A 72,089-nucleotide genomic window follows, 5' to 3' on the forward strand; every position below is an offset into this window, starting at 1 on the left:
TTCAGTTTTTTACGTTGATTCCATCATGAAGGTATTCAGATATGTCACACATTTGCCATAAATTCTGAATGTTAGCACTCTAGTTGCTCATTATATCACTGTAGTAAAACTACTGTTCACCATGAAAGTCTGCTTCTGGTATTAAAAGTGCATGTTTCAGTCTGCATGTCAGAATTTTTTAATGAAATAGAAGAGGATTTGAGAAGTCACTCAAAATGTGCCCTCATTTTCTTTCTTCAGCATTAATGATAATTTCTATGGCAAAATGAACCCCCTCATTGTGTTCCTTTTTAAATTAAATGTATTAAGTGTTACCAGTTTATTCCAATCAAGATGGCTTCAGGTGTGCCATACTTTTGTCATAATGAAGACAGTAAGCGCTCTAGTTGTTTTTAAGAACATTCTGGGACATTCTGTCATTGGGCTATACTTGGGCTACATCTGGGTGATATTTGGGCTACATTTGGGCTCTTTTGTCTCTGGTGGCCATCTTGGGAGACTTATTTGTTATGAAGTTTCCTAATTTCCTCATTTACTGCAGTCTCCTCAGTAGGAAATACTTTCAGTTTTTTACTTTGATTCCATCAAGAAGGCATTCAGATGTGTCACACATTTGCCATAAATTCAGAATGTTAGCACTCTTTTTGCTCATTAGATCACTGTAGTAAAGCTACTGCTCACCAGGGAAAACTGCTGCTGGTATTGAAAGTGCATGTTTCAGTCTGCATGTCAGAATTTTTTAATGAAATAGAAGAGGATTTGAGAAGTCACTCAAAATGTGCCCTAATTTTTCTTTCTGCAGCACTAATCATACTTTTTATGGAAAAATGAACCCCCTCATTTTGTTCCTTTTGAAATTAAATGTTTTAAGAGTTACCACTTTATTCCAAGCAAGATGGCTTCAGGTGTGCCATACGTTTATCATAGGTAGGACTGTTAGCGCTCTAGTAGTTCTTTGGAACACTCTGGGAAGCTGCAGTAGAACACAAAGGAATCAACTGACAGTCTCTGCCCTTGTTGGATGTACATGTTTTACTGAGAATGTCAGACTTCATTCTCACATGACTGAGAAAGATAATGTGAATTTACAGAAAATAAGCTCTCAGTTTAGTTTATAGATCACCTTCCAAACCTCTGTGGTAAAAGCATGAGAAAATATTTTTCTCTCAATCATGATATCCCAGCAGAAGGCTTTTTCACATGGTGAAATCACCTTAGAACATACCACAATTCCTAAAATGAGTATGGTACCATCAACAAATGATTTATAATGTAACTAAAGTCTTAAAACCTTCTATTAACTGCAATGCTTTTTAATGAGGTGCTATCATGTATATTGGTCCCAAGATGGCTGCCAACACTTCTTGGATGAAGTGCTGACAGCCAATCAGATCTCAGGATGAGATGTGTGGTTAGGCTCCGCCCACATATATATATGGTTTTAAATGCTATTTTCTCAGGAAATACTGAACAGATTTACACCAGACCTACAAAAGGCACTTCCTTGACCTTATGGCTACCTCTCTGCCAAATTTCAAGTAATTCTGTTCAGCCGTTCGGGCTGTAGCTGTGTCTAAAGGTCCTATGGAAAAATGCATGGGAAAAACGCGTTTTGGGACCCCCCTTTTATCTCAGCCCCCGCTTGACGAATCCCCCCGAGACTTTCAGGGTAGGAGCGGAGCGTAGCGCCCCACCTATTTTGAAAAATTCGCGAGGATTCGTCGACCGGCGCCAAAGTTATTCAAAATAGAATGCTGCGGATTTCCTATGGAAACGTGGTCCTAACTATAACTACCTACTGGCGACCGCCAGTAGGTAATATATATAGCAAGATTAAAAGCAAGTGGGAGGAACAGGTCCTGAGAAAAACACCAAATATACATCATGCACGTCATTGGTTAATAGATGATGTTTGTGAATACATTGAATAACAACTCTAGCAACCTAAACGTTACATCCAATATAAGTAAAGTGAAAGTAGACTTTTTGGATGTACAAGTGTCAATAAACAACCACACTCTAGAAACAACACTGTTCAGAAAAGCTACAGCGGGGAATAGTATACTTCACGCTAGTAGTGGACATCCTAGACATCTCATTGAGAGCATTCCATTTGGCGAGTTACTAAGACTCAAACGTATATATAGCTCACAACAAGAATATGAAAAGTGCTCCAAAGAAATGATAAGGAGACTTAAAGAGAGAGAGTATAGTAAATCAGTCCTCTCTAGGGAACTGAGTAAGGCATATGACAGGCCCAGAGAGTCTCTATTGGCTCCAAAAGAAACAACTGAGAATAATGAAGAAGAGAGACCCCGCCTCATTACTACAGTCAGTAAGCAAGAGAGAACAATAAAGTTGATCATCAAAAAGAATTGGCCTATCGTGCTTACGGATGGAGTTCTGGGTAGTAGACTGCCTGAGACACCTACCATCACGTACAGAAAATCTAGATCTATGAGGAGCCAACTTGTGAGAACTCAGCATGGCCAACACATGGCTCAAACCTAAATCAGGCTTCCACAAATGCTCATCTTGCCGAGCTTGTAAGTTCGGCATTAACACAACCCATTACAATACTCCTTTCTCTGATACCAGTGTCGCGATCAAAGGAAACTATGTTTGTAGAACTGAGTATGCTGTGTATATTCTGACATGCACCTGTGGCTTGCGTTATGTGGGCAGCACTAAGCTGCAGGTGCACGTCAGAATTTTGCAGCATCTCAGAGCTATCGTGAACAATGATAATGCTTATCCGGTCACCAGGCATTTCAAATCTGTAAATGACAATGAACTGAAATGCCTCACATATTATGTTATCAATGCAATGGCCCACCTGAGAAGGGGAGGCATTAAAGAAAAGCTCCTGAGAAAATTAGAGACATGCATGATTTTCGAACTGGATAGTAAAAGTCCTAATGGGTTGAATACTACTGAAGACATGTACACCTACTTATGAGCACGCTGTGAGAGGGTCATTAACAGTATAGCAAATCATTGATAATGATTTAGAGTTTATAACAAATGCAGGTTGGATATTTCGTCTTTTAGGATTAAATGAGATCGGATGTGTGTACATGAACCAATCAAAACTGTTTTAACTGTATCATTAAGCTACAGTTATTCGCATGAAAGCTGAGCAAAATAATAATGTTTCCCGTATTTTTTGCCATTATTACTTGCACAGTAGGGTAGTTTTATAGCAATGTTAGTGAGGTGTTTTTTTATATAATACTTATTTGAGTACACATATATGAAAAAAATCAAAATAAATTATTTTTTCATTTATATTTTTTGTAGGAGCACTTTAGCACTTTATTCAAAACCACTTTTTATAGCACCTAGAGGAATCCATCCAGACATTTTTTTAGCAACTTGAGCCCGTAAAATTGAGTTGGGGACAATGTTCAAGTGGCCATACTTGTTATGCATTGATGCAGATAGAAAAAGTATGTTTGTCAGGAAGAGGAAATTTTACTCCTACGTGATAGTAGGGATATTTGTGACCCAGATTTGCAGAATTTGCACATATTGCTATATTTTGCACTATTATCTGTTTACATATTCATTGGTATTTTTGTTATTTATGTATTCAGGTCCTAAAGTGCAGATGAAGAGATGTATTTATCAATATTGATATATTTATGTATATATTTATTTGATTTGCTATTTTGCACTTTGAAGCATTTATGTGGTTTACAAAATATAACAAACAAACAACAAAAGTTACAAAGAGAATTGCCATGTCACCTGTGACATCTGTCAAATACAAATGTTTAATTTTGAAGAGCAGCGGCATGTTTCTTCTATGTCTGTAGGTGAAGTTCATGTGATTCACTTTGCTACTTTAAAACAATGGCAGACGCTGTATTTTCTGTGTGATCAAGGGCACAGCGTGCTCGAAACACGTTGCAGAGGGGAGCTTGTTTAATAAAAATCTACGTGCCAGAGCCGTTTGGGTCCGTCTCTCTCTTTTTCGCCTGGAGTGAAATCTGGAGAGTATGCTTTCTGTGATATATATATATAATGATATATATATTTATATATGTATGTATATATATATAGATATACGTATATATATATATATAAACTGATAAAAACATAGGTTTCAGGAACGTTATAGTTAGTTGGACATTTCACTCATACAAAACCATAGAATTTCCGGCGTTATAGTTAGTTCAGCTAACTATAACTCGTGCCCCCACAATGCACTGCTGATGATGTCACATATTACATCATTCATGACATGGTCAGTGACATCACTGATGACTTCACTGAGGACATCTCAAATGACATCACTGATGACATCATCCGGTGACTGTGTGTTTCTGTAAAGTTTAATTCTGTTTTATATATATGCCAAGCTGTATTAAGGAATGAGTGGGTGTATAAGTGTCTGTATGGAGGATTTAGTAGGCATGTGACTGACTGTATAAGTGAGTGATTAAATGTGTCTTACTGAATGCATGTGTGAGTGTCTAAACTGTGTGAAAGTCTGTATCAGTCTGACTGTTGTTGTGTAAGCTGCTGCATGGGTTGGTGATTAGCTGCATGAGTGTCTATATGGGTTATTGATTGCTTGCCTGAGTATTTGTATGGCTGCCTGAGTGTGTGTGTGGGTGGGTCAGAGGTGTGTGACTCTGTGCATAGATGTGTGAGTGGTTGATTCACTGGGTGTATGGGTTCAAGAGTGCATGTGGAAACGGCTGTATGGGTGGGTGAGTGTGTGTATGGGTGTGTTGGTGAGTGAATGGATGTCTCAGTGGTACATGTGCAAGTAACTACATATGTAAAAGGCAGTATATGTGAGTGATGGTGTATATAAATAACTATATGTGAGAGTCAGTAATTGTGAGAGTGGCTGCATGGATGAGTGTGTATTTGTATCAGTGATTCTATGAGAGAGTAATTATGTGTTAGTATCTGTATGAATAAGTGAGGTTGTGTCTGTATAACTGTATAGGTGAGTAAATGGAAGTATGATTGATTCTTTGCATGACTGACTAAGTGTGTGAGTAACTCTGGACATGTGGCAGTGTGTGAGTGTCTGTATAGGTGTATGAGTGCATGTATTGATGAGTGACTGCATGTATGTGTGGCTGTATGGGTGAATGTTTGGATGTGTGTGTAGTAAGGGTGGGCAGAAATTGCGTAATCGCGTTACGCAAATCTTTGCGAAAACACAAAAAATCTCCGCGAACACGTGGAAATATCGTGACGACGAGGAAGTTTTTGTCCCGCCTGTTCACGATGTTTTTTGCACGATCGCATTGGAAATGTGTCGCCAACTTGCCCATGCGGTCGCTAAAGAGTGCAGCCATCTTGTTTTCACTTGTCCCGCCCGCTCGCGATGCTATTTCCTGTTCCAGGTCGCGCAATGCATGCTCCCTCTCGTTCATGATAAGTATTTCCTGTTCGGGAACGCGTATTATGTGTTCATGATGCTTTTTGCATGCTCGGGGAGAAAATATCTTGCGAACTTGCCCATGCGGTTGCAATGGGTGCGGCCATCTTGTTTTTCACTCTATTGCTATGGTTCTGGGGCCTGCTTTTCAATCTTCCCTCTACCTTTTCAATCCTTTGTTTCTGAAAACTTTTTTAGATCATTTTTATTTATTATCTCTCTCTCTATTTTCCTGATTCTATATTTTTTGTTTTTGCCTACTTTTTGTGTGTTATTTAACTAATTATTCACTCTTTTTCTATTACCTGCTTTTTTCATTTCTTTTACTTACTTTTTAAATTTTTACCTTTTCTCCCCCGCCTACCCCAGAACCATGGCAGAGGGCCACAGCAGGGCTCAACATCGCAGCCAGAGCTGCGACCGCCTTCCTTGCGGAAGGCGGCCCCCACAAGGGGTGCAGGCACAGGCCTTATTTGGGGAGGTAGGTGGAGTTGGCCGCACTGTTTTTTTTAGTGCAGCACCACCTCCCCTTAACCCTGGCAGCAGGCGGCAGGCCTGGGTCTGGGTACCGGCTCCAGGAGCGTCGGCGCAGTGGGGAAAGGTGCGCCGGGCAGTGTTTCGCTGCTCTAGTGTCCAGCGCAGCCAGAACCAGTTGACGCACCGGTGGTCCGATATCCTGGACGGGGAGCAGGACCTGCTGGACCTGCTAGGAGTGGAGGTCACGGGTCTTGGTGAGTAGCTATTTAATTATTGCTAGTTTGTGTCTGTTCTTCTGCTCTGTGTTATATATTGCGAATATATTTTTTTTCTGACCAGCTAGAATGCTGCTGTTAACATTACAGGTAAATTACGTTTAAAAGTCTTCTGTGATTGTTATGACACAGATGCTCTGCGCTACTAATCTTGTTATTTTCAACTTTGCGTATGCGCTCGTTTTGTGTGATTATGGAAGAGAAACTTAAGTTAGGTAATGCTAGAGTGACTCTAGTCCTTACTTTGTGCTGGCACTAAGAGATAGGGGTGGATTGATACTTAGGTTTAGTTATCTATTATGAATTTGTAATTTTTTTAGTGGTCTGCATGACGCACCCTCAGATACGTCACGTGCTGCTGAGTGTTGCTAGTGCTTACCCCAGTCCTTATTAGAACCTTTTGTAGTTTGTTCAGTGAGTGGTAATAGGCTTAGCACTAGCTGAAAATCAGCATCAACCAACCAACAATTTGGTGTATGCAAAAATGTAGGCATGTGTCCTCCATTTATGCATTTTTGAGGACTAAAAGAAGTTGAAATGCTTACCTAGGTGCCGATTCCGATCCGGGCAAAAAAATTTGCGTACGACTCGTATCCGTATATTTTCACGTACGAATCGTACAAGTACCGTACAAACTGCAAAGTACGATTCGTACGTGAAAAATACATACGAATTGCGTCGGGAAAATGGTCCGAGAGGAAGCCGTAAATTTTTATGTCTGAATAGCGTCGGGAAAAGTGTCCGATAGGGAGCCGGATATTTTTATGCGCAAATCGTAAAACAGAAGTCCGAGCGCGCAAGTACGATCCGTACCGCCCGTCCGAATACACAACCGCATGTAAAAGGCCCCGTACGGAGCGAACGCTGTAGCCTACATGTACACGGGTAAACTTGTGCCCAGATACGAGTCGTACAATCCCCCTCACCCCGCACATGTCAGCACCTTACCCCCGTATGTCAGCACCATACCCCCCCTCCGCACCATACCCCAACACCGTAGCACAGCCCCGCACCTGTACGCGCCACACCCCAGGCCCGTCTCCCAGCCCCGCACCTGTACGCCCTGTACCCCAGGACCATACCCCAGCCCCCTACCTGTACGCGACGTACCCCAGGCCTGTCTCCCTGCCCCGCACCTGTACGCACCGTACCCCAACACCGTGGCCCAGCCCTGTACCTGTATGCACCGTACCCCAACACCGTAGCCCAGCCCTGCACCTGTACGCACCGTACCCCAACACCCTAGCACATCCCCGCACGTGTACGCACCGTACCCCAACACCGTAGCACAGCCCCGCACCTGTACGCACCATACCCCAACACCGTAGCACATCCCCGCACCTGTACGCACCGTACCCCAACACCATAGCACAGCCCTGCACCTGTACGCACTGTACCCCAACACGTAGCACATCCCCGCACCAGTACGCACCGTACCCCAACACCGTAGCACATCCCCGCACCTGTACGCACCGTACCCCAACACCGTAGCACAGCCCCGCACCTGTACGCACCGTACCCCAACACCGTAGCCCAGCCCTGTACCTGCACGCACCGTACCCCAACACCGTAGCCCAGCCCCGTACCTGTATGCACCGTACCTAAACACCGTAGCACAGGCCCGCACCTGTACGCACCGTACCCCAACACCGTAGCACAGCCCCGCACCTGTACGCACCGTACCCCAACACCGTAGCACAGCCCCGCACCTGTACGCACTGTACCGCAACACCTTAGCACAGCCCCCCACCTGTACACGACGCACCTCAGGCTCGTACCCCAGCCCCGTACCTGTACGCACCATACCCCAACACCGTACCCCAGCACCCTCACCCTGCATCGCGTATGTACGGACCTTACCTATGCGAAAAAGACTCCTACAGAACCAGAACACTGTAAAACAGCACAAGGAGGGTCAATTCGACTCACACAACACCTGGCACATCCAAACAGGCAAACAGAGGCCCTAAATCACAACCACCTCTTATAACACACCCACCACAAATTCAAACCCAGCCACACCCACAAATGGACCAATAAAAAGGGCCCACACACACAACCCATGAGCCTTTGCAACAGACCCACTGCTGACAGACCCCACAGACAAACAACTGCACCTTACTTACACCTTAACTATACCTTCACTTACACACCTTCACACAACCTCATTCACAAACACCCCCTCTTCACATTCACACACACACCATCACATTCACACCCACACACCCACAACCATCCACACCCACACCCCACACCATGCCCACAGACAAGAATCCAAAGTTCACAAGGGCGGAGCTGGACCTCCTCGTCAACGAAGTCATCAGAGTCGAGCCACAGCTGTTTGGAACATTGGTCAGACAGACCAGCATAGCCCAAAAAACAAGCCTGTGGCAGAGGATCGTCGATAAGGTGAATGCTGTTGCGCCCATATGAAGGACCAGGCATAAATGCCAAGCCAGGTGTTACGATCTGCACAGGGCAGTCAAGAGGAAAATGAACGAGGAATACGCCCAGAGTAACATCACTGGAGGTGGGCTGCCCCGCAGACCCATACATTACCATCCCTGGGAGGAGAAGGTGATGGCCATGCTGCCGCCGGTGGGAGTACACGGAGTCGAAGGAGTCGCAGAGCCTGGTGAGTACACAAACAACTCACGTAACATGGGGGAATGCCATCCACACCACAAATACACCAAATGCACGCAACTTCCCCCAAGCTCTCACCGCACACAACCACACTCTAAAACCACGCTCATGCCACTAATGTCTCCATGCCCCATTCACAAATAAAGGCAATGCCATATCCCAGGCCACACCAACCACAAACCAATACTGGATGTCCGAGATGCTGGGAGGGCGGGGCTCACACAACACATTGTGCAACTCAGAAGCAGACACCAATGCCCTCAGCCCATATGGCCTAGGTACATACCCATGCACCATGCCCAATGCACAGGGACTGGCAAAGTACTGACAAGGTAGCTGACACTTGGCCCTGCTGTATGCAGCAAAAGGCCCTGATGTGACCACTATACACTCAAACACCAACTAGACAAGCTCAGATATCTAGCACAGGCACTCAAACTCAATGTCATGCCAGCATGCACCATGAGGGGACAGACACATCACCTGGGAGACCCAATGACAAATCACACTACACCCAACAGCAGGCCCGGTCACACACCCCCCCTCACACAAGCACACACCCCCGGGGCAGGCAACGGATTTACCCACTCTCACAATGGACATGTGACACAACAAGATCAATCCATCGCCAAATAAGCATCCAAGCCAAACTTCTAATGCTCAAACACTCAGGAGAACATACCAAACTGTCACCCGCAACATACCCATCCCCAAGTGGACATTGAGAGGAATGCTAGGCACATCCAACTACCTGGAGGATCTGTGACAACTTGAATATGTATGAAACATGGATGTGGCATGAAACAGCATTCACATTGTCTCTCTCTCACACACAGGGCAACGTCATCGACCTCCCCCCAACAATGGGGAGGAACAATCACAGTCCCAGGCTCAGCGTGAAGATGATCCCACCAGCAGCGACGACTCTCACCACTCCGTGGATGACCCCGACCAACCTGGCCCCTCTGGTGCCCAAGCCCCTGCAGCACCTGCTTCAGGTACATCTGTGTCAACCACCACCCCCATTCCTGCCATATCCCAGGAGACACCCAGGAGCCCTGCTCGCACTGAACAACACAGACAGTCTGACCAGTAGGAACAAGGTTCTCCGGGCACCTAGGAGGAGGCAGACAACCACGATAATGCCATCCCTCAGGGGTCCCGTAGACCCGATGTGCCCACAACGGCAGGCCAGGCTCGTGTGGGCAGGGGTGGTGGGAGTGGAGGCAGGCAGAGGCGCGAACCTGACCAGCCAGCTGAGGGAACCGGTATGTCACACATACGCCACATCCTGGACACATACCGGCGTGACACCAGGGGCATCAGCCAGGTAGTGTCGAGCCTCACAGAGATGAAGAGGACCCTCGACGAGATGAAGAACCTGCAGGCCGAGCAACATGCCAGTCAACAACAACACCAAGGACGGATGGAGGCAAGACTGGCTGAGCTCCTGGCGGTGCAAACGGACATGAGCCGTTCACTCCGTCGGATTGCCGACAACATGGGCAACCCTCCCTGTGACACCAGGCGAAGACCAGCACCAGCCACAGGGAGGAAGGAGGAGGAGGAGGATTCGTCCGACGGAGCATCACAGACATCATCAAGGCCTGCATCTGAGGGTCCCTGGAGGAAGGTGGGTCGTCCACGGAAAAGACCGTGAGAGTCCACATCTCCCAGGTCACCTGGCCTGGCACCTGGCCCTCTGGCGCAACAGCACCACCTCACCCAATGACATTCTCTGTCACATGGACTTGCTGGTCACAGTCTGACCAATGATAAACAACACTGTGGTCTGGACTCTGATGACTCCAACTGACAAGGATGCCATCTCCCCCTGTGAACTTTGGATTCTATGCACCCGGTAGAGCACCTTACTTCATCTACCAAAAGATTTACCCCACCAAAAATAAATACTTTATTTTGTCATGAGATGTTGCTGTCATTTGGCATTATTCCCCAACATATGTGTGTGTAAATGTCAAACTATGCCTGAGTGTTGAACTAACTCCACACATCCATACCCTGGGATCGGAGTCTGGTACAGGACACACATGGGTCACAATGTATCATTCAATGCAGATATGGAGCACAATACTCACCTGTGATGGCCTCAAGCTGCTGAGGGGGTGCATGCAATACTGTGCCGACAGACCTATTTGGAAGAGTACCATTAAGGCGTAGAGGTCATGCCTCATTCGGAGGTTCCCGGGGAGGGAGTCCCAGGTATGTGTTCCCAGGTGGGAGAACTATATCCTGCATGCTGGAGTATGGTGGATCTGAAGAATGGTGGCCAGGTCAAGGTTGGATGCACGGAGATGGCACTACGGGGTCTCGGATGACAGTGGTACAAGGTTGGTGTTGGTTCGGGGTTGTGGCCTGCCTCCTGAGTGTGGGTGGGGAGTCTGAAGGTCATCCTGCAGCACACAGTGATCCATTGCAGCTATCTCTGCTGGACGGAGATGTGGCTGGGGTGCGGGATGTTGCAGCTGAGGTGTGCAGATGCAGCATGGATGTGGACAAGTGTCCTGGGAGTTTGGATGTGGCTGCCCCGTACAGGGCAGGGCAGTATTTGATACGGATGTTGTCGTGGACCTGGGGGATGGTCCGTCTTTCCTTGGAGTGGATCTATCTGGAGATCATGTGAATAATGCAGAGGGTATTGCAGTCTGAGGCACAGATGCTGGTGATTACCATGGCAAATGTGAGCAAGCAATCCATGATGCACACCATCTTGTGTGCATGGACACTGGGTGCTTGTGCGGGGCTTCTGCGGGTGGGACACAAGCAGTTGACCCAGCTGTAAGGGGACAATCCTCAGATGTTGACCTCAGTTCTGTGCAAGTCCAGCCTCAGGTGGCTGCTGTTCTGCCATTCATCAATGGATCTCATGCAATCTAGAATATTGGAACTGGCAATGTCTTCGCCCTTGGTGAGGGTGAGGAGCACCTGGCTGTCAATGGCATATGAGTTGATGATGAGGTTGTGTGCGCATGTGATGGTGGAGAGGGGGGTCCTGGACACATTGTAGTTTGACACGCTGACAGATGATACCTGTGCTATGTGCCTCACAACGACAGCATACTACATGCAGAGGCCTTGAGTCCCACTCCCATGTCCTTGCTGGGGTACAGAGCCGGTGGGGAGTAGGAGGGACATGACCTGGTGGGTGTGACAGGGCCTGGAAGGCGTGGCAGCACTGTGTAGGCAGTCGGAGTTGCACACTCATCATGCAAAGGTGTTGTGTCTGCGCTTAGTGTATGCCTGAGAGCTGGCGGCAGATGTGTGGATGGACATTGCTTGGAGGGTGGCTGTAACATCAGACTGTAGTGTGATGTGGGTCATGCAAGGACATGAGGCTCGTGCAATGTGCACGTTGCATGTGCAGACGGTCCAGCCTTTGGGACGGCGTGGCCGCAACTGTGGCACAGACAAGCTGATGTCCATGAGATTGCTAATATTGGTAATATCAGTCCCAAGATGCTTGCACCGTGTAAAGATGATAAAAATCATCGTAAATCAATTTCATTCAAAACTTCACCACGTTTAGTTGTAAAATCCTCATTTTATTGTTCTTTTGTGCAGATTGTGAAACCGGTGATTTCCAATATTCAAATACTTGTATTATGCTCAAACGCCTTTGATACAGCATGTTAGAATCCCAGTTTCTTGTAAGAAATACAAAATGTTTAACCCAATGCATTTCGGGCACCATCTGCCCTTCATCAGGGGTTTGTATCTGTAAAGTTAAGAATCAAATAAATGCTGTTACAATAGTGTATGAATTTCCACCTAACTAACATTTAAACAACAATGTATCCGTGTAAGTACCCGATCTTAACGCTCCCAACTATAACGCTTTCCCGCTAAAGAAGTATTCAGCACATTATCACAATTTTGCCCCTAATATACTAATCTATCACATCACTCTGAAGGAGTTACCAACCGTCTAAAAACAAAGCATTAATCTTGGTGTTCAACGCTGCTTATGGCCTTTAGTTAGTAGAAAAACACTAACGTGCCGCTGATCTTACTTTAAACAGTTGCAAATGCCGCTCCTTCCGTCTATCCTATGGAGATTACGTCCCTTTCACCTTACCACGTGATGCGGTCGTTTTTGTAACCCTCGTCATAACCGCACTCCCCTGAGTGGCTGCTTAACTCAACTCATCGATGTTACCTTCCCTAGCATACAACTCCCATAATTCCCCCCAAACTATCTGTTGGTAGATCTGCTCGTTCACATTGGTGATCGTGATTTAAATTTGAATACCCCGCCCTTCCCTGAATAGTTAATTAAATGCGATATAGGTTGAAGGTATAAGTTGCCCAAAACATGAATAAGAATATGAACAATGCAGTAAACCTCAGTAATGACATTTTCAATACACCAAGTATAATAACAATCTTTGATAATCAACATGATTTGATCGAGAAATCAAGTCCATGGTTAATCCATTTAGGTTCATGGTTAGTGTAGTCTTGGGTGCTCGTTCACAGTAGGATGACAATGTAATAATTGAATGTATGTATGTCCCGCACACCATTTTAGTTCAAGTTTATCGTAGAATGTTCCATTAAGGGGAGCTATCTTGGAGTGCGCTTCATCCTGGTAGCGCCAAAGTAATGTCCATGAGATTGCTGATATTGGTAATATCAGTCCCAAGATGCTCGCACCGTGTAAAGATGATAAAAATCATCGTAAATCAATTTCATTCAAAGCTTCACCACGTTTAGTTGTAAAATCCTCATTTTATTGTTCTTTTGTGCAGATTGTGAAACCAATGATTTCCAATCTTCAAATGCTTGTATTATGCTCAAACACCTTTGATACAGCATGTTAGAATCCCAGGTTCTTGTAAGAACTACGAAATGTTTAACCCAATGCATTTCGGGCACCATCTGCCCTTCATCAGGGGTTTGTATCTGTAAAGTTAAGAATCAAATAAATGCTGTTACAATAGTGTATGAATTTCAACCTAACTAATATTTAAACAACAATGTATCCATGTAAGTACCCGATCTTAACGCTCCCAACTATAACGCTTTCCCGCTAAAGAAGTATTCAGCACATTATCACAATTTTGCCCCTAATATACTAATCTATCACATCACTCCGAAGGAGTTACCAACCGTCTAAAAACAAAGCATTAATCTTGGTGTTCAACGCTGCTTATGGCCTTTAGTTAGTAGAAAAACACTAACGTGCCGCTGATCTCACTTTAAACAGTTGCAAATGCCGCTCCTTCCGTCTATCCTGTGGAGACGGAAGGAGCGGCATACATGGATACATTGTTGTTTAAATGTTAGTTAGGTGGAAATTCATACACTATTGTAACAGCATTTATTTGATTCTTAACTTTACAGATACAAACCCCTGATGAAGGGCTGATGGTGCCGGAAATGCATTGGGTTAAACATTTAGTATTTCTTACAAGAAACTGGGATTCTAACATGCTGTATCAAAGGCGTTTGAGCATAATACAAGCATTTGAATATTGGAAATCACCGGTTTCACAATCTGCACAAAAGAACAATAAAATGAGGATTTTACAACTAAAGGTGGTGAAGCTTTGAATGAAATTGATTTACGATGATTTTTATCATCTTTACACGGTGCGAGCATCTTGGGACTGATATTACCAATATCAGCAATCTCATGGACATTACTTTGGCGCTACCAGAATGAAGCGCACTCCAAGATAGCTCCCCTTATTGGAACATTCTACGATAAACTTGAACTAAAATGGTGTGCGGGACATACATACATTCAATTACAGACAAGCTGATGACAGCCAAATTGATGGGTTGATGGAGGAAGGGAGGAGCATCTTTGATGTGTGTGTGTTGCCAAATCAGGAAACTTCATGTGCCCTTGCTGCAGTGGCTGCAACAGCAGGCGGCATGTCCTGGGAACTATGCCACAATTTCCACACAAAGACTAGGATGTCAGAAAGGGCTACTGCAACAGGTGTATGTCAAGGAAGGAGTGACTGGTTTTCAATGGCACACCCAGAGACAAAGGATGCACAATCCCCAAAGATGACTGACACCTGATCAGGAAACTGAAGGCCAAGCTGCGCACAGGAAACACACCCCAGAAGGTGTTGACGGCCCATTGTGGGGACCAACATACCAAAACACATACACAGCCATGGACGTCATGCACAATAGAGAATCAAATACATGTAGAACAGCATGCAGGTTGCTAATCTACACATAGACTCATATGCACAATCCTTGACAACCATGCCAGAGATGGCGCATGCACAGTGGCAAGAGACCTGCATTGACAGAGATGAGGCACCTTGGAGGCTGAGGAACACCTTTATTACTCAGGCTCACACCGATGGAAATGCATCAATATTAACAGACTCACATGGTCTTTTGGATTAACATGTGGGACCTACACTGGACACCCCCTTCGCACCACAGATGCTGTCAATCCATGGGAGTGGCACACAAGTGAAGGGGTGAGCCAAACATCGCCTGCTGCACACGGAGAGGCTGCAATTCCCCATTGAGCCTCTCATGGGGATGTCCCGCAACATGTCCACCCGTAGCCTCCCGTATGTTTCCGAGGGAAGTTGTACACACATAGATGCCTTCATCAAAATCCACAATCCCATAACAGATGACTGTCACGAAGTGTGACTATCAAGTCATGTGAGTCATGCTACATGTTATGTGCCCCATGGTGAGTCGACATGTATGCATAGTAACAATACCTGCACAGGAGCAGTGCCCACACATTACAAACAACTACCACACCCAAAAAGCCTTGCTGCAATCCTTACCCAAAGGAGACTTCCTACCATGTCCGTGCATGTAACGCTGATTCAGCACACGTTGCATTACCCATGAGGAATAGCAGGAGCACAACGATGCCACGAGCAGACAGCATGCGCAAATACCTGGGGATGAAAGACACACAAGAAGTCAGGAAAAACATAGTCATCCACATGCATGGTCATGTACTCTACATGAATAAGGTTGACACCATGCTAGTTGTCAATTGAGTGTGTCAGCTAAAATGTGTGGAATTACATCAGCACTCGAGTGACACATCAGCACACACCTCAAAGTCACTTCGCATACAGTCAGCTGGACACACACATTGCAACACATGCCACACAAGGCTCCAAGCGTGCACACTCAGACCCAGGGACTCACCATTATGAGAAGAAGTTGCGTATGAGCTGACTCTGGATGTCCTCCTCCTCCTCCTCCTCCTCCTCACTTGCCTCATTACCAAGGCCGTCATCCTCCATGGGTGGATGATCCTGCTCATCGGGATCCAGGATGAGTGGCACAGCTTTCTCCACTGCCATGTTGTACAGCATGCAGCACACAAGGAAGATTTTTCAGACCTTCACCGGTGGGAGGGACCCGCCGGTCTTGTGGAGGCAACGGAATCGGCTCTTCAGGAGGCCAAACATCCTCTCAATCACTCGCCTGGTCTGCCCATGGGCGTTGTTGTAACGGTGATCTGCAGCTGTTCTCGGGTTGCGGAGAGACGTCACCAGCCATGGCATGTTGGGATAGCCAGAGTCCCCTACATGGAAACATCATGTAAAGAAGTGGGTCAGGAGATGCCGTCACATACTAAGATACCGCTGAATACTGGACAAACAGAGTCTACCCACCAACAAGATATGCTCGTTCGTTGTGCAGCTGCAGCATCATTTCTGGCACCCTGGTTCGCCTCATGATGTAGGCATCGTGTGCTGACCCTGGAAAACGTGCACAGACATGGGAAATCACCATGTTAGCAAGACACACCACAAGGGTAGCAATGGAGTGTTAATGTTTACGGTTACGAAACGCTACCTCCTGTGCCTGTGGTGGTACCAAAGCCACATGTGTCCCATCAATGGACCCAATTACATGGGGCATCCCTCCCAGGGCATAGAACTCACCCTTGATACCTGTCAACTGCTCAGGAGTTGGAAAATGGATGAATTCATCCAGGTGCTCCAACATGGCTTCTAAAACATCATGCAGGACATGGCTGAACATGGTCTGGGACATGCCACCCACATCAGCTATGGTCAATTGAAACGTACCGGTGGCAAAGAAATGTAGGGCTGACATCACCTTCATCTTGGGGGTCAGCGCAGTCGGATAACTGTCACGGTTGGAGGTGTGGGGCCAGCCTGTTTGTCAGGTCCACAATTAACTGTTGGGGGAATCTGTAACAGCGTATGCAGTCACGTTCCCTCATGCAGACAAGTCTGGCATTGGTCGGGGGAGAGGCGGTGCCCTGCAGAAATTTGGAAGGAATAACGAAGATTGAGTACATTACTACACCAATGTCAATGATTTGAGCACATGTTCAACAGCTAATACACATATGCTACATGCAGAGTCTGGTCTGTGCAATATATCCTGCACACGTATGCCAGCCAGGTGATACTCCTACCAAGAGCCAGCTACAAACTTGGATTGTCAAGGTCTACATGACATGCCATGAAAGTAACTGTGGGCCAGTGTGAGTGAACAGTCAGACACATTACAGGAGTGACATACATCCACATATGTGCATTTGAAGGATGTTATCTCATACAGACAGCTGCCAGCAAGCTAGACGCACAGGTCACATGTCATGGAAAAAGGACAGACCACACACCTTGCCATGAAGGGGTACATGCCAAAAATGATCACACAGACATTGAGACTACGCTGATATGTCCTAAGCTCGCAAGTCCCTGTTCGATGCATACAGACACACGTTACATGGTATTCCACATGTGTCCTAATGTGCGTAATAGTGTGACATGGGCATCTACACAAAGACACATTTTGGATGCAGCTACAGCAGATGCCGTTGACGGAACACCAACAGCAAGATCAGGGAAACACATGACACACGCATGACATAGTCACATCAGGGCACACTAGTAGTGAGATGTCAGGTGTCATCATCCGTGTACCTGGCATCAGGGGACAGTTGCGGGTGTTGGTGACTGTGCCATGCCAGTGATGCAGTGCTTAACAACTTTGAACTACATGCACACATGTAAAAGGTGTGAAGGGGAAGTGCGCCACATAGTGCCCCATCACACATGACATGTGTACACAGGTCATCACACAACTATTTGGTTAAAACATGAGGAGACATGTGCCACTTCACTGCCTGACACACCTAGGCCCTACACATGAAGGTCTGCACTGACAATGACTTGATGTCCATCCTTGTGCGAGTCAGACACCTCCATTCCTTTCCTGTGCGCCTTCTATCACCAGTGTAAGCTGTGAAATGCACCGTATCACTATATGGGGTTTGGGTAGGAGTACGCGTGTGTGCACGGACCGTACACAGGTACGTGTACACACTGGTCCTATCCCTATGGGAGTGTCGCCGTAGGCGTACGCCATAGAGATACGGCTCGTACACGCGTGTGTAGGGCCCGTAGCACTATGGTAGTGTTGCCGTAGATGTACGCCATAGTGCTACGTGCCCTACACACGCGTGTATACGGCCTGTAGCACTATGGCAGTGTTGCCGTAGGCGTACGCCATAGTGCTACGGGCCGTAGCCGCGTGTGTACGGCCCATAGCACGATGGCGTACGCCTAAGCCAACACTACCATAGTGCTACGGGCCGTACCCGCGTGTGTACGACCCATAGCGCGATGGCGTACGCATACGCCAACACTACCATAGTGCTACGGGCCATACCCGCGTGTGTACGGCCCGTAGCATGATGGCGTATGCCTATGGCAACACTGCCATAGTGCTACGGGCCCTACACACGCGGGTATACGGCCCGTAGCCCTATGGCAGTGTTGCCGTAGGCGTACGCCATAGTGCTACGGGCCGTAGCCACGTGTGTACGGCCCGTAGCATGATGGCGTACACCTATGCCAACACTACCATAGTGCTACGGGCTGTACCCACGTGTGTACGGCCCGTAGCATGATGGTGTACGCCTACACCAACACGACTATAGTGCTACGGGCCGTACCCGTGTGTGTACGACCCGTAGCACGATGGCGTACGCCTACGCCAACAATACCATAGTGCTACGGGCTGTACCCACGTGTGTTCGGCCCGTAGCACGATGGCGTACGCATACGCCAACACTACCATAGTGCTATGGGCCATACCCGCGTGTGTACGGCCCGTAGCATGATGGCATACGCCTACGCCAACACTACCATAGTGCTACGGGCCGTACCCATGTGTGTACGGCCCGTAGCACGATGGCGTATGCCTACGCCAACACTACCATAGTGCTACGGGCCGTACCCGCGTGTGTATGGCCTGTAGCATGATGGCGTACGCATACGCCAACACTACCATAGCGCTACGGGCCATACCCGCGTGTGTACGGCCCGTAGCATGATGGCGTACGCCTATGGCAACACTGCCATAGTGCTACAGGCCCTACACACGCGGGTACGGCCCGTAGCACTATGGTGTACGCCTACGGCAACACTACCATAGTGCTACGGGGCCTACACTCGCGTGTAGTGGTGCCCTAGGGGTACGTGTGAAACGCACCGTACCTGTGTGGGGATTTGAAATTTACAATGGGGACACATAAGGGACAAGTATTAGGGCCTACATGCATGCTGGTTGTCATGGATACCCAGTTTGAAGTTCAAATATTTCCATCATGTGGGCTGGAAAAAGCAGTTGGCCACAATATACATTGTTGCAAAGTAGTTGTTGACTTGACATGATGCTGCAAATTCGAAAAAATGCTAATGCTGTCACTGGTGTATGTTTAAAGGGATTGGAGGAAACGTAGGATGCAAAGGAGTCTGACAAATCACTCTGCACTCCTGTTACTGAAATAGGCCAGCAAGGCAGATCTAAGTCAGGCAGAACCCATGAGAGGGCACTTGCCTGCACAACATTTGATTCGACACCACTGCTGCTGCTTGTGATTCCTCTGGCACCATGTCGCGGTCTGTGGAGAGGGCCCAGCCATTCACACAGGAAGAGAATGAGGCGTTGGTGGACGTCATCCTCCCACAGTTCCCCAGCCTATATGGTAGACCAGGGGTGCATTTGAGTGCTGACTCCGCTACCTTTGACTGTGCCCCTTCTTTTTGTGACTGGCACTTCTGGCATCCAGTTGTGACAGACATGAAATGTTGTTTAGAGTGGGTCCCGGGGGAGGTGGGGGGGGAATGGCTCATGTCCATCATGCAGAGCATGATGTGGTTCATGTGTGCACTCCTCACTTGCATTGTGCTTACTGTGACATTCACTGCATGCTGCATGGCACATTCAGCATAGCTAATCCTCTTGGCCCTTCTTGTTCTATAGTCCTGAGGTGATTCAGTGTTCCTCCCGTGTGACAGGTGACTGTACCCACAGATGTGTGTGAGTTGAGTGGAGCTGTGGTGAGAGTGTCCAAATGATCTGGACATTGATGTGTGTTTTAATGTTCCTTGTCATGTGGGTGAGTGTCTAAGTGGAGTGTTGCACCACAGCTGCATGGAGGAGGCAACAGCTCGACCCATCTGATGTGAGAAGTGATCCGTGCTGTGTGTCTGACTTGCTGGGCTAGCCCCACCCCTGTGACACCCCCCAGGCAAGTGGCACATGTGCAGAGTGAGGTTTGTATCGGCTGTTGCCACTGGCAGGTGAATGATCTGTGCCTGTGTGGGTCTGTGTAGTCTGCTGTTGTTGGGTCAGTGGCCTGGGGCATGTGACTGCTTGGAGGTGCTGGCCATCAGCTTTGTGTTGCATGTGATGTCCTGTGTGTGCCATGATCAGGGAGTGTGTCGCACCCCTCATGCCACCTGTGTACTTTCAATGCCATGTAGTGCATTGGGGCTTCCACTGAGCCTAATGTCCCTATGACAAAGGTGCTATTCGTTGGCAGCATACTATGCCCTGTTCAACATATCAAAGATGGTCAAATGTGTGTCTCTGTGACATGGAGCAGGTGTAGTGATGTTGTCTCACTTTGTCATCCTCACAGGTAACCGCCTACGAGAAGGGGGAGATATGGAAGCGGGCTGTCAGGGCCGTGAGATCTGTGGAGGGTCGCAGTCGGCGCCTGGCACAGGTGAGGAAACGCTGGCAGGACATCCGGTGCTGGACCAGGAGGATCGCCCGGTTCCTGTTGGGGGACTCACCAGAAGGCAAGAACCGCGGGCGCCGGCGCCTGACCCACCAAATGAAGCGTGTCCTGGCGGTCGTCTTCCCTGACATGGATAGGTGGTTTAAGGCGATGCAGCAGCAGCAAGGGGGTAGGTACATGTGTGTTTGTTGTGTGTCACCAGCTTTGGGAAGTGCCCAGTCGCATCGATACACTGGCAGGGTTAATATGTGCATTGCATTTCCTGTTCCCCAAAGTCATCCGCTGCTGTTCTTCCTCCTTTCCCCTCCTTGACATGTGTTCCCTGGTCTGTGTGTAATCACTATTGCACATGCTCATCTAGGCTCGTGGTTAATCCAAGTGCACATTGCTGTCATGTGGGGGTGGGGTCGGAGACATGTGTTGTTACCTTGCCTGTGCCCTGTCCTGTTCAGTCATTTGGGGGTCCATATCAGTTGGCACTGATGCTGAGTCTCAACATAGGAGTGTGAGTGAGTGTTCAAATGAACAGACTTGCAGCATGCATGACCGATGTAGTGGCCTCAGACATGATGTGCATGAGTGGGAGATATGCATAGTGCCGGGACGGTAGCTCATGTTACAGTCAGATAATTCCAGGCCCATGGAGCAGTGTGCCCACTTCAGTACCCTAAGACACCCTTGCCTCGGTATCATGTGTGTCATCCAACACTGTGCCCATTCTCAATGTGTTCAGCATAGTTTTCCCTCTGTGGCATTGTTCCCTGGCCTCATTTGTATGTATCTAAAGTGTGCTACATGTGCCCATTGTACAGGCTGACCCCATTTTGCTTCTGCATCCTCACGCTGGTCAGTGTCTGTGTGTCTATGTCCAACAATCTGTTGAGTTTTTGTGTCACAAATATGTGTTGGCAGCCTCACGAGGTGATGTGGAGTACATTTAGGATTTCCTGATGCACTTTTTAGTAAACCCAGATTGAGCGGTGTCACATTTTGAGCTGTCTCAATCAGATTGGGTTGTTTTTGCGGGCAAGGACTACATGTCCATACCTTATGTCTCCTTGCCAGGTCTGACCAGTGTGTGATGATTGTCTGGACAGGCACTCAACGTGCAGTGACCCAGGCATGTTGTGCAGGGTGTCATGTTTGTGCTTTGCAGCATGTGTCACAAGTTAAAAAACAAGTTTCCTGCTCATCCATTATTGGCACGGGTGTGTGCTCCAGATGCTATGTGGTTTGTGTGCTGACATCTGTGTGGACATTCTTCGTTCACATCAGGGTGTCTCCTCTGTGCAGGTGCTCCTTATTCCAACACAAGTTCAGGGCCATTTGCTAATGCATTGTCCTGTGTCTGGACATGTGTGCCCCTCCACATGACAGGTAGTGTGTCAGATGTGTTGCTAACTGTGTCATCATGGTACGAATGGCCTTGTGACAGGTGGCATGTTTTAAGTTGTTATTCAAGACGGCATGTGCCCTGGCACTCACTACACTTGTCAACATGTCCCAATAGTTTATATGCTTCACTTTGATTTTTGTGAAGGACAATGATGTGCCTGCATGACAGAGGTCTCCCAAGGGAGTGCACAAGTACCACTTTTACACTTTTGTGGTACACGCTGGCACAATTAGAGCATGGGCACATTTCAGGCCAAAAGTTGTTTAGGATTTATACATATCCATGTTCTCACAGTGTGTTAGCATTTGGGTTAGTCCTTGGTTGTTGCTGAAGGCAACTTACCGGTGTCAAGTCATCCCGACCACCGTGGTGCCATGTATGTGTACTTCCTGATACCACATTTCTTCTTAACATTGGCTTCTTGCCATTATGCGGGCAGCTCATACTATGACTGTGTAATTGTAGTTTTGTGTGCACCTCCTTGTGTGACTACTGATATTCATGCACATGTGTGTTCTGTTCCACAGGTGGGACATTCACACATTCCAAATATGTCGATTGTGTAAAGTTTTGTGCTTCCCAATGGATCAGATAGTATTACATTTGCATTTCTACAGTACTCACAGGTCTATGACTGTGGGGACCCCTTCAGCATTGGCGTCTGTTATTTGGCATTGGGTGCACCAATACTATTTCGTTCACAATGACCAGGAGGTGGCATGCCGTCATGGTCTGCCTGTGCTCCACTGTTCACAGACACTAGCTTCTCTGTATAATTGGATATCCAGTTATTTGCTGTGGTGTCCTGATATTCATTATTTCAGGGGGCATGTTGGATGAACCAACTGGTGAGTGCAGGGCTTACATATGTGCTGGGTATTCTAGATGTTCCTCATGATGGTTTTCATGATATGCACTGTGACCTATTTAGTTTGGACTCATGTGTCAGATGTACACAGGTGACTGATTATTTCCTGTCTCTTCACCTTGCCCACAGAATCATCGGGGGACACAGAGGGAGACACCTGCACGGACGTGGAGGAGGGATCCAGCACCAGTGCCACCACACCTGGCGAGTCGGCAGCATCAAGTGGCACGGAGGGGGAGGGGAGTGCGGCGGAGGACCTGGGTAGTACCACCGACTACGACGCAGAGGGGTCCGAGGCTGAACTCCCTGAGGGGGCGGAGGCTGCTCCAACAGCTGGCAGCAGCACTGCAACTGGCACCACCCCCTCTATTCCCATCACCGTCCTCCCACTTGCCCGGGTCCCTTCTGTCTGTGTAGGGCAACAACGTGTCTCCTTCGTGCCAGGCACCGCACCCCCTGCCCCTGTCTCCCCTGCTGCCCTCACTGCCGAGTCTGTGGACATTCAGCAGCAGTTGCACGTTGGGCAGACATCAATCCTGACTGTCCTCCAGGGCCACACCAGACTGCTGACACAGATGGTGTCGTACATGGAGGGCATGTCATCAGCGATGTCTGACCAACGGATGTTGCTGAGGTCCATGGACTTGTCACTGACGGCAGCAGTGAGTCTCCTGCAGCGCTCCGTCCCCCCACCTGCCCCTGTGCCATCCACACTTCCCACTCCCATTCCTGTTCCAAGCACACACACACCTTCCCAGGCAGGCACCACACCAGACACAGGCAGCACACCAACAGGGAAGGGCAAGCGCACACCTCCTGTCACGCACACTCAGGGGGAAGAAGGCACACCCACTGTGTCTAGGGCACACAGGCGGACACGCAGCCACAGTAGGCGTCCGCATGCCTCACTCCCCAGTCCCTCCGATGTCACTCCCCTTGGCTCCCCTGCCCCACAGTCTGAGAAGGAGACCTACTTGGCTGTGCTGGGCCTCAGCCCCACTGTTTCACCTGCGCGCAAACGGGCAAGGCACTCCATGGGTAGGTGGAGTAGAGTCCCCCCCTGTCCACCACCTCCCCCAGTAGCGCTGCAACCCATCCCTCCGACCCCCCCCCATCCTTGGGGCCTGTGGTTCCTTCGGGTGCAGGGGAGACACTGCAAGATCTTGCGGACGTGTGCAGCGCAGTACTGACCTCCACCTTTGGCGCTGCCCCAACCCCTGTGGTGGAGACGTCTGTCCCTGCACCCCCAACACCTGACCTACCCCCTCTTGTCCCTGCGGTGCCTGGTCCTTCTCCACATGATGCCCCCACCCCAGTCGATCAACCAGAGGTATCTGATGTGCAGGCAAGCTAGGGGAGACGCATGGCCATGTGTCCCTCCCCAGGACTTTGTGTCTGGACTGGCCTATGGCCTTTGTAAAGTGTCCTTTTCTACTTTTTGTTTTCATGCTGAATAAAGCATTTTGTTTTACTTTGCACACAATTGCTTTTCAGGTATTGATGTTGGTGCTGATGCTCCATGAGTTGGGGTGGTGATCATGTGTTGGGTATCTGGGAAATGTGGTAGTCTGCTGCTCATGGGGTGGACCCTGGTAATTGCGTGGCATCACAAGGTCTCTGCAATGATTCTTTGGTCGTGTATGCTCTTTGTGTTGAGACATTGTCCCAAGGAGTGTTCCTTCCTCTGTGGCACCTGACATCTTCCCTGCAGGGAGTTGCACCATTGCTGTGCTGACCTGTGTCTACATTCCCTTGGTGGCTGATGGATCCCTTCAACTATGTCCATGCCGGCTCAGCAATGTGTCCGGCTGCATCGTCTGTGCCATCCTTGGTAGTCACTGTACTTGTGTATAGAGTATGTTGCCATGCCTCCATGGGGAAATGGTCCCTTTTCCACACTATGCATGTGTGTTCTCCCAGCCTAGCACACATATGGTACTTGTTCTGCAGGGTATTTGGTCACCTGACTGACAATTGTGGGCATTGTATCTGTGGGTGGTCCACCCTATTCCTTCCATGGGAGACAACAACTTGGTGGCTGTGCCAGCACCTGTACATTCCTATCAATCCTGGAATGTGCGTGACATTGTGTGTTCCCTTTGGCTCTCTTAGTTTAGTGGGTTTCACATGACTATACAGTCTTGTGACATGAGTTCAGTGTGTGTATTGTGCAGCCTCCGCAAGGGGTTGGTATGCATGTGTCATTTGTCATCACACCCACATGTGGTGTGTCATGCAGTGGGGGAATGACATCCATCCCCATGGGAGTGGGACACTGCTGTCAGTGATGTGTTGATATGGCACTCTCAACATAGTCGCACATTGGGGATGCGTTCATGGACCCATGGAGTTGTGGTCATCTGAGGATGATGCACCCACCCCTCATATGTCTGGGAACTGCTGGGAGTGACATGCACCCACCCCTCATATGTCTGGGTGCTGCTGGGAGTGATATGCACCCACCCCTCATATGTCTGGGCACTGCTGGGAGGCCTCTGCACCCACCCCTCATATGTCTGGGCACTGCTGGGAGTGACATGCACCCACCCCTCATATGTCTGGGCACTGCTGGGAGTGACATGCACCCACACCTCATATGTCTGGGCACTGCTGGGAGTGATATGCACCCACCCCTCATATGGCTGGGCACTGCTGGGAGTCCTCTGCACCCACCCCTCATATGTCTGGGCACTGCTGGGAGTGAAATGCACCCACCCCTCATATGTCTGGGCACTGCTGGGAGTGATATGCACCCACCCCTCATATTTCTGGGCACTGCTGGGAGGCCTCTGCACCCACCCCTCATATGTCTGGGCACTGCTGGGAGTGATATGCACCCACACCTCATATGTCTGAGCACTGCTGGGAGTCCTCTGCACCCACCCCTCATATGTCTGGGCACTGCTGGGAGTGACATGCACCCACCCCTCATATGTCTGGGCACTGCTGGGAGTGATATGCACCCACCCCTCATATGTCTGCGCACTGCTGGGAGTCCTCTGCACCCACCCCTCATATGTCTGGGCACTGCTGGGAGTGATATGCACCCACCCCTCATATGTCTGGGCACTGCTGGGAGTGATATGCACCCACCCCTCATATGTCTGGGCACTGCTGGGGGTGATATGCACCCACCCCTCATATGTCTGGGCACTGCTGGGAGGCCTCTGCACCCACCCCTCATATGTATGGGCACTGCTGGGAGTCCTCTGCACACACCCCTCAAATGTCTGGGCACTGCTGGGAGTGAAATGCACCCACCCCTCATATGTCTGGGCACTGCTGGGAGTGATATGCACCCACCCCTCATATGTCTGGGCACTGCTGGGAGTGATATGCACCCACCCCTCATATGTCTGGGCACTGCTGGGAGGCCTCTGCACCCACCCCTCATATGTCTGGGCACTGCTGGGAGGCCTCTGCACCCACCCCTCATATGTCTGGGCACTGCTGGGAGTGACATGCACCCACCCCTCATATGTCTGGGCACTGCTGGGAGTGACATGCACCCACACCTCATATGTCTGGGCACTGCTGGGAGTGATATGCACCCACCCCTCATATGGCTGGGCACTGCTGGGAGTCCTCTGCACCCACCCCTCATATGTTTGGGCACTGCTGGGAGTGAAATGCACCCACCCCTCATATGTCTGGGCACTGCTGGGAGTGATATGCACCCACCCCTCATATTTCTGGGCACTGCTGGGAGGCCTCTGCACCCACCCCTCATATGTCTGGGCACTGCTGGGAGTGATATGCACCCACACCTCATATGTCTGAGCACTGCTGGGAGTCCTCTGCACCCACCCCTCATATGTCTGGGCACTGCTGGGAGTGACATGCACCCACCCCTCATATGTCTGGGCACTGCTGGGAGTGATATGCACCCACCCCTCATATGTCTGCGCACTGCTGGGAGTCCTCTGCACCCACCCCTCATATGTCTGGGCACTGCTGGGAGTGATATGCACCCACCCCTCATATGTCTGGGCACTGCTGGGAGTGATATGCACCCACCCCTCATATGTCTGGGCACTGCTGGGGGTGATATGCACCCACCCCTCATATGTCTGGGCACTGCTGGGAGGCCTCTGCACCCACCCCTCATATGTCTGGGCACTGCTGGGAGTCCTCTGCACACACCCCTCAAATGTCTGGGCACTGCTGGGAGTGAAATGCACCCACCCCTCATATGTCTGGGCACTGCTGGGAGTGACATGCACCCACCCCTCATATGTCTGGGCACTGCTGAGAGTGACATGCACCCACCCCTCACTTGTCTGGGCACTGCTGGGAGTGATATGCACCCACCCCTTATATGTCTGGGCACTGCTGGGAGTGATATGCACCCACCCCTCATATGTCTGGGCACTGCTGGGAGGCCTCTGCACCCACCCCTCATATGTCTGGGCACTGCTGGGAGTCCTCTGCACCCACCCCTCATATGTCTGGGCACTGCTGGGAGTGAAATGCACCCACCCCTCATATGTCTGGGCACTGCTGGGAGTGACATGCACCCACCCCTCATATGTCTGGGCACTGCTGGGAGTGACATGCACCCACCCCTCATATGTCTGGGCACTGCTGGAAGTGATATGCACCCACCCCTCATATGTCTGGGCACTGCTGGGAGTCCTCTGCACCCACCCCTCATATGTCTGGGCACTGCTGGGAGTGAAATGCACCCACCCCTCATATGCCTGGGCACTGCTGGGAGTGATATGCACCCACCCCTCATATGTCTGGGCACTGCTGCCTTCTTGGCCTCTCTTGCTACCGCCTCTCCTGAAGGCCCCTGCTCTCCAGGCTTGCCCAGGCTTGCCCAGGCTTGCCCTCGCTCTCCCGCTCCGTCTTCCCGCTCTTTCCACCCCCCCTTTTCCGCTCCCCGCTGCTGCTTTCCTGCGGCCCGCCCCCTTCTCCTGGCACCCGCTCCCTATTCGCCGCCCCGCTCCCGCCTCCCAGCTGCTCCTCCCTCCCACTTCACCATATATGGCGGGGACCACGCGTACGTGGAGCGGCCACGCGCAGAGGGCACGCCGATTGTGCGCTGAAGGCGCACCAAAGGCAAGCCCGTCTACGCCCGTCCACGCCTGGACCGCTCCCAGAGCCAGAACCCCTGGACCCCGCTGGAGCCAGCCAACCCGACAGAGATACGACGCCGCCAATCTCCATGCACTCAACACCGGCCGACAGCCAGCCTGCTACCAAGCCAACCCGAAACGCACCCACGGAGCATTCACCTGCCACGCCTGCAACTTCACCTGCACCCGATCCTGCACCGCACCCACCAAGCTAGGCTCCAGCAACGACCACCTCAAGTGCATCTTGCTCAACACCCGCTCCATCCACAGGCATGCCGTCGAACTCTGGAACCTTCTCGACACAACATCACCAGACGTCGCCTTCCTCACAGAAACATGGCTGAACGCCTCCTCAGCTCCCGATATCGCCATAGCCATCCCGGATGGCTACAAGATCGCCCGGAAGGACCGCGTCAACCAAGCCGGAGGTGGCATCACCATCGTCCACAGAAACACCATCCGAATCACGACCAACTCCGACGACACCCTCACCGCCGCCGAACACCTTCACTTTCAGATACACACCGACCCCAAGACCATCCTCAGAGGCACCTTCGTCTACAGACCCCCGGGACCACGCACACAATTCAGCGAAGCCATCGCAGACTTCGTCAGCCCGCATGCCCTTACCTCCTCAGACTACATCCTCCTAGGAGACCTCAACTTCCACCTGGAGAACAACAATGACAGCAAAACCGCCACCCTGCTGGACAACCTCGCCAACCTCGGACTCAAGCAACTGGTGAACACCCCCACCCACATCGCCGGCCACACGCTTGACCCCATCTTCTCCTCCAGCAAGCACATCTCCTTCAGCCACATCTCCTTCAGCCACTCCACCGGACTGCACTGGACAGACCACAGCTGCGTCCACTTCAACTTCAGGAGAACCACGACCCACAACCACCCTCAACAGGTTCCCCGCAGAAGCTGGAGCAAGATCACCGCCGACCAGCACACCACCTCCCTCAGCCAGAACCCCCCCACCAACACGACAGACCCCAACGAAGCAGCCCACAACCTCACACAGTGGCTCACCAACTGCGCCGATGACCTCGTACCACTGAAGAACCCCACCAGCAGACACGGTAGCAAGAAAGCCTCCTGGTTCACCAACGACCTCAAAAACTCCAAGAAAACCTGCCGTACCCTCGAGAAAGCCTGGCGCCATGACCAGACTACAGAAAACATGACAGCCCTCAAGAACGCCACCCGCAAACACCACCAACTGATCCGCACCACCAAAAGGACCACATTCAAAGTATGACTGGACAACAACTCCCACAACAGCAAGGAACTATTCAGCATCGTCAAAGAGCTCTCCAGCCCCAGCGCCTGCAACAACGACATCACACCCTCGCAGGACCTCTGCGACTCACTCGCCTCGTTCTTTCACCACAAGATTGCCGACATACTCAACAGTTTCGGCGCACAGACCGCGCACCCTACCACCGATCTGGCGCCCCCCACCACCACCCTCCGCACCTGGACGACGGTCAGCACAGAAGATACCACCCACACAATGAACACCATCCACTCCGGCTCCCCAACCGACCCCTGCCCACACCACATCTTCAACAAAGCCGACTCCATCATCGCACCCCAGCTCCGGAACATCATCCGCCACCTTCCCAGAGAGCTGGAAACATGCCGAGCTAAGCGGCCTCCTTAAGAAACCCACCGTGGACCCCACAGACCTCAAGAACTTCCGCCCCATCTCGCTCCTCCCCTTTCCGGCCAAAGTCATCGAGAAGATCGTCAACAAACAACTCTCCGCCTACCTCGAGACCAACGGATCCCTCGACCCCTCGCAGTCCGGCTTCCGAGCAAACCACAGCACCGAGACCGCCCTCATCGCAGCCACCGACGACATCAGGTCCCTGCTCGACAACGGGGAAACAGCTGCCCTCATCCTCCTGGACCTCTCGGCAGCCTTCGGCACCGTATGCCACCGCACCCTGATACAGCGCCTCAGCAACATCGGAATCCAAGGAAAGGCCTTGGAATGGATCATCTCGTTCCTCGCCGGCAGAACCCAGAGAGTCCGCCTTCCCCCGTTCCGGTCCGTGGCCACCGAAGTCATCTGCGGCGACCCGCAAGGATCCTCGCTCAGCCCCACCCTCTTTAACGTCTACATGAGCCCCCTCGCAGCCATCGCACGCCAACACAACCTCAACATCATCTCCTATGCCGATGACACCCAGCTGATCCTCTCCCTCAGCAACGACCCCGCCACAGCAAGAGCCAACCTCCAGGAAGGAATGAAAGACGTCGCGGAATGGTTGAAGCCCAGCCGGCTGAAACTGAACTCAGATAAGACAGAAGTCCTCATCCTGGGAACATCCCCCTCCGCCTGGGAAGACTCCTGGTGGCCTCCTGTCCTGGGCTCCGCTCCAAAGCCAACGGACCATGCTCGCAACCTGGACTCCTCCCTCACGATGACCAAGCAAGTCAACGCCGTCTCGTCATCCTGCTTCAACACCCTGCGCATGCTCTGAAAGATCTTCCGGTGGATCCCCACCGACACCAGGAAGACGGTCACCCAGGCCCTCATCACCATCTGACTGGACTATGGAAACACCCTCTATGCTGGAACCACAGCCAAACAACAGAAAAGACTCCAGCGCATACAGAACGCCTCTGCATGACTTATCCTGGACACACCCCGCTTCAGCCACATCTCTCCCCAGCTGAGAGACCTGCACTGGCTCTCCATCAGCAAGAGGATCACGTTCAGACTCCTCACCCACGCACACAAGGCTCTCCACGACATGGGGCCCACATACCTCAACAACCGCCTCACATTCTACACACCCACCCGCCACCTTCGCTCCGCCAGCCTCACCCTCGCCACCGTCCCGCGCATCCGCAAGACCACCTCCGGAGGAAGATCCTTCTCCTACCTGGTGGCCAAGACATGGAACTCCCTCCCCACCCACCTACGACTGACCCAGAACCATCTCTCCTTCAGGAAACAGCTCAAGACCTGGCTCTTCGAGCAGTAGCGGATCCCCCTCCCCCCAGCGCCTTGAGACCCTACGGGTGAGTAGCGCACTTTACAAATTCATTGATTGATTGATTGCTTTATTGGAGGCCTCTGCACCCACCCCTCATACGTCTGGGCACTGCTGGGAGTCCTCTGCACCCACCCCTCATATGTCTGGGCACCGCTGGGAGTCCTCTGCACCCACCCCTTATGTGTCTGGGCACTGCTGGGAGTGATATGCACCCACCCCTCATATGTCTGGGCACTGCTGGGATGCCTCTGCACCCACCCCTCATATGTCTGGGCACTGCTGGGAGTGAGATGCACCCACCCCTCATATGTCTGGGCACTGCTGGGAGTCCTCTGCACCCACCCCTCATATGTCTGGGCACTGCTGGGAGTGACATGCACCCACCCCTCATATGTCTGGGCACTCCTGGGAGTGATATGCACCCACCCCTCATATGTCTGGGCACTGCTGGGAGGCCTCTGCACCCACCCCTCATATGTATGGGCACTGCTGGGAGTCCTCTGCACCCACCCCTCATATGTCTGGGCACTGCTGGGAGTGAAATGGACCCACCCCTCATATGTCTGGGCGCTGCTGGAAGTGATATGCACCCACTCCTCATATGTCTGGGCACTGCTGGGAGTGACATGCACCCACCCCTCATATGTCTGGGCACTTCTGGGAGTGATATGAACCCACCCCTCATATGTCTGGGCACTGCTGGGATGCCTCAGCAAGCACCCACCCCTCATATGTCTGGGCACTGCTGGGAGTGATATGCACACACCCCTCATATGTCTGGGCACTGCTGGGAGTGATATGCACCCTCCCCCATGTCTCTGTCCACTGCTGGGAGTCCTCTGCAGCCACCCACCCACCAACCCACCCGCCCCCTTGGTGCAGTACACTGCTGTCCTGTGCATACACACACACCAATATACTGCTCATATGCTACAACAGGCCCTATGCCAACATTCAAAGCGTGTGTACGCCTTGTATCCATTCTGTACTGGTGCCTTAGGGGTACAGGTGGGTTGGACCCTAACCCCGCATTCATAGGGTGTACACGCCGTACCCACGCTGTGGGGGTGTGGGTCCGGGCCGTACCACCAGTGGAGTGGTGATGGAGGGGTATGCGCCGTACCACGCTCTGGGGGCGTACCCATGCCCCAGAGCGTGGGTACGGGCTGTACCACCATTGTAGTGGTGACGGGTACGCGTCCATGTCCACTTCCGTTGTGGCGGTACGTGGGATTGGTGGACATGCCCCCCGAAGTGACCAGACCATGGGGGTAAGTTATGTGCAGGATATATATGTTTTAACCTCGCACCCCCCCCACCCCTTTGCCCCTGGGTGTTGTTCTGACCTTCTGCGGCATCTGCATCGGTTTCGGTGCACCAGGTCGTAGGCTAGGAGGGCCGGGATGACATGTAGGATGGGGTCCATGGCTGTCCGTCGCGTACCGGTGCTCGTTGTTAGCGTCGTCCTCAATTTCCCGACAGTTTTTGGCTCCCGTAAAAAATGCTACGTGCGGAGTGACGTAGGCAGTGTACTTGCTGGTCCGTAAAACGCTGCCTGACTCTGTCCGGACGTCACGTACGCGATGTATCGGATCGGAATTGTGGGTATTTTTTCACCGCACGTAGTTTTGTACGAATCGTACGGAAAAGGTATTTCTGTACGAATCGTACTTGCTGCTTTGTAAGGTGGATTTCCCGGGTACGAGTCGTATGGAGAATACGCTCTGTATGACCATTCGTACCCCGGTTTTACAGGATCGGAATCGGCACCCTAATGTACAATTGGCACACCTGGAATGGGTGGGCTAGGTCAGGTGGTACGTACTACTTAGGCTTAGTTAGCATTCTGAATCAGAATGGAACACTGGATTAGTGTTGATAAATAATAACTAGCCGGTCCGCGAATCCCCCGATACTAATTGTCGACCAGATTAGATTGGTCAATTTTATTGCAATTGTTGTTTACATAAATGTTTTTTTGACAGTCTTTTAAAAATATTTTATTTGCTTCACACCAATCATCAATGTTTCTCTCTTTCTTTCCTATATCTTTCATGATCAGCACCCAGGGGCAAGAAGACGGGGTCAGAGTCGGCGGGAGCAGTTCAACAACACCAAGGACAGGAGGACCAGAACAAGGGCTCTTCCGCTGGCCCCAGTGAGTCTTCCTGTTTTTAATATTAATAATTCTTATTCACTAACTTTTACTGCACCGTATTTTTTCCGAACTATTGTTTCCGTTTCCTAATGCTATTTTTTTACCAACAATTATCCTTCGATCTAGACTATCTGTTTCTACATTCTTGTTATCCCTGCCTCTAACTGCCTCTGCTATGACTCTCTGTACTACTACTATTAGTCTGTAGCTAAACTTGCCCAGTTGGCCACTCTTTATTTAAAAGGTTTTACATAAAACTCAGATTCACCAGTAGCTTTAGCCATTGTGTCCAGTCCTTTGGGTTGTCCTCTTGTACTCCTTCTAGTCTTCTTAATCTTGAGGTTTTATTAATCTTGATGTTTTTCGACAATTCCCACCAACAAAATGCCCAACCAGATTTTACTATTTTGATAGGATAGGACATACTACTACTGTTGTAGGGATTTTGCACATACAGAATTTTGCACAAGAAACTAGGATGTTGGTGATGGGAGGTTAGACCTTCCTCCCACCTCAATCAGAACAGAACCCACCACAATCCCCTGCCCTACTAGTTATAGTAGTGTTTCATTACTATTAGCTCTCCGAACCCCCCCAAGATACCCAATGAGTAGACAACTCAGAACATAACACTCCCGACCTCTCAGTCGTGGAAGCAATGCACATGCACACCCTTCCTTTCGCTTGCCCACTTGTGTAAGTCCATCCACACCAAATACCACCGAGTCTATGTAAGTTCAAAAGTTTTATTTGCAACTGACAAGCTCTGTACGTTGTTCTATAATGCAGCACCAACAGCAAAATGCATAAGATTAAAACTATAAACATTGTTACACTTAGTTACACTTACAACAACTACAAGTCCATAGAACGAAGAAAAGAAATACGAAATCATGATAACTGAACAGTGGTGGAAGCATATAGTTTATATAAAATTATAAATGAAGATCTCTGAGCGGATTCTGTGGACCCCTCACCTTAGAAGAACCTAGTTCTGGTTACATCATAATCTCTTCAAAGCTCTGGTTCGTAGGAGGGAATCTTCTGTCTGTTATGAGAAAAATGGTGCGCGTTAGTATATTGCAAGCATTTCTCAGTCGTGCCAAAAAGTGTAGCATTTTTATGGATAAGCAATATGGACTAACACCAGAACTCCATAACAAAGTAGCTTGTTTTGTTTTACCTTGTCTGCAGCGCTTAGACAGTAGCAGTATGAGCTCATGTGGGCCCAAAGGTGTCTTTATACAAGCTGCGAGGTAACGACGTGTGTGCAAAAATAAAAGACACAAAGGTAAAAAGGTAAAAAGGTAAAATGGTTGCATGTCTCGGGCTAACTAAGCAAAGACTAGAATGACCCTAGGGACCATATAACTACTAGTGTCTACTCTACTACTACCTGATTCGTACTAGTGATGTATGTATTACTATTAACTAATTTTTCAATCTTGCTAGTGAAAAATAGGATAATGTTTTTTCAAGGCGCGCTACCAACCACCAGTGCCGGGGCCAGCAGCGAAGGCGACGCGGCTGCTGACGGAGGAGAGGATGCGGCAGTTGCTGGAGGAGCTGCAGGGGGTGAGCCAGCAGCCGTGGAGGTCGGTGGTAAGTTAGATTCCTAATCCTTACTTATTGACATTACACTCACTGCAAGGGTGTACTGTATACTGTACAGTTGAGACTTACTAAGTAAGAAGTTGTTGTGAATGGTTGAAGACACCCTTTTCTTAGCATTAGCAAAAGCATTAGCGGCGGGAGTGTTGAGTAACCAATGGCCTCTTCTATCTGATTTCAACTCAGCTGTGAAAGTTTTATGGGGAAGACTAAAAGTCAGATCAGATTACCTTGATGGATGGGTTGAACGAAAAGGGAAAGAAGAGTGGAAGGAAGAAGGACGGGTGAGATTTAATATTTATAACTAGCAGAGAAGGATATGTGGGATGCATGCATGCATAGGTGGCTGATAGGAATCAGATGCATGGTTGGTTGAATGCCTGAAACTCACACACAAATGTTAAAGTCCAAGAAAGAGGGAGGATAGATACATACCACAAATGTTATGTACTGTGCTTGCTAGTGCTACTGTGCCACTATGTGTAGAATTAATTTGTCTTACTGCTTTGCTAAGAGTACATTTTACAATAGTCTTGTTTTTTATTCTTGATATATAGCTACTCCTTCCTAGGGGAAACCTGACAGGAAGAAGTTGCCAGCCAAGGCCCTGTGCCGGAATCTGGAGGCCATACAGCATGAATACCGTCAGCTGGTGGTTCTGGAAGAGGAGGAGGAGGAGGCGGCAGCAGCTGCAGCCTCCTTCATTGCCCCGGGCCCCAGCCACCACCCTCCAGTGGTACGGCGCCACCGTCTGGCAGCTGCCCACCGCCGCCCCTCTATCAGTGCTGACCCCCCCTGTGGATGCAACTGCCACGCATTGAAGCGCCGCGTTGCCCGCCTAGAGAAGCAAGTACGTGTCCTCCAGAGTCAAGCCAGCCGAACATATGACCCTGTTCATTGCCCCTTTTTTATTGATTCTTTTGGTGGGTGGGAATCAGGCATTGTATTTTCGCTTATCATTGGACAATTGGACATTATGTTGGACTTTTTCTTTACGGACATTGGTTGGGGTTAGGGAGAGGGGTGGGTCAGGTGTTGTGAGATTTTTTTACATAGTTAGTTTTCTTAGGGTATTAAATAATATATTTCTACTTTAAATACGATGTTGTTAATGTTTTCTGGGTGGCGTTACTGTTTTACATCACACTGTTTCCTTGCTGATGCAGGGCCGCCCACAGCCAGTGTTTGATTTTAATAATTGGCTGACTTTGTAAGACACAAACATATAGATGCAGCACTCCTCACTGAGTGACTTGTCCTATTAGTACTGTCAGTCTCTTCTACTCTAGGCATTCTGCAACTGGACTCAGCGGGGTGTGTGAAATTGAATTAATGAAAATATGTCCATTATTAATTATGCCTCCCCAAACTTCTCTTACCTTTTCTTGATGTTTAACTTAGACACAGCGATGGCTGCATGGTGATGATGGTCTCCTTTCTTAACATGCCATGGTTGTGGTGGTAGTAGTGGTAGTAGACACTGGCAGAAGCATTTGCAAAAAAAGAAAATTAGACAGTCAGTAGCCTGAGAGAGACTCTTCGAGGAGTAGTATAATGAAGTACAATACAGAACTTACTGCCAAACAATAATATGCAAAAATACAACAAAACATAATGGTGGTGGGGATGGTAAACAGACATAATATTGAAAAAAAAATATCGACAGGACAGAATATCGAGTTTTTAATATAGAATGGACAGAATATTGAATTGCCAAAATATAGTGGTGAAGAATATCGAAAATCAGGTAAGAAATATCGATTTACATCACATAGAAGTAAGTAATATCGACAGTCATAATATAGTTGTTAAAAATATTGCATTTTTTTATAGTGTTTTAAGTGTTAGTATATGTGTTAAAAGTGTGTATTAATTTTGGAATGTATGTTTGAATATTTTTAAAGTAATTAATTTTATATGTTATTTCATTTTTGTGTAATTTAATTCCGTAGCGGGTTGTCGGTTTATAGGGGATTAGGGTGGGAAGTAATTTAATTATAGTACATTAAATAATAATTTTTAGGAATTATTAATACATTTTAATTTAATTTTGCATTTTACTTCTGTAGAGGGTTGTGGGTTTATAGGGGAATAGGGTGGGAAGTAATTTAATTGTTATTAAGTAATTATTAATTGGTATTGAAAATTAATTGGTTGTTGATTAATTATTAATTGGTAAATAATTTGTATTAATTGGTAATTAATTTGTATTAAATGTTTAATTGATAATTATGTTAATTGTGTTAATGTATCTTTTGTAGCGGGTTGTGGGTTTATAGGGGAATATGGTGGGAAGTTATTTAATTGTAAATAATTAATTATTGAAATAATTTTTATATATTGATAATTAATTTATTAGCAATTAATTATTAATTGGTATTATTTGTATGTATTAATTTTTGGTATTGAAAATTAATTATTAATAGGTAAATAATTCAAAATAAAATTTATTGGTAGTTATAATTAATTAATTCTTAAATATTGTGTGATTGGTAATTAATTTTAATACTTTTTTTGGTATTAATAATTAATTTTTTTTAAATAAAATATTAAATTATTATTTTCCCTACTATTGCACTCTTTGGTGTGGGAAAAGTATTTTTTACCCCTATGCTATCCAACACTTTCCCTACTGTTGCACTCACTGGAGTGGGAATAGTACATTTTACCCTCCCGCTATCCAACGCTTTCGCTAATGTTGCAATCTCTGGAGTGGGAATAGTAATTTTTACCCCTACGCTATCCAACGCCTTTCCTACTGTTGCACTCTTTGGAGTGGGAATAGTAATTTTTACCCCTACGCCATCTGGCGTTTTCCCTACTGTTGCACTCAATGGAGTGGGAATAGTAAATGTTGCCCTCCCGCTATCCAACGCTTTCCCTACTGTTGCACTCTCTGGAGTGGGAATAGTAATTTTTACTCCTACGCTATCCAACGCTTTCCCTACTGTTGCACTCTCTGGAGTGGGAATAGTCATTTTTACCCCTACGCTATCCAACGCTTTCCTTACTGTTGCACTCTATGGAGTGGGAATAGTAATTTTTACCCCTACTCTATCCAATGCTTTCCCTACTGTTGCACTCTTTGGAGTGGGAATAGTCATTTTTACCCCTACGCTATCCAACGCATTCCCTACTGTTGCACTCACTGGAGTGGGAATAGTAAATATTACCCTCCCGCTATCCAACGCTTTCCCTACTGTTGCACTCTCTGGAGTGGGAATAGTAATTTTTACCCCTACGCTATCCAATGCTTTCCCTATTATTGCACTCTCTGGAGTGGGAAAAGTAATTTTTACCCTCCAGCTATCCAACGCTTTCCCTACTGTTGCACTCTCTGGAGTGGGAATAGTAATTTTTACACTCCCGCTATCCAACGCTTTCCCTACTATTGCACTTACTGGAGTGGTAATAGTAAATTTTACCTGCCCGCTATCCTACGCAAAAAATATTGAATATTTGTTATTAATATTAAGTTAATATATATGTATTAATTTTTTTTTTTTACTTACATTTATTATTTATTAATTTTAAAGTTATTTAAGTATTTCTAAGTATATTTTAGTTAATTATATGTATTATTTCATTAATTTTACATTACTTTTAAGACATTTAAAAAAATCGATATTTTGACCAACAATATTTTTTACAACGATATTTTGGATTCTATATTTTTGTACTTATCTGTTTGTAGATAGGGATTCGATATTTTGGCATTCTATATTTTTGCCTCGATATTTTGGCAGGTCGATATTCTCCTTCTCGATATTTTGTCAGTGATCCGTTGGGGATAGGCTAGTAGTACACAGAGTTATAAACTATAGTTGTGTCGAGTCACTTGACTAGGCCTACAGTACACTGGACACAAGCTTAACTGTTAGTGCTGTGTAAGAGGATGACAATGAATCCATGAATCTAATCAATGTCGGCAATTAATGCTGATGTATTAGGTTCCTTTGGTAAAAACATTACCTCCCAAATATACTGCTCATAGGTGGGCAAGCAGAAGAAGATCCCCGCCCTGCCTTGAAATTGAAGTACTGTTGCTTTTGCCACATCCGCCCCAGCAAGCGTGTGAGCAAGCGTGTGATAAACTATTGGTGTACATTTAATTTAGTCATACCTCAATAAGTCACTCAGCCCGGGGGAAGAGGGTTAGGGTCTGTTGAATGGTTGGGAAGGGGGGTTTAGGGAAAGGTTTGAGAAAGAAAAACAGACTACCATATCCATATCAATATGTTAAGAGAGAAAAATTAAATGCATGCATGATGATGATAAGGAGACCCGGATTACATACAGTTTGTGTTCAGTGTTACCGGGCTTACTTTTACAGATAGCAAAGAACATTTTAAAATATCTGTAGGGATGAATTATAAACAGAGAGCAAACCTAATGATAATAATAACAACAATAACGCACTGTTGTAATGATTGTAGACAAAAAAATCAATCGAATTATTTAAAAGATGATGAATGTTGATACTGTTACTGTGTTATCCTGGTCAAATGGGGAGTTGAATCTCAGCATTCCCCTTGGTCCTCCCTTCCATGGATGCTCCTTCCATCAATCTTGGGTGATGCCACTGCCTGCCTGGCAGATGTAGATTCATTGATAAGGTAAGTGTGCATTGTTTTTCCAAGTATAGCACAGGGTAAGGCCTGGCCTGTAATTGTAGATGAAAAAATAAAAGGGATATTGAGAAACCAAGTTGAAAAAATGCACAAGTTATGGTGTAGTGCAACAAGAACACTTTCCGAGGTGGCATGGATGCATCATTTCTACTCTAGTCTGTTTCCAGCATTAACCTACAACACCAACAGGACAGAGCAGGCCCAGGGTGAAGGCACCCTTTGCACATCCTCCATTTAGCGTACATTTTTTTAAAGAGTTGGACAAAGCACATATCCAGCAACATAGCATTTTACAATTTAAGTGACTAAATCAATGCACCGCAGTTATACCACCACTACACTTGAATCCACAGCTACACAGACATTTAGGTCTGCTGTGGTTGTTGTTTACTTGTTTACCTTTTATTCCACTCAGGCATCCCCTGACTTATTCCATCAATCATCACCGATCTGTGTAGTGAGTGACTGTGAAGATACTATGTCACTGTGGTCATCATGATGGTGTTCTTCAACTCAGTCTGCAGTGTACCGAGTAAGTCCAGATTCCATATTCAAAAATGCAATGGATTGGCCTGCAGTAGAAGCAGCGACAGCCCGTATAGGGCGTGTTACCGGGGCAGTGACGTGGGGCAGAGGAGGGGCAGGGTGGGGGGTTGCAAAATGCGGCATACGACCGATTGCAGGTAAGTTACGAAAAAAATTAAGAAAACAAATTTTGTTGCGCGCGATGCATCGCATTTGGCGATGCTGCGCGAGCAACGAAATTGAGACGCCAGGAATGTGGGCTCAGAGGACTGGCCCAGCATGTTACCTTCATATTGGTGTGTGTAGGTCCAGGCCAGCAGTGTACTGCTCCAAGGGGGTACATGGGTGGGTGCAGAGGACTCCCAGCAGTGTCCACACATATGAGGGGTGGGTGCATATGACTCCTAGCAGTGGTCAGACATATGAGGGGTGGGTGCATATGACTCCAAGCAGTGTCCAGACATATGAGGGGTGGGTGCATATGACTCCTAGCAGTGTCCACATATATGAGGGGTGGGTGCATCTGACTCCTAGCAGTGTCCAGACATATGAAGGGTGGGTGCATATGACTCCTAGCAGTGGCTGCAATATGAGGGGTGGGTGCATATGACTACCAGCAGTGGACAGGAATATGAGGGATGGGTGCATATGACTCCTAGCAGTGGCTAGACATATGAGGGGTGGGTGCATATGACTCCTAGCAGTGGCCAGACATATGAGGGGTGGGTGCATATGACCCCTAGCAGTGGCTGCAATATGAGGGGTGGGTGCATATGACTACCAGCAGTGAACATAGATATGAGGGGTGGGTGCATATGACTCCTAGCAGTGGCCAGACATATGAGGGGTGGGTGCATATGACTCCTAGCAGTGGCTGCAATATGAGGGGTGGGTGCATATGACTACCAGCAGTGGGCAGAGATATGAGGGGTGGGTGCATATGACTCATAGCAGTGGCCAGACATATGAGGGGTGGGTGCATATGACTCCCAGCAGTGGCCAGACATATGAGGGGTGGGTGCATATGCCTCCTAGCAGTGGCTGCAATATGAGGGTGGGTGCATATGACTCCTAGCAGTGGCCAGACATGTGAGGGGTGGGTGCATATGACTCCTATTAGTGGCCAGACATATGAGGGGTGGGTGCATATGACTCTTAGCAGTGGCTGCAATATGAGTGGTGGGTGCATATGACTCCTAGCAGTGGCATGCAATATGAGGGGTGGGTGCATATGACTACCAACAGTGGACAGAGATATGAGGGGTGGGTGCATATGACTACCAGCAGTGGCCTGCAATAAGAGGGGTGGGTGCATATGACTACCAGCAGTGGACAGAGATATGAGGGATGGATGCATATGACTACCAGCAGTGGACAGAGATATGAGGGGTGGGTGGATATGACTCCTAGCAGTGGCCTGCAATATGAGGGGTGGGTGCATATGACTACCAGCAGTGGACAGGGATATGAGGGGTGGGTGCATATGACTCCTAGCAGTGGCCTGCAATATGAGGGGTGGGTGCATATGACTACCAGCAGTGGGCAGAGATATGAGGGGTGGGTGCATATGACTCCTAGCAGTGTCCAGACATATGAAGGGTGGGTGCATATGACTCCTAGCAGCGGCTGCAATATGAGGGGTGGGTGCATATGACTACCAGCACTGGTCAGAGATATGGGGGGTGTGCACCATCATCAGATGACCACACCTACATGGTGGTATGGACGCATCCCTAACTTTGTACTATGATTTTAGTGCCATTACAACACATCACTGACAGCAGGGTCCCACTCCCAGGACGATGGATGTCTGTCACATACTGCATGACATACCACATGTGGGTGTGAGGACATATAACACATGCATACCCACCCATGGTGGATGCAGCACAATAAACACCCTGATTTCATGCCAACAGACTGTATAGTCATGTAACTGCATACAAAACAAAGATAGCCAAAGGGAACACACACTGTCACGCACATCCCAGGAGTGTAAGTGTAGGAGAGTAGGGTCTGCTATCCTATGGTCACCCCAAATTTTTGCTTTTTGCTTCACTGGTTTTTGACATATTGAGGCTGTGGGCCTGCCAATCAGACCCCCAGCCTGCTGTTCTCTCTACTAAATTAAAACTATGCACCCTAGGTGCATAACCAATTGGAAGTGGATCACCCTGTCAGCCCCTGTACCAGTGTACACTAGGTACCCAGGGCATTGGTGTACCCAAGGCCTGCCAGGGGCTGAAGCATGTATTATGCCACCCCAGGCTTGGCCTAACAAGTCGACACAACTGGCTGAACACTCAGCTGGGGTAAGTTGGTGTAATCACCTCTTACTTAGGTGTAGTATACCTATACCTAACCTTAAATGGGACACCTGGTAACCTATAAGTCACTCCTATGGCAGGCCTTAACAATCCTGAAGGCAGAGTGCTTGGTTCCATGTGAGATGGTGCTCTGGCATTAGCTGAGCCTGTCTGCAGTGGTCGGAACAACTTCCTTCTACTGTTTCCAGATATCGTCATACCATATACTCTTAAGTGCATTATGAACCTCGCGGTTAAATGCTATCTTTGGTTTGGCTTTATCAAAACATGTCGAGTAAGGTGTCATACGAATTGGAATACTAACCCCTCGCCAATTCTGGCGACGGGGTTAGCATTCCACCCTTCTAGAGGGACACGACATGTACAGTACCTGAAACCCGGGTAAAATCAGACATAGCCTCAGCTCCACAAAATGGATGCTGCCACCACAGACACAAGTCTGCCCTCCTGCTGCTGGGAGTCCTTCCAGCTTGGGAGGTGTGGACAAAGGGTTTCCTGCCAGGGGAGGTGCGTGCACCACCCCAGACAGGATTTTGTGTATTGGTCAGGTAGGGCTTGAAAGAAACCAGACATGCCTGTGGCTCACAAGGAGCCTCGGTGCATATGCCAGTTCAAACCGGTCCTGGGGCACACCAGTCCCGGGCCTGGGGCGAGCTGGACAAAGGATTGGGGGTGTAACCACCCCCCTTCCTGGTCCCACCCATAGGGAGGGACCTAGCAGGTAGTCCAGCCCCTAGAATCCGCTTAAAGGTAGGAGCTGTGTCCTAAGACTTCAGACATCCTGGAATCAACTTAACACTAAGAAGAAGACGGGAACTTCGACACTCTGCTGCACAGAGGACTGAAGCCAATCTCCCCTGTGGTCAGGGAGTGACCACCTTGCTAACGCAAGCACCATCCAGCGAATCAACGTCTGCTTTGCCGCCGCCTCCCGCCGGAGCCCGAGCCCAGAGACTGACAAGACCTGGACCTCCAGAACTCTCACCGCCCGATCCACAGTCCCTGAAAAGAGGAGACCCGTGGAGGCACCGAGACACGTGGAGCCAGCCATCTTGGAACGACTACGACAAGCTGACAAGTGCAACAACCGAGGCTCCCTCCAAGTTGTGCTTTGGGATCTGAGAAGCCCAACACCCGAGCAGCATCTGCACCAAAGGTGAGCCCTCCAGCATCTCCACGATCTGCGTGGGGCCCTTCTGCATTTTGCCACTCGACGCGCCTAACCGGTTGCTGGCCCGCTGGCTAGTAGCCATCTTGGCAACGAACTTCAAGAAATACACCGCTGGTCTGGTTGCTCCAGACTGGCCCTTGCTCCCCTCCAAAGGAGCAGTCCTTCCGACCTTGCTGGTCAGAACCATCAGCTTATTTCATCTCCTACAACAATTGCTTTTGCCAAGGCTTGGTTGCTTCGATCAAGTCGCCGACACCGCCGACAGCGAGAGCCTGCGTGGGACAGCTCGTGAACCGACTCCTGGACGTCGTCGACCTCCAGGGACCACGTGGCTGCAGAGACAAGCTACACCTTTCTTCCTGTTTGCACCCGACATTGCCTGGTACCCACCTGGTGCCACGCTGGTCACTGGCTAGTGACTGTGAACACTGTCCCCTCTGCTTACAGGTCTTCAACATCTCCGATCCACTCTTGGATCCACTGCATCTCTCCCGGACCGACCGCCTGCAGCATCTTTGTCTTCAGGCTCCACGGAACAGATAGAAGAAACCCGACGCACTTCGAGACCTATGCACCCGCTTCCTGTGGGTGAGGTAAAGCTGGCACACCTGTGCCCAAGTGTAGTATTACATCTCTAGTGCCTGTGTTCCAAATCTTGAGTTCCTAGTCCATCCAGAAGATCCTCTTTGCAGTAACTTTGTACTTTTTACGCACCCATTGAAACCTATGGGGGCACGCGTGTGACTATTTGCTCTGCACACGCCACCCGTGGACCTCCTGGTCACTAACTGAAGTTAGCTCCTTGTAGGCCCAGCGATTCTAGAGGCCCTAGGCCTTTTCCCTTTTCTGTTCGTGTTACTTATACCACTATTTTAGTATATGGTTTGAGCGGCCACCAGGGCCTATCCATATAAAGTGCAACTTCTGTGTATTCTACTGTAATCTTGTTTGACGATTTGTGCTCCTGTGCTCATAAAGAGACTAGGGGTTACTTTGAGAAATAAATACATATATATTTTGAATATATATCTGTGTGGTGTCCTTTCATTGGTATAAAAGGGGGTTGCATTTGGTAAAACAGCTGGCTTAACACGTTTCACGAGTTTAGCCTCAAAGACTGCTTAGCCTACGCTACCACTAGGGCAGCTAGTCCGAAAAGGTTGACTTACAACCACACCATAAGGGTTGCTTGGCATGGTACAAGGTGATCACTTTAACTAGTGAGCATCATATACCAGGCCAACTTCTCACAGTAAGGAATGTACAGGTGCTGGTCCAGCCACCAAGATGTTGTCTCTCTTGGATGGAATAGGGTTCAATTCCACCACATACAATGCCCACAATTGTGAGTCATGTGCCCAAATACCCTGCATAACAAGTACCATTTGTGTGGTAGGCCGTGATTACGCATATGCATAGTGCAGAAAAGGGACAATTTGTCCCTGATGCCATTCCTACATTACCAAAACACAAGTACAGTGACTAGCAAGGATGGCACAGACGATTCAGCAGGAGACATCGGTGAGCAGGCATGGCCATTGTTAAAGGGATCCGTCACCAACAAAGGAAATGTGGACACAGGTCAGCACAACAATTGTGCAACTGTTTGCAGGGAAGATGTCAGGTGCCACAGAGGAAGGAACACTCCTTGGGACAATGTATCCAAACTAAATGAACACACACTACCAATGAATCTTTGCTGGGACATTGTGATGGCACACAGATACCATGGGCCACCTCATGACCATCATACAAAAACATTTCTCAGAACCCTAACACATTACCAGAACACCAACTCCCGGAGCCTCATCACCAACATCAAGTACCTGAAATGCAATAGTGTTGAAAGTAAAAGAAAAGGCTTTATTCAGCTCCAAAAATAAATTAATGTAAAAGATACTATGTACAAAGGCCAATGGCCAGTCCATTTCTCAAGTCCAAGGGTGGACGTAGGGGACTGCGTCCACCCCTACCTTGCCTGCACTAAGGAACCTCAAGGTTTGTCGACCGGGGGGGCATCATCTGTGGCAGGACCAGGCACCGCAGGGACATGAGGGGGAGGGTTAGGTGTGGTGGGTGCAGGGGTGGACGTCTCCACCACAGGGGGTGGGGCAGCGACAAAGGTGGAGGTGAACACGGTGCTGCACACTGCTGCAAGGGCCTCCATCCTAACCCCTGCACCTGAAGATACCCCAGGGCCAACGGAGGGTGGGGTGGCCGAGGGATGGGGTGCAGTGCTCTTGGGGGAGGGGGTGGACATGGTGGGGGACTCAACTCCCGTGCCCGGGGACTTCCTCGCCCACTTGTGGGGTGGTGGCTCAGTGGGGGCGAGTCCCAGCTCAAACATACAGGTCTCCTTAGGTGACAGTTTGGCAGTGGAGCCAAGGGGAGTGGTTTTGGAGGAACAGGGTTGTGAGGACTGCGGACTGCGACTGTGGCTGCGTGTATGTCATCTGCCCCAGTCCCTGTGGGTGTGCCTACATCCCTAAGTGTGCGTGCCAGGAGGTGTGCGCTGTGCCTTACTTGGGGGTGTGATGGATGTGTCTGGTGGGGTGCGTGCCAGTGACTGTCTGGGTGTGCGTTGGGCAGGCATGGGAGAGGGCAGTGTGGATGGGTCCGGGGTAGGCGGGGGATGGAGCGCTGCAGGAGAGAAACTGCTGCCATCAGGGAAGAGTCCATGGACTGCAGAAACCTGCGTTGGTCAGACATCATTGCTGACATGCCCTCCATGAACGACACCATCTGTGTGAGCAGTTTAGTGTGTCCATGGAGGACAGTCAGCACCGATGCCTGCCCAACCTGCAACTGCCGCAGTATGTCCACAGACTCTTCACTGAGGGCAGCAGGGGTGACAGGGGCAGGGGGTGCGGTGCCTGGGACAAAGGAGACATGGTGGGACTCTGCACGGATAGAAGGGACGGGAGAAACTGGGAGGGCAGAGATGGTAATGGAGGAGGCGGGGACAGATGTGGGGATGCTGCCAGTTGGTGTTGCAGCCTCCGCCTCCTCAGGGAGGTCAGCCTTGGACCCATCGGCGTCGTAGCTGGTATTGTGTCCAGACAGGTCCTCCGACTGACTCCCCTCGCCCTCCGTGCCACTGGGTCCTTCTGATTCCACAGCACTGGTGGCACTGCCGCTGGGTCCCTCCTCCAGGTCCATGCAGGTGTCTCCCTGGGTTGCGAATGATGATGCTGTGGGCAAGGAGAAGAAACCGAAATGCATCAGTCACCTGCATACATCTGACACCTGAGCACAAGAACAATTGGTCACAGTGCATATCAGGCAATGCATCATGAGTAACAGCTAGATAACTCTGCACATATGTAAGCCCTGTACTGCCCAGTTGGTAGACCCACTATGCCACTTGGACACCAGGAAAAAAAGAACGCAAAAGGCCACAACTTGACTGAGAAATACACTGAGAAGCTAGTGTCTGTGAACCGGTGAGCACAACAATACAATGAAGTCATGCCACCTCTTGTTTAACCTGAAAGAAACAGTAGTGGTGCACCCATTGTAAACTGACCCACCTCAATACTCAAGGTGTCACCACACTCAGAGACCTGTAAGTACCTTGGAACACAAAACCAAAAAATGTAGCTACCTTGGGACTCACAATACTTTACACAATCTACATGTTTTGAATGTGCCAATTCGCCATTTCGTGAAAAGAACACTCATGTGCCTGCATGAAATATGTCGCACAAGGCAGTGCACACAAAAGTACATTTACACTGTCATTAAAGAAGCTGGCACCTTTTCAAAGAAGCCACTGTTAGAAATTAATGGTGTTGCAGACAGTACATATACATGGGCCCACGGAGGTCTGGATGTCTTGAGACTCGTCAGTTTGTGTCACCAACAACAAAGGAGTCTCACAAAATCAAGAGCACTGTGGGAACATGTATATGGAGAATCAGCAACACCATTTAATTCTAACAGTGGCTTCTTAGAAAATGTGCCAGTGTGTTCCATTAAAGTGGAAATGTATTTTGGTGTGCACTTCCTTGGGCGACTTTTTTCTTGCAGGCACATCAGTGTTTTCAACACAAATCATCAAATTCCCACATTTAAAACATGAAGAACTGTTGACAAGTGCTGTGAGTGCCAAGGTACAATTTTGTAAGAGTAACAACTTGAATTATGTCAGTTGTCACATGGCCATCCGTCACCTGATTACACAGTTGGCTACACATATGACCTACTGCCTGTCATCTGGAGTGGCACACATGTCCACACCCAGGACAATGCATTAGATAATGGGCCTGCAATTGTGTAGAAAAAAAGCCCAGCTGTACTGTGGGGACACCCTCATGGCAAGCCAGAATGTACACACAGATGTCAGCACACAAAGTCCAAACAGCATTGCATCTGAACCACACAGAGGTGCTAAAAATGTATGAGCAGGAATCATGTTTATAAAAAACTGACACAGGCTGCAAAGCAGGTAAATTAAGCACTGGCCAGCATCACAGGGGCACTGCACTCTGATTCTTCGCACAGCAAGTATCACACACAAGTCAGACCTGGCAGTGAAAAATCAGGGTTGCACATGTATGCCTCTCCTGCACACCCCACCCCATGCCTGAGTCAATGTGATTGATACAGATCAAGGAGTGACACCTCTTATTCAGGGTTACAATAACTGTGCTGGAAAAATAGCTTCATTTACACAACATCGCCTCGTGGGGCTGACAACACATATTTGTGACAAACAACCATCAACAGATTGTTATGAATAGCCACACAGGCACTGCCCTATGTGAGTATGCACAAGCAAAATGGTGTATCCCTTTCCAGTGGACACATGTAGCACACATTTGCTAAATACTAACTAGGCCAGGGAACAATGCCACAGAGGCAGACCTATGCTGAACACACAGAGAATGTGCACAGTGTTGGATGACACACATGATTAGGAGGCCAGGGTGTCTCAGGGGACTGTAGTGGGCACACTGCTCCGTGGTCCTGGAAAGCTGACTGTACCATGTTCAACCGTCATGGCAATATGCATATCTCCCACTCATGCACATCATGTCTGAGGGCACAACATTGGTCATGCATGCTGCAAGGGTGTTCATTTTAAAGCTCACACTCCTATGTTGAGAATCATCATCAGTGACAACAAATATGGACCCACAACATAGTGAACAGGTCATGGCACAGGCAAGGTACCAACACGAGTCACAGACCACCCTACCACATGATGCTGAAAGCAATGGCACCCTAGATGACCATGTGCAAATGTGATTACACACACACCAGGGGACACATGTCAAGGAGGGGAAGGGATGAAAAAGAACACCAGGAGACATTGGTGACCAGAAAATGCACTGCACATATTAACTCTGGGAGTGTATCCAGGCTACAGAGCACTTCCAAAAGCTGGCGACACATAACACGACAAACAGCCATGTACCTACCCCCTCCTTGCTGCAGTCTCTACTGTAACTGCCTATCGAGCTCAGGGAATACCACCGCCAGGACACGTTTCATGTGGGGAGTCAGGGGTCGGCGGCCGCCGCGGGGGCGAGGACTGTCGAGCCCTAGCTGGACCCGGGCGATACGCCGGGTCCTGCACCGGATGTCCTGCCACCTCTTGCGCACCTGGGGCAGCTGGCGACGACGATCCCCCTCAGATCTCACGGCCCTGACGATGTCTTTCCAGATCACGCCCTTCTCGTAGGCAGTTACATGTCAGGATGACAAAGTGACACAACATCAATACACCTGATCCATGTCCCAGAGACACACATTTGAGCTTCATTGAAATGTTGCACAGGGCATAGGATGCAGACATGAATTACATCATACACAATAAGAAATTGGCCTGTGTGCAAGCCCCAATGCACTACATGGCATTGAAAGTCAACATATTGCCATGAGGGGTGCGACACACTCACTGATCATGCCACACACTGTGCAGCACATGCAACAGCAGGCTGAAGGCCAGCACGTGCCAAGCAGTCACATGTTCCACTCCACTGACGCGCCATCAGCATACTAGACAGACACACCCAAGCACAGATCACTCGCCTATCATTGACAACAGCGGATACAACCCTCACTCTGCACATGTGCCACTTGCCTGTGGGGTGTCACAGGTGTCATGCTAGCTCTGCAAGTCAGACACACACACGGCTTACTTGTCACATCAGATGGGTTGATCTGTTGCCTCCTCCATGCAGCTGTGGTGCAACACTTCACATAGACACTCACCCACATGACAAGGAACATTCACACACATCAATGTCCATGAGGTCGTACACATCATTTGGACACTCTCACCACAGGGCCACACAACTCATACACATCTGTGGGTACAGTCACCTGTCACACCGGGGGGACCACTGAATCACTTCAGGACAATAGGAAAAAAAGCCACCAAGGATTTGCCAGGCTGAAAGTGTCATGCACTATCCAGTGTCTGTTACAAGCTTTATTCGGTAAGGCAATTACAAACCATAAAAGCATTTGCATGTTATTTTTTTTTTTGTGTGTTAAAAGCTTTATTCGGTAAGGCAATTACAAACCATAAATCCAGTGAAAGTCACAGTAAGCACAATGCAAGTGAGGAGTGCACACAGGAACGACATCATGCTCTGCATGAGAGACATCAGCATGTCCCCCACCTGGGACCCACTCTAAACAACATTGCATGTCTGTCCCACCTGGACACAATATTGACACTCACACAACAGGTGCACAGGGAAAGCTAGTGGACTCAGCACTCACCTGCTCCCCTGGTCTCCCATACAGATTGGTGTACTGTGGGAGGAGGACGTCCAGCAAGGCCTGATTCTCCTCCAGGGTGAATGGCTGGGCCCTCTCCACAGTACATGACATGGTCCATAGGAAGCAGAGACAGCAGCAGTGTGGTTGACAGGAAAGTTGTGCAGGCAAGTGCCCTCTCATGGGTTCTGGCTGCCTTATATCTGTGTTGCTGAGGGGCATTCATTTATAGGAGTACATAGTGATTGGTCAGACTCATTTGCATCCTACGTTTACTCCAATCCCTTTAAACATACACCAATGACTTTAAACCTACACCAATGACAGCATTCGCATCGTTCAAATTTTGAGCATCATGTCAAGTCAACGACCATGTTGCAACATTGTATTTTGTGGCCAACTGACTGTTCCAGGACACATGATCAACACTTTTCAACTGAAAACTCTGTCTCCATGACAACCAGCATGCATTTAGGGCTTAATACTTGTCCCTTATGTGTCTCCTATGTAATTTTGAAATCCACACACTGGTACGGTGCGTTTCACACGTACCCCTATGGCACAAGTACAATGGTGAAACGAAGCGTACACAGGCGATGATAGCGGGTGTACGGTGCGTTTCACACATACACCTACCGCACAAGTACAATGGTGAAACAAAGCATACACACGCGATGATAGCGGGTGTACGGTGCGTTTCACATGTACGGGTACGCACTAGTAGTACAGTGCGTTAGACACCTACGGGTACGCACAAGTTCACACGCATGGGTACGCACCAGTAGTACAGTGCGTTAGACATGTAAGGCTACGCACTAGTAGTACAGTGCATTAGAAACCTATGGGTACGCACTAGTTCACACGTACGGGTATGCACTAGTAGTACAGTGCATTAGACACGTACGGGTATGCACTAGTAGTACAGTGCGTTAGACACCTACGGGTACGCACTAGTAGTACAGTGCGTTAGACACCTAGGGGTATGCACTAGTTCACACGTACGGGTACGCACTAGTAGTACAGTGTGTTAGACATCTATGGGTATGCACTAGTTCACAAGTACGGGTACGCACTAGTAGTACAGTGCATTAGACACCTACGGGTATGCACTAGTTCACACGTACGGGTACGCACTAGTAGTACAGTGCGTTAGACACGTATGGGTATGCACTAGTTCACACGTACGGGTACGCACTAGTGTCTAATAGTACAGTGCGTTAGACACCTATGGGTATGCACTAGTTCACACGTATGGGTACGCACTAGTAGTACAGTGCGTTAGACACGCACGGGTACGCACTAGTAGTACAGTGCGTTAGACACCTACGGGTAAGCACTAGTTCACACGTACGGGTAAGCACTAGTAGCATGGTGCGTTAGACACCTACGGGTACGCATTTCACACGCTTACAATGGTAATACAGCCGCACACATGCCAGGAATGGAAGGCTACGAGTCGCACAAGGATGTCCATCGAGTACTTGTCATTGCATACTGTTATGTGCAGGCCCTAGGTGTGGCAGCCAATGATATTGCACAGGTCATCTCATCTAGTTGCACAATTGATGTGTGATGACCTGTGGACACATGTCATGTGTGATGGGGCACTATGTGGCACACATCACCTTGCCACTTGCCACATGTGTGTCTGTAGTCCAACTGTGTCATGCACAGCAGCAGTGGGATGGCACAGTCATCACCACCCGCAACTGTATCCTGATGCCAGGGACAGGGACACTCTATCAACTGACATGTCATGATCTGCGTGCCCCTTTGTGACGATGTCAGGTGTGTGTCATGTGTTCCCATGAGCTTGATGTCAGTGTTCCATCAAATTCATCTGCTTTTGGTGCATCCAACAAGGGTCTGTGTGGAGATGGGCATGGGACACATCTACGCACACCATGCCACATGTGGATTCCCACCGCTGTAGGGTCTGTGTGCATCAGACATCATATTTTCCCAGGCATACATGTCTGCGTTGTTTCAATGGCTGTGTCTTTCTCTTGTCACGTGTACCTCTTCATCGCAATGTGTTTGATATGTACATTTGACATTCCTTGTGACCTGTGCATGTGCCTTGCAGTCAGCTGTGTGGATGAGATGACATCCTTCCAATGCAGCTATGTGGTTGTGTGTCACTCCGGTGATATCTGTGGCTCTTCACTCAGACTGGCCACCAACTCATTTCTGGGCATGTCATGTAGACTTGACAATCAACAGGTGTATCTGGCATATGTGTCCTGTATGTATTGCACACACCCGACTCCATAGTTACCTGATGTGTATTAGCAGTGTAGCATGTGCTATTTTCATTGACATTGATATTGGCAGATTCTCAATCTTCATTCTTACAAACAATGTCTTGCAGGGCACCGCCTGTCCCAAGACCAATGCCAGACTTGGGTGCCATGAGGGAACGTGCCTGCATCCCACATTACAGATTCACTCAACAGTTGATTGAGGACTTGACCGACAGGCTGGCACCACATCTCCAACCGCGACACAGGTATCCTACTGCGCTGACCCCAAAGATGAAGGTGATGGCAGCCCTACATTTTTTTGCCACAGGTACGTTTCAATTCACCATAGCTGATGTTGGTGGCATGTCACAGATAATGTTCAGCCGTGTCCTGCATGATGTTTTAGCAGCCATGTTGGAGCACCTTGATGAATTCATCACATTTCCAACTCCTGAGGAGTTAACAGATGTCAAGGGTGATTTCTATGACCTGGGAGGGATGCCCCATGTCATTGGGTCCATTGATGGTACACATGTGGCTTTGGTACCACCACAGGCACAGGAACAAGCCTATCGCAATAGAAAACATTACCACTTGATAAATGCCCTTGTGGTGTGTCTTGCTAACATGCTGATTTCCCATGTCTGTGGACGTTCTCCAGGATCAGCACACGATGCCTACATCATGAGGCGTAGCAGGGTGCCACAAATGATGCTGCGGCTGCACAACAAACGAGCATGTCTTGTTGGTGGGTATACTCTGTTTGTCCTATGTGTTGCGGTATCTTTGGCTCTTACGGCATCTCCTGACCCACTTTTTACATGATGTTTCCATGTAGGGGACTCTGGATATCCCAACATGCCATGGCTAATGACACCTCTCCGCAACCCAAGAACAGCTGCAGATCACAGGTACAACAATGCACATGGGCAGACCAGGCGAGTGATTGAGAGGACGTTTGGACTCCTGAAGAGCCGATTCCGGTGCCTGGACAAGACAGGCGGGTCCCTCCCTTATTCCCCGGAGAAGGTCTGCCGAATCTTCCTCGTGTGCTGCATGCTGCACAACATGGCAGTTGAGAAGGCAGTGCCACTCATCCTGGATCCGGATGAGCAGGAACATCCACCCGTGGAGGATCAAGGGCTTGCTCACGAGGCTAGTGATGAGGAGGAGGAGGAGGATGATATCCGAGTCAGCTCATACGCAACTTCTTCTCATAATGGTGAGTCACTGGGTATGAGTGTGCAAGCTTGTAGCATTGAGTGGCATGTGTTGCAATGTGTGTGTCCAGCTGACTGAATGCAAAGTGACTTTGATGTGAGTTCTGATGTGTCACTCGAGTGTCGATGTCATGCCACTCAGTTTTGCGGAGAGACTTTCTTTGAAATTTACATGTGTCCAACATTGTTCACGTTTTGTAAATGTCCATGTGTGCGGCGAGAATTGTTTTAGGTGACTTCTTGTGTGTCTGTCATTCCCAGGTTTTTGCCCCTGTTGTCTGCTTGTGTTATCTTTGTCCTCCTGCTATTCCTCATGAGGTTTGCAACGTGTGCTGAATCAGCGTTCCATGCACAGTTTGGGTAAGGATAGCAGCAAGGCTTTTTGGTGGTGGTACGGGTTGGGAATGTGTGGGCCTGCTTCTGTGCATGTTGTGTTACCATGCATACATGTCTTCTCACCATGGAGCATATGACATGTAGCATCACTCCCATGGCATGATAGTCACCCTTCTTGACTGTCATCTGTAGTGGAGTGTGGCGTCTGATGAAGGCATCAATGTGTGTATACCTTGCCTCTAAAATATTGCGGTTGGTACAGGTGGACATAGTGTGGGACATCACAACAACAGGCTCTATGGGGAATTGCAGCCTCTCCGTGTGCAGCAGGATTTGTTTGGCTCATCCCCTTAAATTGTATGCCAGTTCTTTGGGATTGACATCATCCGTGCCGTGAAGGGGGGGTCCAGCGTATGTCCCACATGTTCTGTCAACTGACCTGTGAGTCTGTTCACATGGATGCATTTCCCTTTGTGTGTGTGTGTGTATGTGGAATAAAGGTGTTCCGCACAATCCAAAGTGCCTTATCTCTGTCACTGCAGCTCTCTAGCCAGTTTGCATGCATCATCTATGGCATACTTGTCAAATATTGAGCATGTGTGTATGTGTACTTCGGCAACATGCATGCAGTTCTTCATGCCTAATAATATCTATTGTGCATGAAGTCCCTGGTTGTGTATGTATTTGTGCAGGTTGCTCCACACAACGGGTCGTGAACACATGCTGATGGTGTGTCTCCTGTGCGCAGCTCCGCATTTTGTTGCCTGACTCTGTGCCCGTCATTTTCGGTGATTGGTCATACATTTTCTCGTAGTGACCCATGAGTTACCTGACACTCCTTCCTTTACATACACCTGTTGCACTGTGCCTTTCTGACCTCCTTGTCTTTGTGTGCTACTTTTTGCCTAGTTTCTCACCCCTTCCGCCTGCTGCTGCCTCACCTGCGGCACCGCCCCACCGAGTGCCATGATTCTGCAACCCACACGCCTCCAAAATGCTCCTCCCTTCCCCACTCCACCCATTCTTAATGCAGCCAGCAGCTTGTCTGTGCCACTGTTGCGCCAACGCCGTGCCAAAGGCAGGACCGTGTGCGCTTGCAACGTGCATAGTGCCCGAGCCTCTGGTCTTTGCATGACCCACATCACACAACAGACTCATGCTGCAGCCAACCTCAAAGCAATGTACTCCAGACAATCATCCGCCTGCTATCAGGCAACCCCTATGCGCACACACGACACCTTCGCATGCTGAGTGTGCAACTCCAACTAGCTACACAGCGCTGCCCAGCCTACCAGACCCTGTCAGAACAACCAGGTCATGTGCCTCCTACTCCACACCCGCTTCATCCACCAGCACGCCACTGGACTCTGTTACCTCCTCAACACAACAGGGCCACACATCAGCTTCATGATAGTAGCCTGGACATAAGCATCTTCAGCACACGACTTCTTCATTGCCATCTCAGACGGATACAAGATCACCCGCAGGGACGGCACCAACAATCCCTGAGGATGAATTGCAATTGATTCACAAGTACACCCTCAGAGTCACAAGTCTGGGTTTGCAGCAACTCCCTGGCAACCCTCAGAGTAACAATCATCTACAGATATCCAGGCCTACATCCACAATTGCGCTAAGCCATCAACACGTACATCTGCACGCATGCCCTCCCCTCCACAGGCTACATGTGGCTGGAGGCCAGTAACTTCTTTCTGGAGGAGAACCACACCACCATCCACCATTGGTACATCAACATATTAATCGACGTCTCCGACAAGCAACACACTGCTCCACACCCTGCTAACGGTCCCCCAAAGATGCTTGATGTAAGTCACCACAGACAAGCTGTGTGGGACACTCAAAACAACACCAATGCAACACCCTGAAACCTCACGCACTGAATCAGCAACTGATCCAACAATCTTGCCACATTGACGGACTTTCCTGTGAAGCACAACAATAGTTAAGGCACCTGGGACAAGGCAGACCTACTGGACTCCTACAGACCTAGCCAGACTCTTGTGCACACCTTGCATCACAAAGAGCCATCATTTACCTTACAGGCCTGCAAAAGACCACACACAGCCATCACCATATCATCAGCAAGGACAAGTGGAGATCCTTCAGATAGTGCTGAGACACCAAAACACACGACATCAAGGAGCTCATCAGCATTGTGAGTGATACAAGACACCCCACCCTTACAAGGCAGATCACATCCCTTGCAACTTTGTACCGCTGCTAGCTCATGGCCATACACAACAGCCTTGGCACACAGAGGCAGACAGCATTATTATCCGCAGGACAAACCCCCCTCAGGTTATGGACTCCCGTCAGCAACAAGTACACCACCTGGCTCATGTGCACCATTCACTGTGGCTCCTTCCCACACAACATCTGAACCACATTATTCCCCATCCTTGAAGCCCACGTCCAGCGCATCATGAATGTCTCCTTTGAGTTGGCCATATTCCATGGGTGCTGGAGGCATGCAGAGACCCAGGCCCTTCTTAAACAACGGACGGCAGTACCGCAGGATCTCCTGGTACATCACCCTGCTTCCCTACCCAGCAAATGGCATCCGGAAAACACTGAACAAGCAACTAACATATTTCCTCCACGCAACCAGCTCCAGGCAACCGGCACCAGAACATATTTCACAGTAATCACACCACTGCAACCATCATCATTGCCACCACCAACGACAACTTAGCCCTGCTCAACAATGGTGAGACCACCCCCCTTGACCTCTCAACGGCATTGTACACCATGTGCTACCACACTGTCAGCTCACACATCACCAACACTGGTATCCAGAGGATGGCCCAGGATTAAATCAACAAGTAGCTCACCAGCAAGGCCCAGGGAGTTGGCCTCCACCCTGCAGCATGTAGTACACAGGGGTCATGTGGCCCATACCCCAGGGTTAATCTTTCAGCGTGACGATCTTCAATGTCTCCATGACCCCGCTCTCCACCATCACATGCGCACACGACCTCATCATCATCTCGTATGCCATTGAAACCCAGCTGCTCCTCAACCTCACCAAAGCCCCAGCCATTGCCAGATCCAACCTTCAAGAAGGCATGAGATCCGTTGATGAATGGCTGAACATCAGCCACCTGAGGCTGGACTTGGACAGGACTGAGGTCATCATCTGAGGATTGTCCCCTTATGGCTTTGTCAACTCCTTGTGTCCCACTGGTCTGGGCATCGCACCAGCACATAGTGGCCACGCACGCAAGCTGGTGTTCATCATGGACCCATCGCTGACAATTACCATGCAACTCACCACCATCTGCACCTCATGCTGCAACACCCTCCGCATGCTGCAAATGATCCACAGATAGATCCACTACAAGGCAAGACAGACCGTCCCCCAGGTCAACGACACCAGCTGGCTCAACTACAGCACTGGCCTCTAAGTAGAACAACAGCAGGACTGCAGGAGAAGTTGTCCACATCCAGGGTGCATCCGCACACCTCATCTTCCACATCCCCAGCCACAGCCACATCACCATCCACCTGAGATAGCTAGAATGGCTCCCTGTCTGCTGCAGGATCACCTTCAGACTCTCAACCACGCTCAGGAGACAGTCCACAACCCCAGACCCAAAACAAACCTTGGACGTCTGTCATCCAACACCCCGTTGGCCCAACTCCGTGCAGGCCACCTTGCCCTGGCCCTGGCCACCATTCATCACATCCACATAAACACTGCATGCAGGAGATAGTTCTCCCACCTCACCAAACAGACCTGGGACTCCCTCCCCGGGCACATCAACATGACCCATGACCTGTACACCTTCATGATACTCTTCCAAATTGGTCTGTCTGAGCAGTATTGCAAGCCCCCCCTCAGCAGCTTGAGGCAATCACGGGTGAGTATTGGGATCCATGTCTGTATTTGGTGATACATTGAGACACATGTGTGTCCTCGACTGGACTCAGATCCAAGTGTATGGATGGCTGGAGTTAGTTCCACACGCAGGCATACTTTGACATATCCCCACACATATGTTGTGGACTCATGCTAAATGACTGCAACATAAAATTTCACGTATTAATTATTTAATTATAGCTCTGGGGCGTGATTTGTGCACTGAAAAAGGTGCAATGCAGGGACCATAGAATCCAAAGTTCACAAGGGGAGATGGGATCCTTGCCATTTGAAGTCATCAGAGTCCAGATCACAGTGTTTGGCATCATTAGTCAGACTGTGACCAGCAGGTCCATGTGGCAGATGATGTCAGTCAATGAGGTGATGCTGTCGCACATGAAGGCCAGGTGCCAGGCCAGGTGACCTGGGAGATGTGGATGGTCCGCTGCCTCTCACTGTCTTTTCCGTGGACGACCCACCTTCCTCCGGGGACCCTCAAATGCAGGCCTTGACGATACTTGGGACGCTCCGTCGGACGAATCCTCCTCCTCCTCCTCCTTCCCTGTGGCTGGTGGTGGTCTTCACCTGGTGGCACAGGGAGGGTTGCCCATGTTGTCGGCGATCCGACGGAGTGAATGGCTTATGTCCCTTTGCACCGCCAGGAGCTCAGCCAGTCTTGCCTCCATCCGTCCTTGGTGTTCTTGTTGACTGGCGTGTTGCTCGGCCTGCTGGTTCTTGATCTCTGTGATTGTCACCACTACCTGGCTGAACTCCCTGGTTTCACGCCGGTATGCCTCTATGATGTTGTGTATGTGTAACATACCGGTCCCTTCAGCTGGCTGGTCAGGTTCTCGCCTCCGCCTGCCTCCACTCCCACTAACCCCGCCCACACAAGCCTGCCGTTGTGGGCACATCGGGTCTACGGGACCCCTGAGGGGTGGCAGTGGCAGTGTTGTCTGCCTCCTCCTGGGTGCCCGGCGCTCCTTGTCCCTCCTAGTCAGACTGGCTCAGTTGTTCACTGCGAGCAGGGCTCCTCGGTGTCTCCTGGGATGTGTCAGGAATGGAGGTGGTGGTTGGCACAGATGGTCCTGAACCAGGTTCTGCAGGGGCTTGGACACCAGAGGGTCCAGGTCAGTCGGGGTTATCCGCGGAGTGTTGAGAGGTGTCGCTGCCGGTGGGATCAGGTTCCTCCTGGGCCAGGGACTGTGAATCTTCACCCCCATTGTTGGGGGTAGATTGATCACGTTGCCCTGTGTGTGAGAAACAGACAATGTTAATGCTGTTTCATGCAACATGCTTGTATCATACACATTCTAGTTGCCACTGTTCCTCCTGGTAGTTGTATGTGCCTAGCATTCTCCTCAATGTTCACTTGTGGATGGGTATGTTGCGGGGGACCGTTTGATATATTCTCCTGAGTCTTTGACATGTAGATTTTTGGCTTGGATGCTTCTTTGGCTATGTATTGGTGTTGTTGTGTTACATGTCCATTGTGACAGTGGGTAAATACATTGCCTGTCCCGGGGGTGTCTGCTTGTGTAAGGGGTGTGTGTGACAGGGCCTGCTGGTGGGTGTAGTGTGATTTGGCAGTGGGGCTCCCAGGTGATGTAGCTGTCCCTCCATGGAGCATTCTGCCATGACAGTGAGTATGAGTTCCTGTCCTAGATATCTGACCTTGTTGTCTTGGTGTTTGTGTTTGCACTGATCACAGGAGGGCCTTGTGCTCTCCCTACACCCAGGCCGAGTGAGAGCTATCTTGTCAGTACTTTCCCAATCACGGTGCATTGAGCATGGTGCATGGCTATGTACCTGGGCCATATGGGATGAGGGCAATTGTGTCTGATTTGGAGTTCAACAATGTGTTTTGTGCCACCCACCCTCCCAGCATACCGGACATCCATTCTTGGGTTGCACGTTTTGTAGCATGGGACATAGCATGGCCTTGCTTTCTCAATGGAGCATACACATGTTAGTGGCATTAGCGTTATTTTTAAGTGTGGTTCTGGCCGGTGAGGGCTTGGGGGTAGTTACATGCATTTTGTGTAGTTGGGGTGTGGATGCCATTACCCCCATGTTACGTAAGTTGTTTGTGTACTCAACAGGCTCTGGAAGTCCTTGCAGTCCATGTACTCCCACCGGCGGAAGCAGGGCCATCACCTTCTCCTCCCAGGGATGGTAATGTACTGGTCTGTGGGGTGCACCACCTCCAGTGATGTTGCTCTGGGCGTAGTCCTCATTCATTTTGCTCTTGACCGCCCTCCGCAGATCGCACCACCTGGCTTGGCGTTCATTCCTTGTCCTTCTGATGGGTGCAACAGCATTCACCCTATTGGCGATCCTCTGCCACAGGCGTGATTTTTCGGCTATGCTGGTCTGTCTGACCAATGTTCCAAGCTGTGGCTCAACTCTGATGACTTCATTGACAAGGATCTCCAGCTCCTCCCTTGTGAACTTTGGATTCTTGTCTGTGGGCATGGTGTGGGGTGAGGGTGTGGATGGTTGTGGGTGTGTGGGTCTCAATGTGACGGCGTGGGTGTGAATGTGTAGAGGGGGTATGTGTGAAGGAGGTTGTGTGACGGTGTATATGTTAAGGTGGATGGGTGCAGTTGTTGGTGTGTGCTCTCTAGCTGCAGTGAGTCTGTTGCAAAGGCTCATGGTTTGTGTGTGTGTGCCCTTTTAATTGGTCCATTTGTGGGTGGGCCTCAGTTTGAATTTTTGGTGGGTGTGTTATAAGGGGTGGTTGAGAGTTTACCCCTCTGTTTGCCTGTTTGGATGTGTCCAGGTCAGTCATTTCCATTTTTAGTGCACAGTAGACGTGTTTTGTGGTGATGTGCGAGTCGAATAGACCCTCCTTGTGCTGTTTTACAGTGTCCGTGGTTCAGTACGGTATAGGGGTACGAGTTGTACAGGCACACCCCCCATGTGTTGTGTATGTACGGTGCGTACACCGCCATTGCTATATACGGTGCGTACACGGCCATTGCTTATGTACGGTGTGTACACCGCCATTGCGTATGTACGGTGCGTACACGGCCATTGCTTATGTACGGTGCGTACACAGCCATTGCTATGTACGGTGCGTACACCGATATTGCGTATGTACGGTGAGTACACCGCCATTGCTATGTACGGTGCGTACACCGACATTGCTATGTACGGTGCGTACACCGACATTGCGTATGTACGGTGCGTACACCGCCATTGCTATGTATGGTGTGTACACCGACATTGCTATGTACGGTGCGTACACCGACATTGCGTATGTACGGTGCGTATACCGCCATTGCTATGTATGGTGCGTACACCGCCATTGCTATGTATGGTGCGTACACCGACATTGCATTTGTACAAGTCATTCCCCGTGTACGGGACGTTTTCTGTACGAATCGTAAATCGGAAAGCCGGTCCGGATCGTACTTGTACGCTCGGACTGTCTTTTTCCCGTATGAATCGTACTTCACGGGTCGGACGTGACTTGTACGATTCATACGGAAAAAAATATGGATACGAGTCGTACGGGAAAAAAAAATACAGGATCGGAATCGGCCCTCAGTGTGCAGTGTACAGATTGAGTCCCCTTCCTATATTCAAAATGCAATGTATCGGCCTGCAGTCGAAGTACAAATTTGTTATTAAAAATACAAGAAGGGAAAAAGTGACTTGAGTTACTTTTAGTGTGCAGATTATTACATAAAGTACACAATGAAGTAACTTCATGCACAACAAACAACAATACAACTCCCTCAGTCAGTGTCCAATGCATGGCATCATTCATTACCTGTTCCTTCTCATCTTCAGTTAATGGGCAGTCTCTCTCGGATCAGAAAGGAGGATAGCTATAGTAGTCATCATCAATCATGTTTCACTTCTTTAGGAGGAACTAGGAAAGATTTTCTTTTTTCTTCTATTTTGCATCATCCAATCATCATCTGTCTTCTTGAGAGCAATGGATTTAGGGAGATTCAGGATGATAGAGGAGCAGGATGCGGAGGAGTGTACTGTTAAATGCAGACAGCTGAAACTTGTAAAGGGCAATAAAACGATTAGAAGACAGTGGTGATGGATTTGTTGTGATTCTAAGTTTCTAACCAGAAAGACAGACACACAAATAAAAGAAAATAAGGGAGGAAGACAGTAAGAAGTGCAAGCCTAATTGTCAGGGAAGTAAAGCTCGTCCTCAAACTCTAGGGGTTCAACCAGAAGTAGGTAATCATCATCTAAAACACCACTTCCATCACCTGAGCCGCAGTCCTCATCTTCTTCCCTTGATTCATGTATTGTGTAATTCGGTGGTATGAAGTGCTGATTCATTTTGATCACGGTTAACCTCTCCACGTTTTTGGGCGAGAGACTGGTCCTTCTCACTGTTACAATGGAACCAGCAGCACTGAAAACACGTTCAGAAGAGACACTTTCGACAGGGCAAGCCAGATAGTTTATCGCCAGCCTGCTGAGCAGTGGCCATTGGCCCCTTTTCCCATACCAATACCGCAATGGGTTTTGATCAATGTACACCTGTGTTGGGTCGTCCAGATAGGCCTGGACCATCCGCTCAATGTTCAGGGGTGCTAAACTTTTTTCGGGCTCTTTTCTCGTTGCATCAGCACTGGACTTACCAATGCCTTGCTGTAAATACCAATCGTGTAACAATTTTACTGGGCCTAATGATCCAGTTCTTGCTGTTTTAGATAGTGTTGGTGAGTGTTCTGAGCCAAACGCACTGCCCTCAGGCTCCGAAGTTGAACTTGACGCAGGATGCCCTACTGCAATACTTGTTATGGGTTTATCTAGCAAGCTTTTAATTAGCAGCCGTTCCTTTTCCAACTTACCCGTTGACTCAGCTATCCAAGTTGTGTACCGGGCAACATCCATTTCTGAAAAATGAATTAATGTCTTATGTGCCAATTTGGTCAGTGGATCAAGAATTGTGACACACTTGTAATGTTTTTGTGATAAAATCTTATTTTGCACCCTTGTATTATCAGCTAAGCAACGGGCAACACTCTCCACCAACTCATATGCTTCTTTTTTTTCCTCTGCACCTTTGTGTGCTTCAGACACCTCCTTCAGCTGATGCTCTAGCATTTGCAACAATGGCATAGCTTGGCCCATAGTACAGTCCTCCTTGCTGACTTCACGTGTGAAGACCTCGAAAGGAAGAAGCATCTCAGTCAGGCATTTAACTAGGCACCATTGGTCCATCTGAAGGGTCATTCCTTTCACAGTAGCATCCCCTCTTCGCATGACATATTCATTGATTGGCCTATACTGCTCAAATAGACGGTCAAGCATGTAATAAGTTGATTTCCAACGTGTTGCCACCTCCTGGATGAGTGCTTTGACTGGCATTCTATAGTCACTTTGAATGATCATCAGCTGCTTTCGAGCTTTAAAAGAATGGCTGAAATGAGTGCATATTCTTCGGCAGGTGGTCAGTTAGTTGCTGACTATGGCTTCTTTTTTCAGAAAGTCTTGAACAATAATGTTAATGCAGTGCGCCAAACACGGAACCCTGAAATAGGAGCCAAGCTCCCAGGCCTTAAGTACATTACTGCCATTATCTGTGGAAACAAAACCAATCTTAAGCCCTCTTGGGCACAGCCATTCAAAAACTTTGCTGTGAAACTCTTCCAATATGTTTACAGCAGTATGAGATTTCTCCATGGCGAACATGGATACAGTTGCATGTTTCTGAGTAGCTTTAAAAATCTCAGCTGTGTCAACAGCACCTACTTCAGATAGCTTATCTCTAACCCCCACAAAAGAGACCCAGTGTGCAGTGATGCACATGTAATCAGTGGCTTGGCAACTGGTCCACATGTCTGTTGTCAGGTGAATATTGTAAATAGCACTCTGCTGCAAAGCTTGTCCAACCAATTCCGGCACATCATGATGTAGTGCTGGAACAGCAACTCTTGCGAAATAGGACCGGCTGGGAACCTTCCATTTAGGGCAGATGGTTGACACGAATTCAAGGAAACCCACCCCTTCCACAAATGAAAAAGGGAGAAGGTCCAGCACTAACATTTTAGCCAGCTTCACATTGCACAACCGTGCCGTTGGGTGGTTGCGTTGGTACTGCCCCTCCAACCTAGCATGCTGTCAATGGTAAGCTGGATTATTTTCCTTTGTGGGGCAGTTATTTTCCTTAACCCAGTTAGGCTCAACAACGCACTTTGTTTCATTGTAGTACTACTCTGTCGCCTTGGTGTCTGAGCCTGACTCTGACTCTTACTGCGGTGCCACTGAGATGTTGCTGAGGATGTGGGCGGTACCACTACACTAGTGGGGACAGGGCTAGAAATGTCTCCCTCTTCTTCACCTTCCACCACGATAATATCGTTCCCTGATTCTTCATGCCCAACAACAATGGGTTGAGTTTTACTTTGTTCTAAGTGAAGTAGGTGAGCCTCCCACACGATAGTGTGGTGTATTTTGAGATGACTTGTTTGGCCTCTGGTACCATAGTTTGTACCAAACTTACTCCGCCTAACGGCATGCCGACAAATTGAACATATAGCAATGTTCTCCTCCTTACTGCTAACCGAAAAGAAGTCCCATACTGGGCAGGAGAACTTTCTGGTGCTGCTGGATGTGCCACTTTCAATGCCAGATGAACTGGAGGGTGCGCTTGGAATGTGACTCTGTGCAGCTACACTGTGACTTCTACCACTACCTACTGAGGTGGTGGTTGAGCTGGATGTAGGTCCCTGCCTTTCCTTTGCAAATGAAAATATGGAAGCTGAAGGTCATGGTGGTGTTACCTGTGTTGGTGGTATCCGTGCTGCATCCCTTGCAGCCATTATGGCTAGGGTAATAATGTTGGTCTCCATCTCGTTTGGGCCAGGAGTGACGTCCGTGATGACTGGCTCGGAATCATCTTAATCCTCCTCTTCTACCTCCATAACTCTAAGGCTTTCTGGAACCTTCCTTTTTACTAGCCTTGTCTTGTGGCGTGCATCACTCTCAGGCTGAGCTGTTCTTGCGCCTGTTCTTGCGGCTTTTCTTGTGGCTGTTCTTGCGGCTGCTGCTGTTCTTGCGGCTGCTGCTGTTCTTGCAGCTGCTACTGTTCTTGGGGCTGTGCCTGCTGCTGCACACTTATCTGCTGAGTCTCCGCCTGTGTTGATTGTGTACTACTTTGCGATAATGACATTTCAACATTGCTTCTCGTTAGTAGACTGGCTACCTCTGCGACACTCATGGGCTTGGGCCTAGGTTGGTGGGGTTGGCCCGCTGGTGCGGAGGTGCTGCTCCCAGCTTGGTTCCCGGACAAACACCGCTGCAGGTGTAATTTCTTTGGTCCTAAAAAACACATTTGCCGGCACACCAGTCGTCGTTAGTGCCTCTTCCTTTTTCTGTTCTTTCTTCTTCTCACGGGCAACTTTCTTGGTACTGGAGGACCTGGTACCTTTCTTTGGGGCCATCTTCTTCAGATGTCAGAAAGGACGCAGGTGCACAAGTTGCAGAGATGTCTGTGGTCACACGTGGACGTGAATTGGTGCGCAGCAGGACTTCTGTCTGGCAGTTCAACGGATGATGTTGATAGTTACCTCCTCCTCTGTCTTTTTGTGCACCTAAAAGCAAACAAGCCAGGAGAACATCAGTGAAATATTGCATTTGTTGTTGTGGTTCAATTACTACTAGTATAAACAAACAAATAAAAGATATAGTGTAGCCATTTGTGAGACTTTGGCAACAAGGGCTATGGTATACTACTTACTGTGTACAGTGTACACACTACACTCTCAGGAAGGACAGGAAAGAATAAGAACAACAACCAAAATACAAATGTAATGGAAGGGAGCTGCTGCTGGCAAAGGGGATGGATGGAAGCAGTAAGCCAATAGGAAAACCATGCAGCCCTATATGGCAAAAGCAGCACACTAATATTAACTCCCACCAGAAAAGGCCACCAGCCACATGGACACTCACAAATCACAAGCAACAAGCAGGAGGCCTGGGAAACAATGAACTGACAAAAGGCCTATAAAAGAAGCCAGGCAAAAGATGCATGCTAAACCACACTGTTTTGCCTTTTTAATGCAATAAAATGCAAAAATGAAAATCCAGAGGGCAAAACAAGGTCTGCAGGGTGCACACCAACACACCAGGCACACACAACAAAGGCATTTCTTTAACACATACCCAAAAACAGAAATACTCTCCCAAAAATACATTTTCCGACTCAATCCAATGCCATTCATGCCCTAAATGGTGTTTAAATTCAACAGAACACACAGAAACACTTGTTTAATGCACCTGTGGCTACCTGCTCTGAGCCCTCAGATAGCCCTTGGGCTAGTCCATTAGTCCTTGTGCCTAAACCTCACACCAAAGATGGCAATAGAGAGATGAGGTTTTGTGTGGATTACCGGGGTCTCAATGTAGTCACCAGGACTGATGCCCATCCCATCCCAAGGGCAGATGAGCTGATAGATACTTTGGCCTCAGCCAAGTTTCTAAGCACATTTGACTTGACAGCTGGCTACTGGCAGATCAGACTAGCTGATGATGCAAAGCCAAAGACGGCATTTTCTACCCCTAGTGGGCATTATCAATTTGTGGTAATGCCCTTTGGTTTGAAGAATGCACCTGCCGCTTTACAAAGGTTGGTGAATAAAGTCCTAACAGGCCTGGAAGACTACAGTGCAGCATATCCAGATGATATTGCTGTCTTTAGCTCCACCTGGGAGGATCACCTGGTCCACCTAACTATCAAGACTACTATTTGCCAGATAGGGCAGAGTCAGGTTGTGTACCTGGGCCACCTTGAAGGTGGAGGCCAGGTGCAACCATTGCAGAGCAAAATCCAGACCATCATGGACTGGGTTGCTCCCACTACCCAGACTCAAGTGAGAGCCTTCTTGGGCCTGACTGGGTATTGTAGAAGATTTGTATAAGGTTATGGATCCATAGTGACCCCATTGAATGATCGTATCTCTGAGAAAATGCCCAAAAAGGTTCAGTGGACAGTTAGCTGTCAAAAGGCATTTGATGACCTAAAGCAGGCCATGTGCACTGTTCCCATTCTGCAAAGTCCTGATTACTCCAGACAGTGTATTGTGCAAACAGATGCATCTGAGTTGGGGGTAGGGGCTGTACTGTCACAGTTGAATGATGAAGGTCAGGATCAGCCAGTAGCTTTCAGTAGCAGAAGGCTGACCCCCAGAGAGAAACGTTCATCAGCCATTCAGAGGGAGGCCTTTGCTGTGGTTTGGGCTCTGAAGAAGTTAAGGCCATACTTATTTGGCACTCACTTCATTGTTCAGACAGACCATAAGCCCCTCTTATGGCTATAACAGATGAAGGGTGAAAACTCCAAATTTTTGAGGTGGTCCATTACCCTACAGGGGATGGACAATACAGTGGAACATAGACCTGGGAGTAACCACGCCAATGCAGATGGACTCTCCAGATATTTCCACTTAGAACATGAAGACTCAACTGGTCAAGGTTAGTTTAATGTCCCTGGGCCCGATTCACAGAACTAACTTAAGACAAAATCCTTAACTTACTACCATTTTGGCATTCACAGAAGGCACTTACTCATTTTGGTATTCACAGAGGGCACTTACTCATTTCGGTATTCACAGAAGTTAGTAGTCCTAAGTTTAGGACTCTTAAATGCCTTCTGTGAATACCGAAAGTCTTAAAATTAGGATTTTTCGCAGTTTAGTAGTAGTATAGTTAGGACTCCTAACTTTAGGACTCCTAAATGCCTTCTGTGAATACCGAAAGTCTTAAAATTAGGATTTTTCTCAATTTAGTAGTCCTAAGTTTAGACTTAGGACTACTAAATTGAGAAAAATCCTAATTTTAAGAATTTCGGTATTCACAGAAGGCATTTAGGAGTCCTAAAGTTAGGAGTCCTAACTATACTACTACTAAACTGCGAAAAATCCTAATTTTAAGACTTTCGGTAGTCACAGAAGGCATTTAGGAGTCCTAAAGTTAGGAGTCCTAAACTTAGGACTACTAAATTGAGAAAAATCCTAATTTTAAGAATTTCGGTATTCACAGAAGGCATTTAGGAGTCCTAAAGTTAGGAGTCCTAACTATACTACTACTAAACTGCGAAAAATCCTAATTTTAAGACTTTTGGTATTCACAGAAGGCATTTAGGAGTCCTAAACTTAGGACTACTAACTTCTGTGAATACCGAAATGAGTAAGTGCCTTCTGTGAATACCAAAATGAGTAAGTGCCTTCTGTGAATACCAAAATGGTAGTAAGTTTAGGATTTTGTCTTAAGTTAGTTCTGTGAATCGGGCCCCCTGTGTTTGGGGGGGTTGTGTAGGCGAGTAGGATCCGCTTCTTAAGGTTACCCCCACTTTTTGCTGATGTTTCACTGTTTTTTTACTTTAGTCTGGCTGGGGCCTTGCTATCCAGGACCCCAGCCTAGTTGCTTCCTCTCTAAATTGATTCCCTGTACCTTAGGTACACTCCAGATTGGATTCTGCGGTGCCCTTATAAGTCCCTAGTATATGTTATACTATGTAACGAGGGCATAGGTAGCCCAGAGGCCTACCAGGGTCTGAAGAATGTATTATGCCTCCCCTGGGAAGCCTTCCAAAATAACACCACAGGACTGCTACAGCAGCCTGATTAAGGTGGTACATGCACCCCTTACTGAGATATAGGTTCACTATATCTCACCCTATCACTGCACATATAAACCTATCAGTCACCCCTATGCCAGGCCTTATCAATTCTGAAGGCAGGGTGCTTGGTTGTGTGAGAGGGTGCCCATGCATGAGCAGAGCCCCTCTGCAGCCTTTGGAATCTATTCTCCGAGGTTGTCTGTGATGCAGCCTGACCATATACTCTTAAGTGCATTATAACCAAACGGTAAATGTTAACTTTGGACTGGCTGCACGGAAACATGTTGTGTTTGGTGTCAAACACCTTGGAATCATACCCCCACACCAGTAATTGGTATGGGAGTATGACCCACCCTTCTAGATGGAGTGACATGACAGCACCGGTATACCCGGTACCAGCTAACAGCTCCCTGGCATCACAAAATGGATGCTGCCAGCCACAGACACAAGTCTGGCCTCCTGCTGCTGACAGAAACTCTGGCAGGGGAGGCCTGGACAATAGGTTTCCTGTCACAGGGAGGTGTTACCACCTCCCAGACAGGCCTTAGTGGATTGAGGCTGGGTGTGTGCACTCAAAGAGTGCTTTGAAGCCCTGCACTGGGGGCACATTTGATGTCCCTGTTCATAGTCCAGTTCAAACCAGTTGCAGGGGCTACCAGCCCATGCTCTGGCATGAAACTGGACAAAGGAAATGGGTGTCACCCCTCTTTCCAAACCCTCCCATAGGTGGGTCTCCAGAGTTAGTCCAACCCCTTCCTTGGGTATAAGAAGGAACCCCTGTCCTTAGGACTTTAGATTACACCTGGATGAAACTCTGCTACAGAAATCCTGGAACTTTGATGATCTACCCGACTAGATGACTGAAGAATCTCCCTTGGAGTAAAGGAGTTACTTCCCTGCTTGGCAGGCACCAAAGGCGCATCTGCCTGGTCTGCATTTCCAAAGCTCCCGCCGGACACGAAAGACTTCGCACCACAGGAGGTGGGTTTCCATACTTCCCAGAGGCTAACCCAAGTCCCCAGCAAAGCTAAGACCCGTAGCCCTCGTGTGTACAGTGGAACTGGAACCCCTGGACACGTGCACATTTGCAACTGCATCAGCTTCTCAATGTCCTTTGAGGCTGTGCATTGGGTTACTTGTAGCCCAGACTCCAATCACCTTTTCCACTGAAGATTGTTGGCCTACACTCCACGAGTGTTCCGTGAGCCTGCCCTTTGTGTGTTCGCTCGAGGCCCCTTCGCAATCCCTGGTCTGTCAACTGTTGGGTCTCTGTGAAGGCAACTCTTACTTTAATTGGGCTTGCCTAGTTGCTCCAGATGTGCCCTGTTTCTCCATCACTTGGGGAGTCCACTGGACCTAGCTGGCCCGCACTAAAGCATCTTTACACTTCGTGCATGGGTTGCTGTTGCCAAGGTTTGTTGTGTCCAATCCGGGCACCGATGCTGCAGCACTCAACATCATTTGTGGGACAGCTTGAATCCACCTCCTGGTCATCGTTGATGCATCCTGGTCCTTGTGGCTGAAGAGTCAAGCTTCCCATCTTTTCACCTGAAGCACCCGACATCGGTGGGCATTCGACTATCGTGCCCCTGGTCACTGGCAAGTGAACCAGACTCTGTCCCCTCTGCTTTCAGGTTCTTCATTTCTTCAATCCAGGCTTGGATCTCTTCAGACACTTCTCATCTTCCCGGCAGCAGCACTTTTCAGCAAGCTGCCATTGAAAACGACAATGCAACCCGACACCCTTTGACACCTATGCACCCGGCTTCCCTGGGTGTGTTAACACGAGTACTACGGTGCTCCCGTGGGTGTTGGCCCTAGAACCATCTCAGTCCAAAAAGGTTTGTTCCTAGTCCACTCCTAAGTGCCCTTAAACTTTAAAATTCGAACCATGACTTTCTCCATAGAAGCTAACGGGAGCTCGCGGCTGTGTTCTCACACTGCACACGGCCCCAGTGGGTCCCCTGTGTCACTACCTTGGGTGGTCCCCTGGGGTCCCAGCGATTCTACAGGCTCTAGGCCTTGTGTCTAGTCAAGTTGTGGTTCTTATACCACTTTCTTAATGTATGGTTTGATTCGCCCCTAGGGCCCATCGTATATTGTTCTAATTTACTGTGTTATTTGAAGTGTAACTTATCTACTTTTGCCTCTAGCCTCATAAAGAGACTAGGGGTGTGTGTTTAGTAATAACTACATACATTTTATATATATACCTGGTGTGGTCTCCTTTCATTTAGCCATTCAAGAGATTATAGACTGGAAAACAAACAGCTTTACACTCCTTCAAGACATAGCCTGAAGTCTGCTCTCCATAGCAACCACTAGGATAGCTTTCAATAAAGGTTGTCTTTAAACCTATCATCAATAAGGGTTGTTTGGACTGGTACAAGGTGCCCACTGTAACTAGTGGACAGCATATACCAGGCCAGCTTCTCACGGTGTCAGAATGATTGGACTCCTGATAAGGAGATCTTGACCTTCTAGACACACTGTCAACTCTTCCAGGTGGAGTAAAGAGAGGGCCATTGTGGCCATCTTCCTCATCTTCAGGAGGAGTTGTATCTTCCAGGTTAAGATCATTGTCATCTTCCTGGCAAGCTTCAGAGGTCAGGTCATGGGCATCTTCACCCCTGGGCCCTTCCTCATCTGCTGCCCCACCCACTCTGCCTACCCCGTCAGGCCCCGATGTCCTTCTGAGATCATCTAAGAGCAGTACCTCTATGAGGCATTGAGTGTTTGCACTTTTCCCTGTCTTCAATTTCCTAGTACTACACAATGCTCTCTCAATTCCAAGAATGGGAGTTTGTCACACTTGGATGGCAGAAGCCCACTGGCTTCTGGCAGGGACCTACTGGTTCCTGGTCTTGACAACATCACTAGTGTGGTCTGGTGTTTGGACCTACCTACTCTAGTGTGGCCTACTAAACTCTCTTGAGTTGTAGAAAGGGTGTGCTAAGCCCTTGACACACAACTCTAAGTTCAGTAGAATTTACTGTAATTTAAGCTTGGATTATATGTACCTCTGGTACCTTTAGTGGTTTTCAAATAGTCACTCACTTGAGATTATCTGGTAAAACAATGGCAAGCTTGAATCTCAACCTCTGCACACCAATGTGAGAAGTTGGCCTGGTATATGCTGGCCACTAGTTATAGTGGGCTCCTTGCACCAGTCCTAACCCCTCCTTTTTTTTATTTTTTTTTTAAATCTGTTTTTATTAATTTTGATTTTTCATCTTCATGAAAAACAAATTGCATTATCTAAAGCTGACCATACTTTGAACCATCCATCAATATCAAATAGACATTTCAGTTGAGCAGATATTAAATCTAACATGCATGTCGATGACATTGTTGGCTCAGTTACAAGGTGAACTTCAACAGGTAGTCCATTCCATCAAGGGTAAAAGTCAACGTACATTAGCGATGTGGTTCTATTAGTGTGTTGTACAGA

The sequence above is a fragment of the Triturus cristatus genome, chromosome 4_1, assembly GCF_964204655.1.
Source record: "Triturus cristatus chromosome 4_1, aTriCri1.1, whole genome shotgun sequence".
Lineage (NCBI taxonomy): Eukaryota > Metazoa > Chordata > Amphibia > Caudata > Salamandridae > Triturus > Triturus cristatus.